The 72,089-nt window shown below is 42.2% G+C and overlaps 2 protein-coding genes across 2 annotated transcripts; one reads left to right on the top strand and one right to left on the bottom strand.

The window, feature by feature from the left end:
- Positions 1–2,836: 2,836 nt before the first annotated feature.
- Positions 2,837–7,244, bottom strand: ZIC1 (Zic family member 1). The gene is given in 17 exon segments (XM_072621524.1): positions 2,837–3,034; positions 3,805–3,968; positions 5,298–5,472; positions 5,474–5,497; positions 5,499–5,723; positions 5,725–5,763; positions 5,766–5,813; positions 5,815–5,865; positions 5,868–5,942; positions 5,944–5,977; positions 5,979–6,037; positions 6,039–6,146; positions 6,149–6,253; positions 6,255–6,290; positions 6,292–6,377; positions 6,737–6,795; positions 7,201–7,244. Coding segments are annotated over 17 exon segments (1,530 nt in total).
- Positions 7,245–21,341: 14,097 nt separating this feature from the next.
- On the top strand, positions 21,342–28,356 carry LOC140511694 (zinc finger protein ZIC 4-like). Its single transcript, XM_072620875.1, has 2 exons — positions 21,342–22,566; positions 27,782–28,356. Exons 1-2 carry the CDS (start codon positions 21,342–21,344, stop codon positions 28,354–28,356), a joined length of 1,800 nt encoding a protein of 599 aa, XP_072476976.1.
- Positions 28,357–72,089: the final 43,733 nt, after the last annotated feature.

The following is a 72,089-nucleotide window of genomic DNA, read 5'->3' as shown; positions in this document are numbered from 1 at the left end:
TATCTTTAGCATTAAACATCCCAAGACAGTTCTTACCCTTGAGGGGTCGGGGGTGGGGAAGAATGTTGATTGAGGTGTTATCTTTCCTACATCCCTCACCTACTTTTATTCTTATTTATACAATTATTAATTGTTAGGCAAACCGTCTGGAGTCCCTTCAGGTATTAGAATGGTAATCAATTTCAAACCCCCCCACAGTCGTTTGGGGGAGGCTTTCGGTGACATGAATTTCTTCAACTTGCAAAATTTTGTTATTGGGTCCCCCACCGTTGGAACTTCTTTAAATCTCTCCAAACTCTGCAAGGTGGCGCTCTTTTCATTTAAAGGAGATATTAAGCCTATAATCAGAATAACATTTTTGATAAAGTAAAAGTAAACTTCATTGATGCCATAGTTTCTGCAGAGCCACAGAGCATACCCAGAGCTAGAATCTCTCTCCATTCAAATAAGACTTTTTTTGGTCATTTCCAAGTGAAAAATATGAATATAAAATATGAATGGGCAGCAAATTACAGGACTGTGTGTGTGTGCGCGCGCGCGCGATAGCGTGCATGGAAGTGTTATGTTTAATAATGAACCAACATTTTGCAAAGAGTTGCTTTGGTCTGAAAAGAACTGGGCACCACTTCACCACTTTTGGGGGAGTTTTGCCTGCTTTCTCACAGTTAATATGCCTGCCTAGTGACTTCCATACACATAATATTTCTTTAAAGAAGCTGTTAAAGTGTCATCTTGGTCTACTGGAAGGTCAGTTTCTGCACGTCACTCTATGACACACCATATCACACGCACTCGCAGCTTTAGCCAAGCTCATGATTTGTGTTGTCTGTTGATACGTTGTCTGCTTAATGGGGCGATCATGCAAGCTACAACAAGGAACAAAGCCCCAACAGTTCCAACAAGCGTAGCTAAGTTAGTGGAAGCAGTATAGCAAATCTATCAAACTTAACTGCGAGAGAGACAATCTGATTTAGAGAAAAGGCGTTCTGCCACAGTCATTAAGCACAAGTAATTTAGATTTTTTTATATTGTCTCCTCATTTACAAATTTACTGTATCAACGCCAACCAATGGAACGAATTTCTTAAGTAAATGAGAAATAAATAAAAGAGATAGAAAGATAATCAAATTACATAAAATAATTCTTCTCCTTTAGATTTACTTTTTGGAGGAAGCTAATAACACTGGCAAAATTATAGTAATAATAACATATCATAGGAAGTAATTAATTTAAATTAACATCACGTTTTAAGGGATCGAAGGAAAATGTCTTTATGGACATTCACTTCTGCACAAAGAAGGGCCCATGGAAAACCATGAATCTACATCATGTAAATTAGTTATGGCCATAAACGTTTTCATTTAAAAACAGTAACTTAAAATATGATATTGTAAATCTCCTGATATGTTTTACCCGAATTAATTTAATTTGGGGGCAGTGTTACGTTAGCCTGTGAGTTCATTTGCAGTGGGGTATGGTATGGAAAAGCTTCTCAGCTTCCACAATTCACCCACATTAATATTTATGTAGCATATGCAATCTATTTCTGCTATTTTTATGGTTGTTATTCTATGTCTGCAAAGGTCATTTAAATTATACTGCGGCCGAAAATTTGTTTCATAAATTTTGATATAAATACTAATTACACACTATCCTCGTGCCAGCAGGGACTCTTTCCTGGATGACATTTATATAGAGAGCACCGTCGCTGCCTTCCTAGTGACTGAAGGGAGAGCAGTTAAAAAAAAAAAAAAAAGCTGATACAGTTTTCGCGGCCGATACTAAAGAGAGCTCAAGTTGCAGCAGGTTGGTTGGGAGAACAAGAAAGTCCTACCACGGTTAATGAGATTTAAGAATCTTTAATAAGGTACGAAATGTTACCAAACAGTTCTGTAAACTAAATTTTACATACGAGTTCTTCTATCCATAAATATTGAATATCTGTAACATGTATAACCGGCCCTTTACATGCGGATAAATATGGAAATTAGGAAGTATATACATTATGTTGTTGTATTTGCCAAAAGCAATGGACAGGTATAGTTTATATCTTTTTTTAATATCACTTTACATAAACAAATGTAACAGTTTGACACGCAGAGAGATCCAGGCTTGTACTATACGAATTCTTGACAGGACTGTAACAACATTTTACTGCACTACTTAGACTGGACTTTGGACGAAATGTTTGCACTTTATACAAAAAAAAGCACATTAATATCAATAATATTCTGTTAGATTGACGTTTAGACTGTAATCATACAAAGGAATTCACATTGTGGTACACATTTACTAGAACATTCTTGCCATTCAGTACAAATAGTTGAATTTCTGCCTCCCCACCCCCCTCCCCCTCCACACCCTGGCCACCCCTCCCTCCTCCCCCCCTCCCCCACATAAATGCAAAGACCACAATTCCACAGATCCCCCCTCCCTCTTCAACTGTGATATAACTATTTACAAAATCAAACAGTACATTTTATGCTAATAATTCTGTATTTACAGAAGAAAAAAAGGCCGATGTCCTAAAAGCCCCATCAAATTCAGACCTGGAATCATCAGCCCTACAGAGTTGACATTTGGTCAGGCAACCTCCTCCCCTGCTTTCTACTACCCCTTATCTACCAAGCCATTGCCCAGAAACACAATTAAATGTAAAAAAAAAAAAAAAATGATTCTTCATTGTATGCGCTCCTGGGTCTACTGGCAGCTTTAAGAAAAAAATTAAGATTATAGGGGCTTGTGTGTGGGGTTCTGTATTGATTCGCAGTGTTCGTTAATTTTTGTGAAGTCTTTTAAATAGGGTTTTGTTTTTGTATTTTTTTCTGTTTTGTTTTTAAACGTACCATTCGTTAAAATTTGACGAGAGCGTGCTGTGGCCAGACGTGTGGTGGACTGCTGAAGAGGATGGAGAAAGGGAGCTCGTGGTCTGATTTTCAGTGGAAGGAGACACGATGGTGGGTGGGGTAGAAGATTCGTAACCTGAACTGGCAGCTGGAGAAGGTTGTGATCCCTGGGAAGAGGATTCGTGGACCTACGAAAATAAAATATTGTTTATAAAAATATAAAAATAATGATAATAGTCTTATTAACTAGGAGGCTGAGAGGGAGCACTGCTTCCTCCTCCCCTTCATGCTCTCCCTCCTTTCCCTTCCTGTGAGTTGGTTCCCCGGAGCTCCTAGGCAGCAATAATTAGGAAAGGGTATCATCTAGGCTCATGCAGAACCGAGATCCTCGAAGCTGGCTTCTAGCTCAGCCCAGGTCATTCGCTACGATCTGGCCCATAGGCTGACTGGATAGGAAGGTAAATATGGTCCGGGGACAAACAAAAGAAAGAGGACCTGAGGGGTTTGGATTGAAAAGAAAATCCCGCGGCTTCCTCCCTTAGCCGCAGAGCTTGGCCTTTGAATGAACAATCCAGGAAAACAGTCAACTCGGAATGAGCCTTGGGAGTGCAACTATCTTAGTGAAAGGTTTCCAACTTAAATATGTATAAAATCTAGACAGCTCCACCATTAAGAAAGATCTATATATTTCACCGGGTAACACCCTGCCCCACCCTTCAAAAATCGTTTTTTTTTCCCATAATTTAAGACAAAACAAACCAAAACTACAACACACTCGGCTCATTCTGTCTTTTACTTCTCCATCCACAATGCCCCAGACCTCTAAAAGGAACAATTCTTTGGTGTTCCCGTCCTCTCTAGCTAAATCGAAGATCTGGGACTCGTCCACAGTGACAAAAGAGAACCCAGAGTGGGGAGAGCCCACGCGATCCCAGGAGTACCAGAGTGCAGTTATTACCTTCATGTGTTTTCTGAGTGAGCTCGGATGGGTGTAGGACTTATCACACATTTTGCAGAGATAAGGTTTATCAGAAGTATGCACATGCATGTGCTTTTTGCGGTCGCTGCTATTTGCAAATCTCCTGTCACAGCCTTCGAATTCACACTTAAATGGTTTTTCACCTAGTATAAGGGGGAGGGGGAAAGGATCGATTAGAAAGACTGCATCTGATTTATCAAATAATTTTTAAAATAAAGAGAAAATATCAAGTATGGTAACTTTGCAACTTAAAAAAACGTTTCTCTCAGATTCGTGTCTGTATTATCACTACCATTCTTTTTTTTGCTTTGCTTTTGCTTCCGTTTTCTTCCATCATTTAATCTCAGTCCCTCTGTGGCCCTCTTATAAAAAAGTATTTCCTTTTCAGGGTTTCTTTAATTGTTATCTTTACTTATTTATTTATTATTTTTAAAGCTCCCCGTTTTAATCTGGAGTCTTTGGCTGCTCATTAGGTTCTGGGAGATACAGAAGGTGTTCTAGGGTTCTGTATGGCCCTTATTATCTAATTTTCCGCTTTTATGGCTGGTTCTCGTGATGTTTTACTCCCCTCCCCTTACTCTCTTTCCCCTCCCCACCTCCCACCCCTCCACGCGCCCAGGACACATATTTTATAATGCAATATCAGGAAACGTTTCTGTGATTCCTGCACTTAGAGGCTTCGGGTGCAAAGTTGACAGAGTCGATCTCAGCCATGGTTGGAGTCAAGGACAGTCCAATAACCTGAATCTCACCACTCTAAGTACAGGCTGAAGAAAAAAGGATGGCCCAGTAGCACCTGTCCTAGAACTGATCAGCCGTTTAAGAGTTTAACTGTTCTCTTCCCACTGGCCCACGGGTTATTAGAAATGACAGGCATGTTCTATCAGGGCCCTTACATCTCTTCCATATCATTGCATAAAATAGACATTCATTCAAGGTTTTAACTGAACCCAGAATCTAGTTTCTGAAGGGATCCGAGAGGAAACGGTCTTGTAAAATATGTATAAGGCTACAGATATTTCTCAAAAATCTAAGACTCTCTGCTTATTTCTTTATCCTTTTCCTTATCCTTTCCAGCCTTTCCCCTCCCCAATTTCATTAGCTTCCTCTGGTAAATCCCCACTTTGAAGAGAGAAACGGGTTTGGGGGGGGGGTGATCCCAGAAACTATTTTTAAATTGTATTTTTCTTTGAAGCAGCTTTTTTTTTTTCCTATCGGCCCTCTCGAATGCATCCATGGGAAGAGGGGAAGGGCATCGAACACACACTAACTGCTCATTTTTAACTGTGTTTTTTATTTCCCCGATCCCTCCCTTTAAAAATATCTTTCCTGATCTCTTAGTAACTCCTTTCCACCTCCCACCCCACACATACATACAAGCACATACACACACGCACACACACGCACACGCACACGCACACATATCCCCCAAACAGCCTTCGGTGCCTGAGTGTCAGGAGCTTGGCCGGAACCTGGTTTGTGTTTACTGTACCTGTTGTGAGTTCTTTTGTGAATCTTTAAATTCTCTGATCGTCGGGCAAACACTTTCCCGCAGCCAGGAAGGACGAAGGGACAGGGGAAGGGCTTTTCCCCCGTGTGCACTCGGATGTGGTTTACAAGTTTGTATTTGGCTTTGAAAGGTTTTCCCCTCTCTCGGACACTCTTCCCAGAAGCCAGATGTGATTGGACTGCTCCGGGCCGCCAACGTGCTCCACCGTGACATGAGTTACCAACTCGTGCATGGTGCTGAAAGTTTTGTTGCAGGACTTTTTGGGGTTGGACAACTGCTCGGGTTCAATCCACTTACAGATGAGTTCCTGTTTGATGGGCTGCCGCATGTAAGCGAAAAAAAAGGCCCCCGCCCCATGGTGGGCAGCCATGTTCATGTTCATGTGCCCGGTAGCCGTGGAGCTGGGTGGAAGCGTAGTGCTCCGACGCGCGGGGCTGGTAACCTGGCCGTACTGATCGGGCCGCCCGTACATGTCCCCCGGAGAAGCCCAAGCGCATCTGCCCGTTCACCACATTGGGCGAACGCATGGCCAGCCGCCTTGCTCGTGCAGCCCGGGGAAGAGAAGGTGGCCCGCGGCGTCGGTGTGCCCGTGGGGCCCTGCAAAAACCGCCCGCCGCGGCCGACGCGAAGAGGCTGTGGCTGCGCGCTGGCCGCCGCCTCGCCAAAGCCCCGGTTGCGAAACAGAAAGTCCCGGGTCGAGTTGGAAAGCGGCACTCGAGTAGGAGCTGACGTGGGTCGGGGTGGTTGGATGGTGGCCCAGGGCGGGGGCCGCGGCCGCGTAGCCAGGAGCCTGCGAGGTGAAGGCGGGTCTGGCCCGGCCGAGGCCAGCTCGTGGGTGCTGGGGTTAATTTTAAATGCTCCCATGCCCGTCGGCGAAGGGGTTGATGCCCCAAGCCCTACCTCTCTGTCCGTCACATCCGCCTGCGGAGTGGTGGCGAGATGTTCCGAAGGTAGTTCACCCCGATGGCGGGATACTGGGGTCCGGGCGTCCAGAAGGCATCTTCGCCCTCGGCCAGCACCCAGCCTCCCCCGCCCCCCCACCCTCACCTCGTAAGGAAAAAAAAAAAAAAGAGGAGGAGGGTAAGAGGAGGAGAAGGAGGGGGGGGGCAACACCTCGGAAAGTCAACCAGCAATCACCAGCCCGGGTTTGAGAAAAAACCAATAATCTCCTTCCCCACCCTCCGACCCCCCCCACCCTCCAAAAAAAAGAGCAGAGCAGGACTCGGATGTCAACTTGCCGCGGCCCACAGTGAAGAAACACGTAAAAATTTAAAAATATATAAAAATAATAAATACAAATAAAAACGAATCAGAAAAAAAAATCGGCACCCCTGCCCCACCCCCACCCCCCAAAAGAAGCCCCCGAAAGCCTCAGCCCAAGCTGCTGCCGCCTCCTCCCGCCTCCGCCTCCGCCGCCGCCGCAGCCGCCGCAGCCCGCCGCAGCCGCCGAGTTAGACTTTCTTTCGGGTTAGTCTCCGGAGCGGGAGGCCCGAGTCAAGGCTGCCTGCAAAAAAGCGTGGAGCTCAGCAGCCCCCCCAAAAAACTTGCTCCCTTATTTTTTGCATATAGGAATGTAAGTGGAAGAGATATTTCTCTCTCCTGAGCTTCCCACCACTCTTCTCTCCCTTTTCCCTTTCTCTCTCTCCCCCTCTCTCCCCTGCTCTCTCTCTCTTTCCTCTCTCTCTTTCTCACTCTCTCCTCTTCTCTCTCTCTCTCTCATCTCTCTCTCTCTCTCTCTCTCTCTCTCTCTCTCTCTCTCTTCTCTCTCTCTCTCTTTTTTTTTTTGCTTTTTTGGAAAAAAAAAAAGGCGCAAATCATGCACAATATTGTCTTTTGCGGTTTATCTTCCTGGGAGAAACTTTCACCTCCTCAGCCGGGCGGTGAGCGCGAGACTGATAGCGGCAATCATTCCTGCAGATAAATGAATTGAAAAGACGACACCGTCCCCCCCTTGATGAATGAGAGAAGGGGGAGGAGTCACGTGCGGAGCAACGTGGGCGCGGATTGGCCCCGCTGTGCTCCCCCCTTCCCCTGCAGCCTCTCCAACTAAGGGCGCGCAAAGCTCCAGCTCTCCTCTGATTGGCCCGCCCGGCTCATCAATCCCAGGTATTGTAAAGAGCTTGACATCCCCTTTTGACAAACAGGGCTTCCAGGAGTAGCAACTTTTTTTTTTTTAGCCAAATTTTTTCCCCTCTCTTCTCACAGAAAAAAAAAGAAAAGAAAAGAAAAGAAATCTTTCCACAGAACCCTTTCTTTCTTTCCCTCTTCTCTCTATCACACACACACTCTTTTTTTTCTTTTCTCGAAACCTGCTCCTTGATGATTATTTCATGATCAGGGTAATGATGATGATGATGTGATGATGGGGAGCATGATGGTAAACATTGCCAAGGCACTTCCAGAATGCCCAGATTCGGCAACTTTCTTTTCTCTTTTTCTGTAAGACTAACTAAAGAGTCTTTTGGTATTTGCTCCTTTCGAAGCTTTTTTTTCTTTCCCTTTGCCCTGTCCCCCTTGTTTATAATTTAAGTTCTCAAGAGCACATGTTCATTTCACTTTCTCTTTACAAGAGATGTGATTTCTCGGGGGTAACTAACTGACTGGCTCATTCCATCAGTTTTCTGAAATAAATCACACATCCTGCGCCCATCAGAACGCAGGTGGGTGAGAGATCTTAACTTTCTAGTTTTTTATGGTGTTTTAAAAAGTTGTGGTTATTTTTCTTTTCTCTTTTCTATTCTTGTTTTGTTTTCTCTCTTTTTTTTCTTTTTTCTCTATCTCCCTCGGTCGCCACTCCCACCCCTACCCCCTTTTGAAGCTGGGTCTCATTCATTCAGGTAAAACTGTAAATTTTCCAAAGCTTCATTGTTCCTTTCGGCTGCATAAAGCTTTCCAATGATCTCCGAATACTTTTTTTTATTTAAAATCCTCGATAGATAGGACCAATGTAAATTTTCTGACATTCAAACCTTTTCTAGTTCACAAATCAGTCACCCTTGTCACAGTTATTGAAATTCCTCAACTCGCCACACCAGGACGGTGGAAAAAGCAGGCGGTGTCTTTGTTGCTGAGCAGGCTTTTGATCGCCAGAGAAAATTTACTTACCTTCAGATGAGTGAGCAGAAAAAGAAATAACACTCCCTTTGATTTAGTTAGGAAAATGCAGACATTTGGATTCAGTGCAAACATACAACACTTGGTTGTTTTCTAGATACAGCCCTCGATTAACCTGTCTTTCCCCAGCTCAAAGTCTATTGAAAAACTGCGGATAGTTTCTTTTTGTTCTTGCTACAAAGAGCCATTGACTATATATTAAAATGATTGTTGAAAGGTATAAGTATGGTACTTAAAAGCAGAAAAATCTTTGTGACTCAGTCAATTAAACTCAGAAACATTCGTACATGAAAAATACTAAGCATAAAAATAAGACCGCATTCTTCCGCATATTTTTCTATATTTTTCTTAAATATAACATAGTTTATTTACAAAGTCGTCTGCATATTCATTAGGTCTAATTATTTTCTAGTAATGAAAACACAAATAGCCAGGAGTCGGAATCCTTCCATTTAGGCTTTGTGTTGTACTTCATTTGGCTTTTTTGCAGCGGAATCTGAGCCCTAAACTCGCATTTCGAAACAAAGAAACTTTAACTCATCCTTTCAAAGGGAGTCTGCTAGAAAAGCCTCCCTTGCAGGTACAAAGGAGAAAATGAAAATGTGTGATTTGCACGCCCGCTTTTAAGGACTTCGAAGTCAAGGGTAAGCCTCTGCCAATGTCCGATTCGTACTTCCTTTGGTTATTTTTTTTTTTTTAATTTCCAAATGCGATGCTAGAGATTTGTCTTGGCGAGATGTTATTTAAGAAGTTCTTCTCAAGCTTTCCCAATGGAACCACGGTTCAACCCAAGGTTTTTGTAGACAGGACGGCTTAATATCGTCTGAGATTACCGGATGGTAAGTTGGCCCATGCAGTGAGACTGAAATAGCAGCTCCAGAAATCAAATGTAAAGTCTATAGCAACAAGTCTACAGCTCTGCAATCCATTGTCACTTTCAGACAGAAACACACACCCACTGACCGAAATAGGACATGGTGATGAGAGGAGAGAAGGCGTAGTGGCTCTGTAGATTTTTGTTGTGTGTGTGTGTGTGTATGTGTGTGTATGTGTGTGTATACATAATACATACATACACACATACAATTACATGTATACGCACATACACATATATTTATGTATGTGTATATATGTATTTAGATGAATACACGTATGCTTATACATGCATATACATATGTGTGTATACAAACATGCATATAGAAGAATCACGTAGGGGTTTTTTGTTGTTGTTTTAAGTGCAAGTTTGATGACATTCCACCCCAGATGTAAATACACTTCAGAGAGAATTGCCCATCTGAGTTGGGTCCTTTCAGGAAATAGCCAGAACAAAAATCGAATCCAAATGTCCTTGCCTTTAAATGGGGGGGGGGGGGAGGAGGAGATGGTGGGGGGTGGCACAGGGAGGATGGAGAAAAAAATCTTTTTAAAAAAGAAGAGAAAATCTCATCCTGGCCAGTGACTGCAGAAACCTAATGGCAAGGTTAACAAGAGGATATTTTTAGTAAGCGAGTCAAAATACACAGAGTAAGAGTGAATGTGGGGGGAAAAAAGTTGTGGGTTGTAGAAGTTATCAAGTGGGATTTGCGGCGCTCTCTGCAGGAAACGAGAGCGGCTCCAGTTCAAAGCCACATGCACCAACGTGACATATAAGCCATTAAAATATCATCCTGACGGCTCATTTCTGCTCCATCATACATTCCCTAACTGCTTCCAGAAAGCCCGAAAAGAAGAAATGAAGGATGACCGCCTCGCTGGAACCACAAAAGACATGGTTAGCGGGCTTCTTTTTCCCCATCGCCCACCTCGAAGTGATGTGGAGAAATGAGGGATTCTCTTCAACAGGTGGAGTGGGGTAAGTGCGTGCAACAGGGAGGCAGACTGGAAGAAGGGGACTGGCACCCAATCCCTCACTACCCCACCCCAGGTAAAACCAACTTGGCACCCTTAGGGTAGGGCTTCAACACACACTTCCCTGACGAGGGAAGGTATCATGGCACTTCCCCTCCCCCCACCTTTTTACTTAACTGGGGTGAGGAGTCCAACACCCTCTGATATAAGGGAAAGGCAGAATGGTCCTTTTTGAAATGGGCAACCTCTGGTTTAATTCTCCCTCTCCTCTCCAGGGGGCGGGGGTAAAGTAATGGGAGGAAGAATTTGGTTCTCACAGAAACCAGGACACTTTTTTCCACACCCTTTCCTCCTCACATGGTAAATTGGCTTGGGGACCCAGGGTGAGGAAAGGGGAAGGGACCTGTCTGGGATGGGGCTGAAAGTGTGAGAGCTACTGGGGGTGAGGGGGAGAGAAGTTGGGGGGGGGGGAGGTGTCAGCCTTCCATTCTAGTAGACCTGGGCTGGAGGGTGGGAGAACTGCAGAGGAAGCGACAAAAGATTTTTTTTTTTGTCTCCATTCTTAGCTGGGGCTTGGGGGAGATGAGGGTGAGGTCGAGGGGAAAGAGACTAGAATTACCTAGTCCCAGGTCAAAGGCAATAAGCTTCGCCAGCCTAGCTCGGATCAGGGTGCCAGGGATTCTCCGCTCCTATCCCGAACAAGGAAGCGGTGCTCCCCAGCCTTCTGGCTCCTCTCCCCAAGACTCTTGGCTCCTTGGTCAAGCTGGAGACTTCCAGATTCTGGGACCAAGCAGGGCTTTTACTCCTGCGGAAGCAGGGAGGTTAGGAACACTCTCGCCAAGGAATAGGCTCTTCCCTTGCCTTCCGGGAAGCCCTCGGCTGCCGCAGCTGACTTCCTCTGCCCTAAGGCGACTGCTGGGGTAGCCGAACGGCGATGGTAAAGAGACAAGTGAGGCCACCGAGCGAGGGAAGTAGTGGCTTTGTTAGGAAGTCTCCAAGTTGCAACGAACTGAAAGGAAAGATTTTGGAAAGGGTGAAAAGGATTTCTATCTCAGAGTCTTGGGGGTTCCTCTGGACCCAACTGAGTTGAAATCCGAGCGGAACAGAATGGAAGGTTGGGAGGGTGTGTGTGTGTGTGTGTGTGTGTGTGTGTGTGTGTGTGTGTGTGTGTGTGTGTGTGTGTGTGTGTGTGTGTGTGTGTGTGTGTGTGTGAGCGTAAGGTCAGAGTAGTGTAAAAACAGAGTAGTGTAACAAATGGCTTTTGCAGCGCAGCAGCTCAGCCTTGCCCCTAGGCTGCATTGGTCCGAGGTTCGCGGAAAACTTGTTCCCCTCGGAATCTCGGATTCCCTTCCAGAATCGGGTCATTTTCCTCAACCCCTCAGCTCTCCAAGTGGTTACTAGAGAATCTCCCAGACCCTGAGACTTTTTGAAAACTACAATCCTTGTTTTCGTGTAGGGTAAGAAAGGGTTAAATTTTGGCCTTTTAGGGGGAGAAAAGACTCTCGTTGTCCTAAGCCAGAGAGCGCACCTTTTCTGGCTAGCGGCCGGTGCTTCTCTTCCAGTTCCGGGGCCAGCCAGCGGTCTCCTAGACTGAGCCCACCCCGGGAGGGATTGCGGAGTGGGGGAGGGGTAGATTTTGAGCCTCAGGGAGTGGTGCACTCAAGAGGGACATTTACACTAAAGAAACAGAAAGGTGTTTTGTTTTTTTTTTAGCCCCCCCCCCCCCCCCAACCCATAGCTCTTGGAGAAAAAAGAGCGTAAAATCTATTGTGGTCACAAATGTTTTCTGACGCCTGTTTTCCTCTCCATTGTCCCTGGGAATGCCTCGCGTTTGGGAGATGTGAAAGAGGGGAGCCTAGTCAAGGAATAAGTGTAAAGACACTAAGGTTGAAGACCTGTGACCATTCTGTCCCAAGAAAGAAGATTTGTCTTGCAGGAGTCTTAGATTTGGGGCACCCACGGCGGGCCGCCAGAACTAGATTGGGGGAGATAGGAACTCATTTTTGAGTGATTACTGCAAACGTAGTTAATCAATTTGGTGAAGTGTTGAAGTCTAAAGCCTTTGAAGTGGCCGATTTTGGAAGGAAACTAGAGTTTGACCCCTGACCTAGGTCCTACCACTTGCATTGGGGAGAGAGAACATACAGCACCATGTGGTGGTGGTGTGTGTGTAAATGTGTGTTGTGTGTCTTGCCTGGCTAACTTGAGAAATGACCCCAAATGAAAGGGCTTCCTTACTCTTGGGTTCAATTCCTCCCACTCCCCACCTCTTTCCCATCTGATCATTCAATCTATATCACTGGCTTCATTTTCTTTTTCAAACAAAACAAAACAAGCAAAAAACAACTCCTAGGGAAAATCAAGTCCTCATTTGTTGACACACTAACTTTTGTAGGTGATTTCAGGATTAGGATCAGATTTAGGATTGAGTAAACTGAATTCTTCTGCTAGGGCACAAACGGTAACTTCATCAAAGGGCAATCTGGCACACCGACTGGTGACCCTTGGACAGTCCCTCTAAAAAACACTCTATACCCCACCATTTGGGTATGGAGATAGTGGGGCCAGTGAGAGATCAGGAAGGGAAGGCCTCAAGGGAAATAGCCACAAGTTTCTCTGCTTCTGAGAGGCCTGGTTTAGCCCACTGGTTTGTAGGGGAAATCTGTTTCCCAAAGGAGACTGAAAGTTTCTCCCAGATGCCTTGCCCCTTGGCACGGGCGTGTGTCTGAATGCAGATGTTGTTAGGAAAGGAGTCACTGTTGGAGAATCAAATTTCAAATAATACTTGCTTACATTGTTGCTGTGGATTTGTAATGAGAAAAGGTGGTCTTTAAGCACCTTACTCTGGACTGGAAGTCATCTTGGCCTCCTTTGACCTATACTGTAGCTAGCATCTGCCCATCAATACTGCATCTGTTATAAAATAAATTTTGCTTAACCACTTTTGATATAAAAGTGTCGGCACAGCCTTCTTCTGTACAAAAAGCCTCTGTTTATTAGTAGTACTACTATGATTGTTATTTGTATGATTAATAATAACAAATAACTGAAAAAGGTAAGTTTTTTTTTTTAGGAAAAATATTATCCCAAATCACTTCTAAGAAGGTAAATCTGGCCTTTTCTACATTTCTCTCTTACATTCTCAAGACAGTAGATGCCAGAGGGAAAATGGAAGGCCTTCGAAGGATTGGAAATGGCCAAGGAGGAGGCTGAGGACTCTCTGATTATAGGAAATTGGAGGGCCTTTGAACCACAATCTCCCTTTGGCCTCAGGTTCAACAAGTTAAACAAGGGTTTGTTCTGCCTGCTGGAGTGTCTGAGGCAGGCAAACTTCCTCCATTTAAAAGATTGTAGTATTTGTCTAGAGGGAGCCCAGGGTGATTCATTCTGTTTGCCTTAAGGGAGAGAGCTGTAATTTTGCCGGTTACCCACTTCGTCTCCTCCATGAGAAGGAAGGGTTGGACTTGGCTAGCTAGACTTCTTGATCACTATTTTCCAGAACTCAAGGCCAAAATGTAGGTAATGAGGAGGAGGGTAGTCAGCTCTCAGCGGCGACAGGTGGATCTAATGAATTTATGATGCATTATATGTAACTTGTGCTTTTGACAGCAAAGTAGAAAGTGACTACTGCCAGCTCCAAATAATTCGGTGATTCTACTCAGACCATTTGACTGGCGTAAACTTGTAATTTTAAGTTGGGGGGGACCATTGTCCCGAGTGGGAATAACATGTCCATGTGCATGCACGTGTGGGAACACAAACACATAGACATAGAATCCATTAGAACACCTTATCAGATCACTGTTAGAAAAACAAGTTTCTACTCAGCTCTAACATTTGCGCGGACTCATCTTTCTCAGCATAAGTACCTAGACCATGGTGTATAGGCTGTCCGTTCAAATTTTACGAAAGCAATAAAATTAACAGACTTTTTAAAAAATGGGAACCTCAAAGCATAATTTCAAATTCTAGAAGTTTTGGTTGGGTAAACTACTGGAAAGAATGTATAAAAGCGCAATGAAGAGTCATGGTGCAAATTTCTGAGCAGTTTGACTAGTAACTTGCCTTTCCCGCTACTATTACCACCACCCCCACGAGCGTCCCACTACCCCTGCCGAAATCACGCACAGAAACTTCATTACGCTATAAAAGTGGGCAGTTCGGTTAGGCTCCATATTGGCCTTCATGCTTGGAAATGGCCAAAGAAGGAAACAGACGCTGTCCACTCTAAGTATCATTCTTCTCTCCCACTTGTCTAGGCTTCAGGAGTCTTCCAGACAAAGGCTCCGGGAAGACTTTCCCAGCATACTCACTCTTTTTTACTGGTTACTTCCTCCCCTCCCCCCATCCCTTTCTCCCCAAACAGGGTCAAAGTCAGAAAATGAGATACAAGACTTCCTTGGTAATGAGGAAAAGATTACGACTTTACAGAAACGCGCTCAAAGAATCAAGTAAGTTTTTTTTTTCTCCCCCTCCTCCCCCCAACAAGTATCTTGTCAGTATACGGTGAAGTTGTTTGCTTAAAAAATATATTTTTTTTTATGTTGGGTTTGGGGTTTGTGTGTGGGAAGGGTAAGAACGCACGGACGATTGAGGTTTGTTCAGTTCCTAGGTTAAATGAGCCCATTTTTTTGAGTTTTATATTTCATTTACTTGCATAAACACAAATCAGAGCTATCCCGCCCCACCAGAGTCCAGTAAATCCTGTTCAAAGATGACTCATTCCGACGCTCTAGAATTAATATTTGACGACTCTCTCGTTGGAACAACCACCCCTGACCTTCTGCGATGCCACTGTCACATTATTCTATGACATATTCATCTTGAATTCATTTACGGACGATTTGATTGGAATGAGGTTTGACATGTATTGGATCCTATTAGAGAAGAGGACTTTGATCTTGTCGATGGGGTAGACATGAGATGTCTCATCTTTACTAGGGATACCAGCCTTCCACAATGTGGTGAAACCCAAGTTTCCACCATGCCTTTTCTAAGTAGTTAGTCACTGACATCTGTTTAGGCAGGAAAACCTTAACCCTGAAGACTTTAATTCGATATTCCATTAAAAAAATAAACTGTAGTTGCGTTTTTACTTCAAGGCACGGTAGTTTCTAAAATATGAAATACACCACCAGTTCCTTATGATTTCCACAGATACTCTAATGTTCCTACAGAATATTTTTTCAGAACAAATGGACAATCACCGGAGATGCCTGTTGTCCTTTCCTTATATTTAATAGTTTAAAGAGAAAAAGGGCAATATTGTTTTGTATGCTTCTCTAGTTAAGGATAGTTGTGTTGAAGTTGAGAGAACTCCATTTCCTTTGTTGGGTAATCTTGAAACACATTTCTTATTCTTCCATAACACTTTCATGTAGTTTTCATAAACAAGACATCTTAGTGAATGAAATACTACTAGCACAACTTTTCCTACCACATCTATTCTTTTAATGGTTATAACAGACCAGCCTTTTTCAGAGTAGAGGAAGAGAACTTTCTCTTTTTTTGTTCTTCATTTAGTCTTGAGATTTCACAATTCATTTGCATACTCTGGAGTGCAAATCAATGTTCTTCCATAGACTTTTGACTACTGACCAAAATCTTGTGCTATATTCTTAATTGGTGAAGAAACTTAATTTCAGAGAGAAATGAGAAATCTTTATTTTTGTAACCAGGAAGGAAATTATACTTTATATTGAATAACCCCTTCCATAATTAACATTAATCTAGATATATCTTTATGAAGCTAGAAATGACTTGTGGTTTCTGGGGCTTGCTACTGAGCCCTAAGAAAATTAGAAGTCATTTTAAACTATAGCATACTTTCAAAGATATAAACAGCTTTTGTTAAAAAAAATTCTATATGTAAATATTCTTCAATATAAAAACTTGATTCATATATGGAAATATGTTACTCACAACCTGAGTCCTTTACAGCTCTGAATTCTGCACTCCTAAAATCCTAAAACGTTTGAGGTATACTGAATGTATAAATTCTTTCACTGGGGCAATAAAGTGCAGGGGAACAATTTTGAACTAAAGAGATCAGAAAAACTGGCAGAAAGTAGCATCACTGAATGTTCTATACGCTTTAACTATATTTTTAAAAATTCCCTGAGAGGTAATACTGTGTTTGCACTATTGAAGAGACTGACAGACACAGAGAGATAGAAACACAAAGAGTCAGAGATAAAGAAACAGAGAGAATTTAACATTTAGCATATAGGACTGGCTTTCAAGATTTTGTATTCCATAAGGTTTCTGAGGCTTTATTTATCTAAAAGAAACTGCTTTCTGTGGTTTTCAGTTGGCCCAGTCTGTGTAAAAATTATGCGTACACTGAAGCACTAACATACACTATTGTATTGTAGACCCTCCAAAGGCTTCTCTAGAGCTAATTTCCTCTTGAAATCAAATAGGAAAATGAATTGTTCTATTTTGGAGCCAGAGTTACCTTTTGTTTAGTAGTGTGCATACTTTCCTTTGACCTTGACAGTCTCTGTAATAATCTACCAGAGGAAGTTACTTGAATTCCAACCTACTGTTCCCCAGCTCCTTAGGTAGTATCTGAATTCACTCTGCACTCAGTCCCTTATGTCTAGGTACTGAGATTGGCAAAAGGCCTTCTACTCTTAGTTCAGAGGTAACCCATCCAAACTCTTGTCTAACTGCACAGAGACAATAGGACCTCATTGCTCAATATCACTGTTCAAGAGGGTCTTCCCTATCAATCTCTGAATAAATCTGAAGGGGTGAAAATATTGGGAGCAGCAATATTTCTTCTATGTTTATCAGGCAGTTTTCTGGTAACCATTTTCTGAGTTTTCCATGCTGGATTTAAACTCATATTATATGATTTCAACTTTCCTGCCAAGATCAGGGAAATTTGGAAAGTCCACAGAATGGCTACTGGTCACTCAAGAAGAAATAGCCAAAGATGTATCCCAGTTTTAAAGCATTCTAAGAAAGAACATATCTGGGCATGACTTATATTGAATCCCTTTTTTCCCTTTTCGGTAATTTTTCTAGGACAAGTAAGTGGACTCCTCTTGTTACTCACATACTCAGGTGAGCAGATGTTCAAAGTTTTCCAAGGGGTGTAATTATAGTGCATGTACATTTAAACCTTGACAAGGAGAACCACTCTTATACAGTGATGTTTCTATTCACTGACTTTGCAGTTACAAAAGTCTCCCAAGGGTTCCCTCAAAACTAAGCATAAATGCACATTGAACATACACATATGTGGATTTCAATACACCTTGCCCACATACATTGTTGTATACATGTATGAACATGTTATATATGTATGTCATACATTCATATTGTATATGCACTGATAGACATGTTGAACAATTAAATGACTCATTAAATTAAAAGTAAAATTGAAGATGCCCTTAGTGTATGACAATCTGCTTTACAGGTCCAAGACCTAATTGTGAATACACTTTTAATTGACCAAGCATTTTGGATATTTCTTCCCTTTAAGGTAGGACTTTCATGCACTAAACAATATATCAAACTCAGTGTTGAAAGGTTAGTAGGAAAACACTTGGCTCCAAGGACATAATCTATGTTTATTTTTGAGTAACAGCTGAGTAATTCCTTACATTTGGATCCAGGAGATCTCTGTACAACCTTAGAAATGAATCACTAAAAATAAATTCGTAAAGGTGGAGACTTTTAAGCTACTTGCTGATGCCTGGAATGCCAAACTTCAAACACGGCCAAGGATGGTTCATTTATTTTGAAAACATTCTCCAACATCTGAAAGTCGTCCTGGGGAAAAAAACAAAAAACAAAAAACAAGTTCCTCCATATCCAGGTGTGTTGCTGATGAGGAAGTTGAAAAAAGTGGGAGTGGGGTGAGGTAGCAAAGGGGAGAACAGATCATAGCATCTACCCTTAAAATTTCATATGGTAAAACATTCCATACAAATGCTTTGTTTAATGGGGGAATTATAATGGAGAAGTCCTGAGCTGTCCAATAGCCTCCCATACTTTAAAACTCAACTGGGGCATCGATTGGTAGTGGAGTTAGATTTGCTAAGCTCTTGGGGGCCCAGACAGTGGAATGCTTGGGCTTGTTAAAGGCAAGTGAAATTCTTCTAAGAGTTAATCCCTGCGCTGAATTGCATCGTGCAGAGTGTCCTGAGAAAAAGTGAACAATAAGTTATTGAAGGAACTTAGTAAGAATCTGCCTTTGCATTAGAAATCCATTCAATGATTTGGATCTCTTTAAAAAAGAAGAAGAAATTGATTGAGCAGGAAGCATATGATAATTGTCCTCATTCAGTGTGAGGAGGGTTCACTATACATTCAATTTTTTTCTAACTCTCCTTCCCCCCCAAGAAAGAAAACAGTTATTTCATCTCAAATGGGAAAATGTTTGTTTGTTTGTTTGTTTGTTTGTTTTCCCCTCCATTCACCAACCTCCTTTTGGAAGCTGAAGTAAGGACTCCTGCACTTGGGGGGAGAACTGTTGTAAACCAGTCAGAGATGAGCAAGCACACACACAGTCTGACAGTCAGTCTCTGGGCCCCCTTTCCTTGCCTGCTGGAGACTGTCCTAAAGCTAGTTAGCGGTGGATGCTGGTTTCTGTCCTTGCCCCTTTAAATAGGAAGGCATTGAAGACTGCACCATCCGGTAAAAGCAGACAAAGGAAATTACCTCATTGCTTGCTCAACACTCAGCTCCCTCTTAACCTAACGGGTTTCTCATCGGCTACTTTCACGCACCAGTAGCTCTCTGCCACTTAACAGCACAAAATGGGAATCAGGCAGGGAGGATCTCCTCGCTGAAGTCCGTGATGTCTAGCCGCAGAAGAAACAAACTCGTGGCCTGCCACCCTTCATCCAGCCTCAAGCCCTGTGGTAGTCACACTTGGCAATGGGATCTGGCAGAAGAAAGAAAAATACAGAGAGAGAGAGAGAAAGAAAGAAAGAAAGAAAGAAAGAAAGAAAGAAAGAAAGAAAGAAAGAAAGAAAGAAAGAAAGAAAGAAAGAAAGGAAGGAAGGAAGGAAGGAAGGAAGGAAGGAAGGAAGGAAGGAAGGAAGGAAGAAAGAAAGAAAGAAAGAAAGAAAGAAAGAAAGAAAGAAAGAAAGAAAGAAAGAAAGAAAGAAAGAAAGAAAGAAGGAAAGAAAGAAGGAAAGAAAGAAAGAAAGGAAGGAAGGAAGGAAGGAAGAAAGAAAGAAAGAAAGAAAGAAAGAAAGAAAGAAAGAAAGAAGGAAGGAAGGAAAGAAAGAAAGAGAGAGAGCGTGGAAAAAGCAAGCGAGCCCCACCAGCAGCTGCCCAGAAAAAAATATGGGGAAGTTAGGCATGTAGTTAGTCAACAAGTGTCAGTGAGCAAACTTAACCAGCTCTCGCTTCCCAGGGGAGTTCTGTCTTCATAGCTGGGGAGCGCAGCTTGTCCCCAGCTCTAGAGAGCCCCCCCCCCTTCCCTTGCAACAGACTGTGCAACAGACGCTTTTAATGGATGGGACTCGGGCAGCTTCTGGAAATGAAAATGAACATGATTTTTTTTAAAAAGAAAGACAAAAATCCTGGCTTCTGAGGCCAACGCCTCTGGAACTAACTGGGGGACTGGCAGAAAAGTAGGCGACCTTGTAGCTCTGCTGCAAGTAAAGGTTCTAGGCTGCCAGCATTTCTCACTGAAGAAGTGGGGGAGGAGCGGAGAGGGAAAGAAAGAAAGCTTGGGGTCATCTCTTTCTTCTCTGGAGGCTTATTTTTGTTTCTTTTGTTTTGTATGTATTGATTTTTGTGTGTGTGTGTGGATTTAATGTTGTTTTGAGGGAAGGGATGTAAGGGAAGGAACTGGAGTTGGAAAGTGGGTAGAGTTTATGTGGTTATTTCAATCAGGCTGTAGAAAAAGCTTTCCTTGCTTTTACTTTGTGTCACAAAGACCTCTGACTGTTGTCCTATCAAAGGGTAGACACTAACCATGTCTAGTCTGCCACGAACTCGAAAGTAGATGACCTTGGGCCCCGTCGACCGGGGACCAGGCTCCAAAACTGATCTTCCTTGTTCGTTTATCGGGCTTTCTGCCTGGGGAGTAGAGAAAGCAGATCTTAGTGGGGAGGGAGAGGGACTGAGGAGGAGGAGAAAGAGGTGGAGACAGACACAGAAACAGACATAGAGAAACAGAAGAGGGGAGGGAGGGGAGAGAGAGAAAGAGAGACAGAGAGAAAGTAGACTTAGATAATCAAGTTAAGTACAGGGATTTCCAAGGCAGAGGATGTGCCCAGCTCACTCTCCAGCTGCTACCTGATTTCAGCTGGATTGTGGCTGTCCCTAAACCCATCCCAGTTCCCCAAATTGAGAGAAGAGTTGAAGGAGCTCCCAACAGCAGCCTGAGTTTATGTAGGTCTTCCCGCCGCAGCTGTAGTCACCGTAGGGCTGTTTTAGCTCTGTGGCCAACCTCTGCTCTTCCCAGTGGCCCAAGACCTCGGCTTAGCCAGGGGACATGGGAGCAGATCTGAATTTGTCAGTAAAACAGTTTTTTTTTTTTAATATTCTTAATGAAGATACCAGGCAGGATCAAAAATAATTTTTTAAGGATACAACAAAGCCAAAACTGTTTTGAGAAGGGATGTGGATGTGTGTGTGTGTGTGTGTGTGTGTGTGTGTCGGGGGGGGGGTAGACAGAGAGAAAGAAAAGAATTGGTACCCCAGTCATGGCGCATGTGCAATGTGAATAAGTGTGAGTAAGTGAGTGTGTGTGTGTGTGTGTGTGTGTGTGTGTGTTTCCCCTTCCAGCTTAAAGCCTTTCAGTCTCCAGCAGGACCTGTCATCAATGACGTCAATCATCCGGCGCCGGCCAATCAGAGGGTGGGGTAATTGTTTAGCTCTCTGGGCTGCAGCCGTGTCCATGAATCTCTATTCAGTATCTCCCTGCGTCCTGCTGCTGCCTCTCAAGCGTATGGGATTCCACGTAGGCATTAAAAAGAAAAAAAAAAAGCCAAAACTTGAAAAAAAAACTTTGCAAAAGTTTTTTTTTTCTTTTCCTCCTCCCCGCTGTCAGGTGACTGTAGCGTTAGAAGCCATGAGTGTGGAGGCTTTGGGGAGCCCAGTGATGGAACCAGCTGCACTCTCCAAACGGAACCCGGCGCTGAGATTAGTTGACTTGGCAGGGGCTCATCATCACCATCACCACCATCATCACCACCATCCCCCACAGAGCGTCACAGGCTTCCCGGTGTTCGCCGGTCACCCCCACTCAATGGCTCCCTCGCACCCTGGGGAGTACGCTGCTGAATCCCGCCTAGGGCCGAGTCCATTCCGAGCCGAACACATGGGGCACCATCATCCCTCGGCCCTCAAAATCAGCCCTGCCCATCATCCTCATCCCCATCACCGACACCAACATCATCATCATCATCACCACCATCACCACCATCATTCTCCTCCTCCTCCTCCTCCACCACCTCCTCATTCTATGGCAGGAGGCCACGCTGAGGTGGTCGGTAGTCCAACCGGAGCGTTTGGCCCAGTGCCTTCAACAGTTATCCCTTACCCTGTCTCCCACCCCGCTCAGGCGCTTTCAGCAGGTAGGGACTTCTTAATACGCAGAGATCTGCCAGCCCCCATGATGCCAGGGCTAAGTGAGCAGCCCCCTGCTCCCAATTCTCACCACGGAATGTTTGTCTCAACAACAGGTAGCTATTCTGGACACCATGGCCACCACCACCCCGAAGATGGGCATCACTCTCTTTTCTCTGGACTCCATGAGCTGCCTCCCCAGGCCTCCCCAGGTGGTCATCTGAACGGACAGATAAGACTGGGGCTACCTGGAGACATGTACGCCAGGTCCGAGCATTTCACTCAAGTGCCCGCCTCCAGGACAGATCCTTTCGCTGCAGCTTCTCTGCATAACTACGGGGGAATGAACCTGAACGTGAACCTAGCTCCCCACCACGGCCCCGGAGCCTTCTTTCGCTATATGCGGCAGCCCATCAAGCAGGAACTCATCTGTAAGTGGATCGAGGTGGAGCAAGCGCCCAAAAGACTTTGCAACAAAACTTTCAGCACCATGCACGAGTTGGTAACTCATGTCACGGTGGAGCACGTTGGCGGCCCGGAGCAGTCCAATCACATCTGCTTCTGGGAAGAGTGTCCGAGAGAGGGGAAACCTTTCAAAGCCAAATACAAACTTGTAAATCACATCCGAGTGCACACGGGGGAAAAGCCCTTTCCTTGTCCTTTCCCGGGGTGTGGGAAAGTGTTTGCTAGATCAGAAAATCTCAAAATACACAAAAGAACTCACACAGGTCAGTATTCATCGCTCTCTATCTTGTTCAGCAACTATGATACAAGCAAGCGGTGTATTTTGTGTGCCCTCAGTGTTTGGTTTCCTTAGGTTTCAACTTCTGTATTTTTGTTTTCCCATGTGCCAAAGTCCATAAAATATTAATTCCGTTTTTCTATTTTTAGATTCATTCAAGTTTTGGAGGCGAAGTACGTAGCTACAATGTTTCTGTTATGGGGGAGGGTAAGGATGGGGAATGAGTACGTATGTGTCCCTTTGTATGAGTTCTGTATTCACACGATTTAAATATTTTAGGGTGTATTTAGGGCGTTTTAAAAATCAAATCGGTGTGGCGAGCTCCCCAAGCGAAGAGTGAACAATGGGCCTCAAACTTTTTCCAGGCTGTCTTGACTCATGTGGCTGAACCTTTCCTGCCTTTAAATTGGTGATTCTTTCTCACTGCTGCCTGCTGTGGGGTTTAGCAATGAAAATGAGGTTAGGAGGACTTTGCAAAACCATACGTATCTGGATTCGAAGTCCTCCCTTTTTAACTTACAGAGGCAACAGACCCCACACATTTTGTGAATCCTCACCTCTAGCCAGAGTCTAGGAACAATTGGGCCTATCTGCTTGAAATGTCATTTACAGAGAACTGTTAAGTGAAATGGGGACATGTGTCAAACACATCTGTTAGTTCTAGTTAACAGAGAGGAAAGTCGCTGGATGGAAGATCCTGCAAAGCTTGAACTCCTCCGGCCAGAAGCATCTATACTTAATGAAATTGCAAGGAGAAAGTTTTCACACTTCCTGGAACAGCCTGTGAAGTTGTATTAATTAGTTTAGCAGCCGGTATTTGTAGTCTCTTTAGCTGTTGTTTTTTTTTCTATTCTAGTAGCAGTAACCTCCCCTTCCCCATTTTTCAGGGGAGGGGGGATTAGAGAAAGGAAACAAGAGGGAGGGGGAGAGAAAGGGGAGGGAAAAGAGAGAATGAAATCGATTCCAACATAGTTGTTCTCTCCCCTCCCTTTTCTATTTTCCTATTCACTCCTACTTCTGCATTATCTCTGTTTTATAAAGTTAACTTACAGTCTCCTTATCAGAAGTCTTGCTAGCTATTGACGTTGCTTACTTCTTCGAAGAACGATGTCAAACTTCCCCCTTCTTCCCAAGGTAGGTCTCTTGGGTTGAACCTACTCGGAGCTATCGACCTGAAGAATACTACGTAGAACATTTGTCCATTCTCCCCTCCGCCCCCTTTCCTCTACTCAGTTCAAACTTAGTATGTTCTTAACTCTTTCCTTAATTGAAGGTAGCATCTTTTGGGCCTGACTATTTTACAGTCTCAGCTCTGAGATCTTTTTAGTGTCTACACGGACCCTAGATCTACCACAACGCCTGCAGTGTTATTTTGATTCAGGGGTTAAAAAGAAATACCTATGCTTCAAGGGGTAAGAATAACACCTCTGCGAGCTTCTTGTCAACTCTGAGCAGGTAGAAAGAGTCATTAACAGGCCAACTCATCCTTAATGACAGAGTGTTCCTTGAGTAAACAAACTTTTACTGCTCTTTACCGGTCCACTGTTTGAAGTCTCTGAAGCAGAAAATGGTTAAATTCTTAGTGAAATTGACCTACAGCAAAGACGCAAGTTCAGGGCGTCGCAGTGAGTGCAGGTTGGGGTTTGTTAACCACAGTTTTCTAAGTATCCACTTTTCACTTTCAGCTTCCATTGTGATTAATTATCGCGCCGTGTAAAAATCCTACAGGGCCTTGCCTGTTCCTGCGTTTCTATTAAACACCCTAAGTTGTCAAAAAAACAAAATGTTTCTAAAATTGCAATAGAACTCGCTACAAATTATTCATGAAGACAGTTCTAGATTCAACAGGAAAATAATTGCCTTTTCAAATATTAATGACGTTTCATTTCCTCCAGTCCCGGGGAGTGGTGAAAAGCAGAGATTTCCTGAGATTCGGAGAATTTCTCTCTTAAAATTAGGGATTTAACTTAAAGGCACCTTAACCCAGCCAACACTGAGGGGTTTGCTTTACCTTGTGGCGCTTAGGAGGATGCAGCAGGAACAATAGGGAGATCGAGGAGGGGAGGAGAAAGAAAGGGACCCTAGCCCTGCTCGGCGCTGTAGCTTTCGTTTTCTCAGGCACTAATCTTGCCTCCCGAAACTCAGGCTCCTAACCTTCCCTCCTACAGGGTTTCTCCTCCCTCTCCCTGTTCGTGTAGCCAAACGTAAAAATATCGAGGTGAAGCCCCGTAGAGAAGGAAAAATAAAACATACCGAGTGGAATTTTTCCCTAAATACTTGTGTCCAGCCACAAGTGTGCTATAAAATGGCGGTTGCAGAGGGGCCGCCCTAGACTTCCTAACTTGGCCCGGCAGCTTGCAGCGGGAGGCGGATCCCTTAAGCCCCAAAGGGAGAGGACCGCTCCGTTTCCCCGGGCCGGCCTGCTCGGCCCAGGACATTTATGGAGTTCCAGCAGAGGCCGGAGGAGCAGGAGCCCCAAACTGGAGAGCTGCTGAGTTCCTCAAAAACCAGGTTTGGATGATCCGCGCCCTGCATTCCCCTCTCCCACAGGCCTTAGTTGCTCCCCTAGACCACGCTCGGCGCTCACTTTGCTTGCTCGGCTCTCAGGCCGACTTGGAGTTATAGCGAACGCGACCGAGACGCTTCCCGGACCGCCGATCCTAACTGAGGTCGAGGCCGAGGTCAGGACTGTTAGGCTAGGACCAGCAGACTGGCTATGGAGTCCAAAGGAGAAGGAGCCAAGGGCCACCGAGGCCGAGGGCTTGGAGCTCCAAAGAAAGAACAAGCTACGTTAACTCAGCTGGGCCTGTCTTTCTTACCTGACACGTAACTTCCCGGGGTCTGGCACTGGCTTTACCCGTCCTCTTTCCCACGGGCCTCCTAACTTACCGCTTGCTTGTACTGGTCTAATATCCTTCCTTCACTGTGGATTTGGCTTCACGGCCGGAGGTCAAACACTCTTCCTTTACGTGAAACTCTAATTAGGCAGTCATAAGATTTTTTGGTTGTGGTTGTTCTGGTGGGAGAAAATGTAGCCTTTAGAATTCTCCGATCTTTTTCTCAGTGAAGATCTTTTTCTTCCTTCGCAGGACCTTGATTGAGTCATTTTTCTAGATGATTTTTTTTAAAGAAAGGGAAAGACAAAGTTTTTGGTCATCCATACGAACTGGACCAGTGGGGGAGAGGAAGAGAAAGGGAGAACATGTTGACAGTGATGACACTGATTTATTCTGCCATCTTTTTTCTCTCCCTAAAAAGAGGATAAATGAAAAATGAAAGGCACCGTTGGTGTGTATGTGGGGGAAGGGGGAAAGGACATTTACAACGTAAATTTCAGGAGGAAGAACTGTTCAGGGCTGGTCTTCTTCAAAGGGCATTCATTTTCATGTGAAGCAAGTGTGTTGGCCTGGATCAATCCTGCATTCATACAGATGAATGGATAGACAGGCATATAGATAGATAGATAGATAGATAGATAGATAGATAGATAGATAGATAGATAGATAGATAGATAGATAGATAGATAGATAGATGATAATGATAGATAGATAGATAGATAGATAGATAGATAGATAGATAGATAGATAGACACCCATACACTCTAAATCCTTCTCCCTTAGAAGTCTATCTTTGTTGAGTAAGGCTTTGTTTACATGAACCAAATCTAGAGCATTCCAAGGAAATATATTTTTCCCCCTGGAATTGGCTTTATGATGAAGTGGGAGTAGGGGTTTAGAGGATGGGATTTGGCCTTCATTGATAGCATACAATCTCTATATAATAACCTCTGACACCATATACCCAGCTATGTTTTAGGTGCTTTAGTCACATACCTTACTTGACTTGGCAGCATTGACTGAGACGAGGCAAGAGCTGATGTTTCTGTATTTTGCAATTCCCTGGTTGCAGATAAGGAAACACTTTTTGGGGGTGGGGTGGGAATAACACAATACATAACTGGCCCTTATCTGGTACATAATTTTGCCAATACGTTCTACAGGTCATGCATGTATGATCACCTTCTATTGGCTCCTAGGCACGTCTCTGCATCCAAGCTGAGAAAATCCTTTTCTAATTCTCCTGAGGATAGGATTTCTATTTTTGCCTCTATGAAGGTGGGCCCTGGCCTGGTTGTGATAGTTTTGAGGCAAATTTGACCCTAATCAAATTCCTTCCCCATCCATGGAGGAGGTATTAATTCATTGCAAGGCCTTCCCTCTAACTCTAACAACAGGCAAGTCTGGCCCCTTCACCTCTGCTTAGGAGTTACAGCACTTTAGATCTTGCCTTCAGCGGTTAGTGGAGACCAATCTGTCTTTTAAACACTCCATTGACAATAAAACCAAGTAGCACATGTTAATATCTTTGGGAGGCCGTTGTAACCCATTATAATAAAATATTATTACATACATTCCAGTATAGAGAGATAGAGGATTATTTAGGAAAGATTTGAAGAATGCTGCTAAATGTTTTCCCTCAGGGGGTAGACGAGAGAGGGGGGAAAATGGATTTCATGTGAAAACAGCCTCAGAAGTGAATCATTGCCCACCGAAGAGCTCAGAATACCTTTCCCCGAAGACAGAATACACATTGTTTACACGCAGTGTGCAACTGCAGTTGGTCTTTAAATTATCTGACTGCTTTGTCATTTGCACAAAACCCACTTTAGAAAACAATTTGAACAGGAAGAAGAAGGCGTTTGGGTCTAAGGACAACTTTAAATTGGGTAGATTCTAGCTTCACAGCCAATATTTTTTCATGGTGTAAAGTGGGTCCCGTTCAGGAGAATGGATTTTGGAAACTCAAGTGGGGGATGGGGCGGGGTGGAGACGGATCCATTGAGATTTTAGACGATGAAAATTAAACTAAGATGGAGTCACCTTCTCTCTCTTCCCCTCTCCCAAACTCCCAATCCTCAAACCGTAGGTTGTATGTGGGGGTGGGGAGGAGGGAGTGGTTAATAGATCTCTATTTATCGAGGGATGTGAGCTGGTTCCATGGGGGAGGGGAAGAAAAGGGGGGGATTGAAAGTCCTGGGGTCATGTGGAAGGGTTTTCTTTTCTTCTCTCTCCTTCACCCCCCTTTTTTGGGGTTGGAATCTTTTGTTTTTTTGTTTTGCAAAGAGACAGAGACAGAGAGGGAGGAAGGCTCCCAACCCACTCCCTAACTAATGTATGTAATCGTTAATTGCATTCTTTCAGGAGAAAAACCATTCAAATGTGAATTTGAAGGCTGTGACAGACGATTCGCGAACAGCAGCGACAGGAAGAAACACTCTCACGTGCACACCAGCGACAAACCGTACAACTGCAAAGTGAGAGGCTGTGACAAATCCTACACGCACCCCAGCTCCTTGAGGAAACACATGAAAGTGCATTGCAAGTCTCCTCCTCCGAGCTCGGGTTACGACTCCTCCACCCCTTCCCTGGTGTCACCCTCCTCGGACTCCGGGCGGGATCCCCCCGGCTCGGCTGCAGCCCCCGCGGAGCCGGGTGCCTCGTCGCGGGCGGCGAACCTGAGCGAATGGTACGTGTGTCAGAGCTCCGGGCCCAACGCGCTCCCGGCTCCTCCCAGTCCGGCTCCGTCACCTGACTCGGGAGAGGCGGCGGCGGCGGCGGCGGCAGAGGCGGCGGCAGAGGCGGCGGAGGCGGCGGCGGCCACAGCGGCTGGGGCAGCGGCGGCGGGAGCGGCAGCCACGGCGGCGGCGGCGGCCACGGCAGCGGGGGCAGCGGCGGCTGCTGCTCACACGAACTGCGATGCTAGGCCGTGTTACTAAAAAGGGAGAGGGAGAGATAAGAAAGTCAGGAAGGAAGAGAAGAAAGAGAGAGAGAGAGAGAGAGAGAGAGAGAGAGAGAGAGAGAGAGAGAGAGAGAGAGAGAGAGAGAGAGAGAGAGAGAGAGAGAGAGAGAGAGAGAGAGAGAGAGAATGAAAGAAAGAAAGAAAGAAAGAAAGAAAGAAAGAAAGAAAGAAAGAAAGAAAGAAAGAAAGAAAGAAGCCCACCAGTAATAAGCTCCAGGGTTTTAGGTCCCCAATGCATTAAGTCATCACCATAGATCTTAAAATACTCAGAGAGATCTTCGCAGATCTGTCTCGTTATATTTTCATCTGCTCACACTCACCGTACACAAATATACAAACACATCCCTGTAGCCCCAGGCTGCTGCAGCCTATGAGGGAAAAACTCATTAAAAGAAGACCCTAGATTCTGAGAGCTATTCCTAAAGGGACTGAGAAAGAGAAAGGAAAGAAAGGGGGGAAAAGAAGAATAATGAAAATAATAATGAAAGGATTGATGGGGAAACCCTGGTACTTGGAAGAAGCCGGAAGCCTAATAAAATAAATGGCCGAGGCTCTGTCATCAGGCTGGGAACTGTATGTTTTCCTAGGGGAAGGGAGGTCAGCGGGCCTGCAGGCGATTCCTGAGGGGTTGGCCTGCTCTCTTTTCCCCCTCCCCCAAGCCCGCCCCTGTATTGCCCTCCCCTGCCCTCCCCTTTCTTTTCACCCCCACTCTCTATCTCAGTTCCCTCTCCCACTGGTTGGGTTGGAATTCCCGGTGCCAAACTGTCTCTTATCGATTTCTGATTTCTTCGCCCATGATTGTATCAATGAACCAAAGTGTTTAGATTTTTTAGTGTCCCGGGATTTCTGGGTAAAAGGATAGCTCGCGAGTGGCAACCTGCTCGTTCTCACCATTTCTACCTGGGTTCTTTCCCCGCTTCACGTTCCAAACAAAATCTTTCCCCTCCTGTAATATCCCAAATTCTTCGAGAATTGAAGATGATCCCTTTTTTTAATGAAGCCCCCCCCAAGATATATGTGTGATATATATGCACACAACTACATGAAATAAGTGTACAAAATATATGCATGGGTGTGTACATGTCTATGCACTATATAAGTGTATATGCATGTATATACATACAGATATATAATAGGCCACGAATAAAACTATTTAAGAGATGAAGTGGTAAAGAGTGGCCTAAGGATTAGCTTGTCCTTCCCTTTATGTTCCCAAGTCTTTAAAATGATGAATCCCATCTTCCCCTGCCTCCACCTCCAGCCTCCCTCGAAGCCATTGTCATTCATTCCTGTTGAATCTTGTGGGTGCTTGTGATTTCTCGAGGGTTGTGGGAAGGCTGTTCGTGGTGACGTCATTGTGCTCAGGCCACTTAGGCGGAATTACTTGTGTGAGGTGTCAGTTTCTCTGGATGAATCGTGTAAACTAAGTGATGGTCTTTGTCTAAAGCGCACAACCTTTGTCCTTTTTTTTTTTTTAAGAAAACAAAAACAAAAGAAAGAAAAAGAAACACCAATAATAAATTTTGTAAAGGCAAAAAGAAACCCATGGTGGTGATAGAATGTGTATTATATATATATGTATATATGTATATATATATTGATATACTGCTGTGTACACGATACCAGGGAAAGGACTACCGGATGGAGAATCACACTTCTTGTGCCTTGTTTTTTTCTCCTGACCCTTGAGTTCTAGGCAATGGGGAGTGGGGATGAGGGGTCGGGATTAAGAAACTCACTTGCAACAGTTGCAAAGACAATTTAGTTAGTTTTCTTCTTTTTCTGCATCTTCTACTCTAGGAAGAGAAGGGCAATTTCCCTAAAACTATTGTCTGTTCATTGCTAAATGCAAGACCAATTGGTTGTTTCCCAGCTCCACCCTCATTCCGCATAGAATTTAAAGAACCAGGTGATTCAGGAGGAGTTGGCTTGGAGGGAGGGGAGGAGGATGTTGAAAGAGATGAGAAGGGAGAGTAACCAAAGGAACAAGAGGAAAAAAAAAAGCTCCACACAAGGGACACACTAGGCAGTTCTGAAGTCTTTCCTCCCAGGCAGTACTCTTTCTTGGGATTCAGTTTGGTTTTCTTCTCTACAGAAGTTTCTTTCAGATACTATTAGACAATTTTCACTTCCTATCATTCAGCTCAACAACTTCAACTAAATAAATAACTTACTAACTGGTGTGGGATTGTTTTCATTACACGTAATGAAAACCTGATACATCCAAATATATCCTTGGTGAATTATCTAGTCAGTGAAAGGAAGAGGAGACAGAACGGGGGAAAAGCAGTCATAACATAGCAGCGCTCATAGTCATCAACTACATCAGCCATGGGCAAAGTTGGTTGCAAAGTAGTGTTTCTCATCACAAAACTTAAACTCTGGAATGGGAAGCTATTGAGAGGAAAGGAAAGGACAGGAAAGGGTCATCTGAGAAAGATTTTTCACTCCAGAAGAATGTCTCTCTTTAAAAAAGAAAAAAAAGTCTTTTTTTTTATCTCGATGAGCTCATTGCTTTCTTTTCGTTCCTTTGCCCCCAAAGAAAAATAAAACAAAATAAAAATGTTTGACGGTGTAGGCTAATCACCTTTAATTTTTCATTTGCTTGTTACAGATGTCCACCGCGTTGCTCTCAAGGTAATCTAGACAGACGCAGCTGAAAGCTTGAATCTTATGCCTTAGACATCAAAGGCAGATTGCACAAAGAAGTATTTCTCCGCAACGGTGAATCTTCATGGTAAGTTAGGATTTCTATGGCAATAGGCAAGTCATACTTAAATACTGAAAGGCGAAGTCTGGAGCCCGTCCAGTCTTTTCATTAAGGACATAATATTTACGTCTAACAGGCCTTTTTTCTTGTGTATACAAGTATATATTTTTGTTTGACGCGAACTAAATCATTTTCATTTAATTTCCGGTAAACAAAAACCACGCGAATGGGCACTTGTTCCAGATCATAATAAAAATGGATAATAATGTCAGGAAGAAAAGGGCCGCCTGAATTGACGCGTCAGTTCCCCTTTGTCTCTGCATTCTGCCGTGATCAGAGAATGCATTTGGATTTGATGGCCAGTTTCTAAAGGCAAGGAAATGGTTTTTAAGGGGGAAAGAAAAGGAGAAAGGTCTAATCAAGCTCGGATTGTTCAAAGAGTCTGATTTTGGGGTTGAAAGTGTGAGTTTTATGGTGCATCTACATGGCACGTTAAGATCGCTATGGTAATGAGGAGAGCAAAAGCAAGCGGCCCTCAATGGAGGCACACTCCATTTAAGACAGTCTATTAAGATACATTTGCACTGACCTTTGGTTTCATGCTAGTTTAATACAGTCAATCTGCTCTCCATCATATACTTCCTGCACATAATACACTTTCTCAAATTTGAGTGTTTGTATTTACCCGAGACCCAGGCTCTTGTTGTGCCTGGGATTTTAGTCAATGTTCTCCCCTTATTCCCAATCATTACTACTCTTATTATTACCGTATTGTCGTGTTGTGCGCAGTGTTGTTGTTTATTGTCAGAAAAGGAAGAGCTGGTCTCTAAGAACCTTTACTGCCCCCCAAAGACGATCCAGGGTCAGTGGTGAATGACTCCTGGCAACGTCAGAAGCTTTAAAACTAAAATCGAAAAAAGAAAGAAAGAAAAAGAAAGGAAGGAAGGAAGGAAGGAAAGAAGGAAGGAAGGAAGGAAGGAAGGAAGGAAGGAAGGAAGGAAGGAAGGAAGGAAGGAAGGAAGGAAGGAAGGAAGGAAGACAAAGAAAATTTCATCCATCAGAACTCTTCATTTTCTTCTCCTTAAGTTAGCTGAGTCTGGAAGACCAGGACATAGAGATGGGCCATAGGAATGAGCCACAACCTCAGAAAGTAAGGACTGAATGTTGGCCACTCTCACCATTTTCAACCTCTCTTACTCATTTAACTCCCTACGACCTTCACTTGTCCCAAGAAGGATGTTTATCAAAGTCCACTTCTAGTGGCCCAAGTTCTCCTGTTCTAGGGATCGTGCTAAGGGCAGCTGGGGAAGAACTTAGTCTTGGGGAGACTGGAATGGGCTGGCATTCCTGGAAAGGAAGGCCAAGGCTTTAGGGAAGATCCCAGGAAAGTTAGAAGTCCATGTTTCAGTAATTGTCTTGTTGTTTATTTTATCCAAGTACCCCAGTGAATAGGGGAAAAATAAACACCGTGAAAAAAAAATTCAAACAGTTGAGTCTTCTTTAGTGCCAGCCCTTGTGGTTGAATAAAAAGGATGGTCCGCTTTCTATTGAGCTGAGAAATCTTTGAAGTGGGAGTTATTATCTGAGACATTCCTGCTTGTCGTCCTAACAACGCTGATGAAACGTAAAACGGGCTTTGTTGGCGATTTGTTCTCCTCTCTGTCAAACTCCCCCTGCCCGCTAGCTTTAAACCGTTTCTAAAGAGATAAAATCAAACTTTTTTTTGAGGATAACTTTGGGGCTCTCAAGCCTACACAGCAAAGAGCAACCCATATGAATACAAGTCCACAGGCTTGCCAGTCTGTGCAGACCTCAGAGCACACTTTGGTACCTACTTAAGAAAATGGCGATGTGTGTGTATGTGTGTGTGTGTGTGTGTGTGTGTGTGTGTGTGTGTGCGCGTGCATGTGTGTTGTACATGGCCGAGTGAAACACTCTCAGAGATTGGGGAACTTAATGTTTCTTTTCTTAAATGCATGGAATTTTAGCTGCTGGAATCAGTTGGTTACCTGAAGTGGGGGAGGGCAGGTTCTTTTAGAAATTCCCTTGTCCTACTAACCCTCAACACACTCTTCACGACCTTCAAATTTAAAAGGCAGTCCTCAACGAAAACACTCATCCTATTTCCTCAGTCCCACTATAGAGTCAGCAGAGTCCCTTCTAGGAAGAAAAAATAAAACAAAAGTGGGCGAGAGCTCAGGCCTGCTCAATGGAATAGTTATAATTCAGTGTTTATATTGGGATATCTTGAAGTAACGAAGCAATGCAGCTCCTCTAAGGGGCATGCACATGAAAAGTCCCCTGCGAGCCTACAGATGAATTTTCTCACTGTGTATATAGACAGATCTTGGAGCTTTTCCTCGATCCTGGCTCTCTGAAACCTCATGTTGTGCTTTTAAAGGTGGCTTAAAACGCGCACACACGCACACACACGCGCGCACACACACGCACACACACACACAAACCATTCAGGATATTTAGGAGGTCCTCCTTCCCTCCCCTGTGTGTGATGACTAAATGATTTGTAAAGAAGTTTCCTAAAGCTGTAACCCATGCTGTTATTATAGTTGCTGCAAAATGTTGTCTTTTCTATTGATTTTTATTTGTTTACTGGAGGTCCCCATATGTTTGTTTATATCGCTAATTTATGGGAAAATGTAATGATCGCAATGAATGTGAATTATACAGACAGGAAAACGTTTTGTAACAGTAACTCACAAAGAATGCCCTACTGAGCCCTCTGAATATTTCTCATCCTTTCATTCCAGATTGCGATTTATATCTTGCCTTCAGCAGGAGTTAAATTATAAAGTAACTTTTTTTTTTTACTTGTTCTATTGTTTGAAAACGATTATACTACTACGGAAAGAAAATATTCCAAGTAGTTGATGAATCTTGCTGTAAATATGTACAACCTGTGTTCTGTGACTCTTTCCCCCAAAATATATCCTCGATGTGTAGATGATGTTTCATTCCGTTCTTTCCATTATTCTAAAATAAACGACATATGCATCTTCCCATCCTATTTCGATTCTGGGTTTCGAATGATTGCTCTGTCCTCGTGTATAAATTTGTCCTCCAATTCTCAATCTCCACGAAGGAGGAAAAAGGGCTTTGGATTGTTTGTCTTTCTTTACAGAGAAATCATTGCGGCTTTTGTTTGTTTGTTTAGAAAAGGAAAGTGGAAGGACCAACTAACTAATTTTGGCCAATCTAGACTGCAGTACTTGTTCCATTCACATCCGCTTCCAATCAACAAAACTTTAAAAATGGACTGGACATTTGGGGATGGGAATGGGGGAGATAGGTGTCAGGAAGTATGATGAAGTTGTAATCTCTTGCCGTCAAAGTCTTTTCCTTTCCGGAATCTATTTTCACCTCTTCCACCAAATCTCTAGCTGACCAAGTGCCACCACGTTGGCCTCTCAGAAGCATTTCTAGGAGCAGGTATATCAAACAAAAATAAAACAAATCATTACAGATGTTGATTAGCCATATTTTTGCTCTCCCTCCTCCCCCACGCGGAACAGCAGTCCTGTCTACCCAGGTCGGGTTCCTGGGACTTCATTTAGTGGCCTCAGCTCAGGGATGTTTGTGTCTCCTTGTGAAACCGTGATTCTTCTCAATGAACTCCGCACAGCTTCTTATAAGCCCAGGGATGGGTAGGATTTGTTTTGTTTGTTTGTTTTTTGAGGGGGGGGGGGAGAGCCATTTGTGACCCCTATTCCGGTACCTGAATATACCCTTTCTACCCGGTTTAGCAGTTGAAATGGGCGTAGAGTTTCCTGGACTAGGCCCTTTTAGGCTTATTTCGTTGATCTCTCTCTCCCTTCCGAACTCACAATAGCCAATGCCTCTCCTGGGCAACTCTCATTCCGAGAGAAGGATACATACATACACACACATATACATATATCCATACACGTACACATAACTACATACATGCAAATATATACACATACATACATATATATTTTCTCTCTCCACCCTCCTCTTTGAAATCCCTCCTGCGCTTTAAATGTAGTGCGCATGCGCTACGGCTTTACACTCTGTGCTTCGATCTTTCTGAACTTAAAAGAAGTTGCAGGAGATGTCAAAGAGGAGTTTCTTGGGTGGGAATGGAAATACTGGGGCATAAGACGAGGAGGGGAACCAGCAAAAAGGAAGGAAATGGAAGGAAGGAAGGAAGGAAGGAAGGAAGGAAGGAAGGAAGGAAGGAAGGAAGGAAGGAAGGAATGTTTTCTTGTGAGGAGGAGGGAGGGAATAAGAACCAAGGCCCTAAGGAGGAGCATATCGAGGTAGGAAAGATATGAGAGAGAGAGAGAGAGAGAGAGAGAGAGAGAGAGAGAGAGAGAGAGAGAGAGAGAGAGAGAGGAAGAAGGCTCCCAGAATCCCAGAATGTAGAGCACACAGTTCTATGGGTCTCCATGACTGAGCGAAGACTTGTAGTTATTACATTTGACTGTAGTCACTGAGAGATGGAATATCCCCTCCGACAGCATGGGGAGAGACGTGTGGGCATTATTCGTGGTCCTTTTTATAGACGCTGCCTTTTCTTTCTAGGACTGACGAACCATTTTGGAAGGATTCATCCCCTGTTGCTTCCTATCATCGATCCCCATGCAAACCCGGCCATTGTGCAAGTGCATTAATTAGAGACCATTCATTTCACAAAAGCACAATTGGTACTTAAAGGAAGTGAAGATTAGAAAATAGGAATGGGAAAAACCCCAGCCTGGGGATTTCCCTTGGAGTTCTGGCTCCTGGGAGAAAGTCCTGTTCCCCTTTCGCCCACTCCTTGCCCTCTCTTCCGGGTCTGCGTGTTCTGCATTCATCCATAGGGCCCAGAAACGCAAACCATTCCCTAATCTTTACTCCTCAAGGACAACTAGTTTTCAATGAATAGTGAAGACATATTGGTTTTATTGGGTGCACCCAAGGGCTGCTTTTCTGTTGAGGACTCTCCCACCTTCCTCTCTGAGCTCCGAAACTCAAGTTTTCTTGAGCAAAGGTGGGCAGTATCTCTAACAGTGTTCGTCGTCGGGCTTAAGTTGTTGCTCCTTTAAAAAGCAAAAACAAAAATCTGTGTGTTGGGTGGGGAGGAGGCAGGGGGATAAGGTAAATTTAGTAAGAGGAGGGAAAGGGTTCTTAAGGTTAACTTTGCAAATCAAGATAAGAAAGTGGTCCCAATCCACTGTTTCTATCCTCCCTTGAAAAAAAAATGTTGACTTCGATGCCCTACCCACTATGGAGAAACTTGATATTTCTTTAAATGATCAGATCTCTTCAATTCCCAAGGAATATTCACCCTCACATACTCATATGAGATAGATCTATCCCCGGTTTCAAGAAGGAAATTTGGAGAAAGGTGGGCTCCATGAGAATACTTGCTTGTCACCATTCATATATGTTTGTACATATGTTTTTCTTTTTCTTTTTTTCTCCAATCACAGTGAAAGAGCCACGCGTTTGAGTCAATCTCACCAAGTCATTCAGCGGGTCACTGCAGAAAATATGTAATTTATTTTTAAAAGGCCCAAGAAAAATTAGGCCGAATCGAGTTTATTTCTATGTGGAATGAAGCTGGAGAGATCAGATCGCCTTAATGTCACCCATATGACTTGTTAAGACGCTGTAGCTTCAGTAAACCTCTGTAGCTCGTCTAGACCATATGTTGATTTATTTACATCGTAAGTCTTTTAGGTTATTGCATGCTGGAGAATATGCATTCCAAGAGCATAACGCAGAGGGCATTAAAACGAGGGAGCCAGAAAGACAAGGCTGCAGAGAAAGCATTTGGGTGAAATTCACATGAAAAGTACATTCTTCACAGAATGATAATAGCGTCCGTTAAATAATTACGGTTTTATCCTCCAAAGTCCCTGTTTCTTGAGCTGAATAAAATATTGGTAGGATGAGTATCAAGATTTCGGAAAGCAACATGTTCTACCTGTTATCAGCCTTCTAATAGAGGTATGGTGGAAATGGATGATTTTATAAATTCATTTTTTCCATGAATGAAGTACTGTTACATTTTTGTGGTCATTAACAGCTAAATTGATACACTACTGCAGGACCCGCTTGGAATCTTTCGGGAGCGACTATTTTAAAATGAAACTAACAATCCAATGTAAACAATTAGCAGGAGATCTTTGTTTTAGCTTCTATAATCCTCAATAGCTTTGTTAAACATACACATCCACAGTGTAGGAAGGAGGGGAAAAATATAGGATTTAGGTTAATCTTATGCAAATGTTACCGGTGAGACAAACTTTGATAAGTTAATTCACATTGTTTACTCGTTATAGTTTCACTGTTTACTTTCTATTAACTAAAATTTAACAGAGGTCCACTGATCAATGCTACCTGTGATCAATGCTGGGAAGCCACTGAATTGTATAAATCCATGTTAAATTGGGAGAGAAGCCTGCCTGGTGAAAAAAAAAAGCCAAAGGAATGGGGGTAGTTGTCACTAAACCATCGCATTTAGTTGAGTAACAATCGACAGATTAGTATTATGAGGAATCTCCAAGATAGATCCTCCCTCTACCATGCTGAATCAACCAGGGGCTAATAAGTTCTACAATTACGACAGAATCACCTAAGTGAGTTGTGAGTAGTCCCCGCCCCCTCCCAAAATCAGTAGTGCAAGTCCAAGATTCCAAACTAGTATCCCTGTTGCACCTGAGGCAGTGTTTGATTCAAATCCTGCGCCGATAATAGCACCGATCTATTAATTATTTTCACGTTTTAAGGCATAGACAGCTATTCACCATGGGGTTTTTATATAAAAATCCACAGCCATAAGTGTATGTATTTCAGCCAGTATTTTGCAACCAATTTGCATATTGCTAAGCTACGAAAAATAGCTAACCACCTAGAAGGCTTGATTGTTTATTTACTATTGGCTGTAGTAGCTTGTGTTACACAAGTGATGCAATCAAGCAATTCAATTTTGCCTCCCCTGCCCCAATCGAATACACAAGTGTTCCACATACTTCACAGATTTTTTTTTTTACCCTGAATTTCTGGCAATCCATTTGGGGAGAAAAGAATCCAGAGTCAAATGTTTTCTATTGTTGAGGAAACCGGACAACTTGTAAAGGGGTGGGAAGGGGGGAACCTGTTGTAGAAAAGCATAGTCCCCTTTAAGTGTGAAATATCATTTCATTGTAAAAAGTAAGAAAGAGTCGGTAATCCAACTTCCGGAAACTGTTCTGAATTATTTCACCAGACCCTTTTAAAGAGGGATTAGCAGGGCTTTTGGAGCAAAATCCTTCTGTTTTATTCAATCTCTGAATTTATGTTATAATTACTGAATGTAAAGGCTCTCGAATTAGTATGCAGCAGTCGTTCAGACATTATGCAGGTGCTATTCTAATCATTCAGCTTTTTAATTAAGGAAAGAGGTAAGAAAATAGAATCATAAAAACACTTTTGTGAGAGCTGAGAAAATTGCGGGCGACCGCCTGAATAAAGCCTTTATACCTTCGGCTGACAGGTCAGACACCAAGAGGTTGACTTACGACCTTTTCAGGAGGAAACAATGGGTAACAGCTTTCTCACCTTGTCCCCATTATACCTTTTATTCTTAGACAGAATTTATGGAAATCGCCGTAAGATGCTTTACTTCAACAAAAGATATGCAATTATAATGGATACATATCCATATTGAAATTCCCACTATTATGCCTTATCACACCAGCTCTCTTGTTCTTTGAGATTCCTTCTGAATGAGGGGGAGGGGATTCTATGAGACCCATGGATGGGGTGAAGGAATACATGGTGTGTGTGTGTGTGTGTGTGTGTGTGTGTGTGTGTGTGTGTGTGTGTGTGTTTCTATTAGCAAAACATAAGTACGGGACAACCAGGCAAAAACTAGAATGGGGACGGGAAGACACAGAGAAAATACAAAGTGTGGTCATTTTGGAAGAAAAAGAACTCCCAATGAAACTGTCAGGGGCCAGTGGAGGAGTTAATCTATCTCTCATACTCCATTTAGGGAGAGGAGAATAGTTAAAATGAAGCCAGACCTATGCCTGGGAGACATCAGGCGACCCATACCTGTAGCTGGACATTGGATCCTAAAATTTGCCTCAGCTCTTAGGAGTTTCAAGTCCTCCTATCCGTAGTTAAGGAAGGGTCTCTCCAAATCGGGTCTCCCCTTTCTTTCCTCTCTATACCACTCCCCTGCAACCTCCCTGGGTTGACTGCAGATGGGGCCCCCAACTGCATTGTCAGGGAAACTTTTATCTTCCCTGCTCTCCCTCCTCCCAGTCCCAGGTCCCTCGCTCCCTGTTCTGTCCTTCTAGACACCCAGTTGTGACTAGGACACAGTGCCTAAGAGCTTGAGGTTCCCAAAGATTCCTTCCGTCCTTCTGTAGCACTCTCTCCTCCACCCCACCCCCTCCACCCCAGGAACAATGCAAGTATTAGGATATCAGCAGCACTCGAAATGATCACGCGTTAAATTATTTTGCTTTCACGGATGAGGGGACTTTTTTCCAATGTAAATCAAGCGCTTTAGTTATTAAGTCTGAACACTAATCTCCAACAACCTTGACATAATGTCGCAGAATGTGCCACACCACCTCGCACCTGCAGTCTGAATAGAGGCGCCTTTTCACGGGGAGACACGCTTGTTGCCCTCTCGTTCCAAAGGAGTTGTCTGAATGAGTCAAGCTTTTTGAATACCCATGCGCTCTTTCTCTTCTGCCTTTGATCACAGAAAATGTCTTCTAATTTGTCCTTTTTCATTGTAACAACGTTTTCAAGTCCTTTTTTATTTTCCAAACCACATATTTATAAAGAACATAAATCGCCCCCAGAAAACAAAAGTTGTGCGCCCAGCCGACGGGCTCAGGGGATCCTGAAGATTTTGTTCCGCAGACGAGACGCTCCTTCTGGAGACTGTGCTAACAAACAAGGAGATTTGGGGGCACCGAACAGCCAAGAAAATATATTGGGGTTTGGAGGGTCTCTGAGGTGGAAGTAGGGAGAGTCCCTACATTTCCATTTCGCTTGTCTAACTTTAGCCGAGGTTTCTAGAAGTCTAATTGTAGTTAAATATTTATATCCCTGGGACAAAAGGGGAGGAGGATGTGCCACTGCTCGTGATACTGGGCCACTGGGGAGAGTTTCCAGCATGTTTGATCACTACTGAGATGGACAGTGTGTTTGAATGGATTGATTAGTAGCATCATGGGAATGTAGCGGGCAAGACCCTCCTCTACAAGGATGGCAAATGATTTCATGTTTCAGGATGGCTTCAACTTATTAACCAGCATAACACTGTAATAAACTGTATTCAAGATCTAATATTTCGTTAGACATAGGAACAATGAGTGATGAAAAACTTGAAAGGATTAAGAAGCTATCTTGGTCCACATTAGGGCTTGGACACAGCACTGGTTGCACACCTCTGGGCTGGGAGGTATGAATTATTTTGAGAGGCCTTCTGGGCACTACCAGCCAGAATTTACATGAATACATACCTCACTAACATGATCTCTCTTTCTCTGTCTGTCTGTCTCTGTCTCTGTCTCTGTCTCTGTCTGTCTCTGTCTCTGTCTCTCTGTCTCTCTCTCTGTCTCTCTGTCTCTCTCTCTCTCTCTCTCTCTCTCTCTCTCTCTCTCTCTCTCTCTCTCTCTCTCTCTCTCTCTCTCTCTCTCTTTCTCTCACACACGTATCTCTGAAATTAAGGAGCCTTTAAGAGCCCTACCTCTTTCTACAGGTTAAGGGCAAACCTGACCCTTCAATGAGATTTCTTTTTTCCTCAAGAAAAATGGTGGACTTTCTTCTAAAGAACTAGAGAAAATGAGCCTCTCGATAACCACTTTTCCTCGTGTACCTTTTATGTTGGATTGGAAATGTATACTCTTTGGCTCACTCCCGGGACACACATGCAAGGTGTTAATGAGGCTGACGTCTCATTTAGTAGGATATTAATTATCAGGTTGCAAATCGCTGAGCGTCCTCTCCCCACAAATGCACTCCTACTATTGGTCCAGCTCGAGTTTCCAAATGATTTTGGAACCTCAGATTCATGGAACGCTTCTTCCGGAGTTTAACTTTCTCCCTTTTCCTGGCGGCTCCTACCAATTCGCTGTGGGCAAAGCTCACTCCAACGTTCTTTTTCTTACATGAGCCCAGGCTCCGAGTAAGAAAACTAACATAACCCTCTAATACAGTTTAAAACACTTTGATGTCTTGCCAAGAAACACACTTCCTTCAAGAGAGAAGTCAACATTTGTTTTTCACATTAAATGGCGTTTAGTTGCCAGTGAAAAAATAATGCTAAGGACCACTTTTTAATTCGCTGTATAACAACCGCAGGGGTCTAAAGGAAAATAACGGCGATAGCTATAGACACAAATAACTAAATTACCAAAACGTTAGTCTATCTCCTAGCTTCATTAATATGTAACAGACTCCCCAGTTAATCTCCAAAAGCCAGTGCTACCCCTCTAAAATAGCACTCTGGGACGAATTGTACATGAGATCAATCACTGCTAATGCACTAAGGTTTACTGCAAGGGAAAAAAAGCTATTTACACCTTCAAATAGAAGCTTTTCAGATTTAAGAGTAAGGGCCATACATCACCAAGAATAAATGATTATGAATTGGTAAACGCGCCCTCCAGCGATTAGCTATGCAATGCTATTTATCATTTCTTGGTTTTTTTTTCTTTCTTCCCCTCCATCTCTCTCTTTCCTTTTTAAAATCATCCAACTGTTCTGAGGAGGAGGTAAACTTGACAACTAGAGTAGGAGGGGGGAGACCCCAGCCCACGGCGGGAAAGTTTGTTTTTGCATATACTATAAGTCATCAAAACACCGCTATTCAACTATAAACAGGGTCACTTATGAATTGCTTAATAGAAAGCAATACAGCCTTTTCATTGTCCCCATTTGTTAGTAAGCGAGTATTTGCCCATTGGAGTTGATACATCAGCAGGTTTCATGTTTTCCTCTACTCTTCTTCCCCTCTCCCCCATTACATTTCTTTACATTTCTTCCTCTTCAATGGTAAGTCAGAAACTTGGATATTCCATCATCATTTACATCCGATTCTAACCTCTCTCCCCCCCAAAAAAGGAAATTGTGTGTGTGTGTGTGTGTGTGTGTGTGTGTGTGTGTGTGTGTGTGTGTACAGGACTGCATAGTCCACAGACGAATTTGTGGCGGAACCCAAACTGATCACCCCTAGTTGTCCAGGGCGCTTAAAACCTACCAATATAAGCGGGCCAGTAGTTACTTGGGAACGCGGTCGCATTTTGCAATACAAAAGGAATTGCAATTGTCTCCAAATATTTCATTACCTACAAAGAATATAAAAGAAAACTCTTTTAACCCTGGTGAAAACTGGATCCCAATCCTTAGCAGCTCCAGAATAGGGGGGCAGCTTTAGGAGGGGCACTATACACGGGAGGTTTTGGGGGGCCCTTTTCAAAGAGTCTTGGAGTGGAGAGGGGAACGTTTCAGAGGGAATGGCTACCTCCCGGATAGAAATGCACGAATATGCTAAAGAACCCGGGACAGGAATGCAACAGTATCGGTTCAAAGCAGATGAAATAGTCAATGACTCCTCTCCTGCTGTTTAAATACTTTTAGGTCCCGGCCCTTCTTCCACCAGCATTGACCTTCCCCGAACTTTGGTGCTACACAGCCGCGTTAACCTCCATTGGAATTTGTCTAAGTGGCCGGTTGCTTAACGAGCTAAACAATGACACGTCCACTCAGGAGCTGCCCTGGTAAGAGAGCGTTGAGTTACAGAGCGAAGAGGAATTTCCTGGGGTTCTCGGCTAAAGGGTCAGGAGTTCCCCAAGGGGGAGGGGTTACTGAGGAGGCAAGTGTGCGGGGTGCCAAAGAGCACAGTCACCTGCTGACCACATCCCGGAGCCTTCTGCTAGGAGAGAAACAGGAGCCTTTCCTCCCCCCACTTTGGAATTTTGGGAGCAGAATAGGATGTAAATGGGGTTTCAGGGGTTTGTGCTTTCTGCCTTCCGCCTTGGGAGAAAGGGAAAGTGGGAAGAGAACCTTTATGAAGTTTACAGCCACTCTGATGACTTAAAGGGATGTTTTGTTTGAGATTTACTTTTTAAAGCTAAGGTGGGAGGTGGTGGGAGTGAGGCAAAGCATAGGTTGTGGGAGGAGATGCTAGGTAGCTAGGATCCTTTGGAGACACAAGTTAAACTATGAATCTCCCTAAATCATTATATTCGGTTACCCCGTAAATCGGATTTCTGTTGTGACAAGTGCCTGTTTTCTTAGAGTAAGAGATTTAATATGTCTGGTGAAAGGGGCTGGAGGCAGTGAGTCTCACAGCAGGTAACCTCCTCTTCTGGGATCTTTCAGTGAAACTTCTAACAGGCACTATTGATATGGTCTCATGATTCTAGGATGAAGGAAGATCTCTCTCCTTGGAGATGTTAGGAAGTGTACAGATGTGGATTTGTTTTTTAGTTGGTTAAGAACACTCACTACACTTGCAAATATGGACCAGGAGAGAATAACGGTCTCACACACACACACACACACACACACACACACACACACACACACACACACACACACACACTCCTCCTCCTCCCCATGTCCCTGAAGCAAAAGTAACTTTAACAACAACACTTTAAAACCAAGATATGTTATTCAGTGATGCAATCCAGGGTTAAAGCATCTTATGGAGTCACTAGAAAACAAATTAATGCTTACTCTTTGGGGAGGAAATCAAATGTATATCACTTTGATTTCATAATCTATGTTTCTTTGATCACTCCTCCCCTTTCCCCTAGACGTGGATGAAAATTCAGTTGCTCTTGAAAGCTTGTGACTCACCAGTAAAGTCAGGAAAAGAAAGGATAATATCAGTATAGTACTCAATAACAAGGGAAAAACATTTAACTTTTCCCATTGAAGCATATTTCAACTGGAGAAGAAAAGGAATATAGAAAAAAATGATGAAGAGAAAAAGACATGAAGGGAACTTTAGACCAAAACCATATAAATTACCCCCACTCTATCCTTGCACATCTACTTTAAAGAGGCCTCTACAAGGTTCCTGTGCCTAGAATTTCACCAGGGGAAAAAATATAAACATATATGTATTTGTTGGTTTCAGATCACTGTGAAATAAGGAATCGTACTCATGAAGGTTTCATTTTGTAAGCCCAGAGAAGAGTGTTGTTCATTCCTTACCCTGCATCCTTCTGAACTTTATCTAATTTTAAATTTTTAATATTATTACGTTTCTTGTGCAAATCATATTTGTGAAATAAAGAATTCTTTCTATGATATGTTTTCAATAGTGAAAGTCTCTAAAGATCTATAATCTTATTATTTATCAGACTTTTTAAGCTCTAAAGGCTGTATACACTATATAATTGCTTTAAAATGTTTTCATAAATTACATTCAGAAATGTGTCATAGTAAATTACCTTTGTAATAAAATGTAAAAAATGCAAATGGCTGTTGTCTTTATTACGTTTTAAACCATTGGTTTATCTGCACTATTTCACTTGTCACTTGCACAATATGTTGGAGAGAGGGAAAGCACAGTTTGATAACAGATAGATGGGTCCTCGTGTGTAATCTAGCAGGCACGTACAGTTTGGGTCATTTCCTCATCTCCCGCAGAAAAGACATTATCCCTCTCATATTTACATACTTTTCAATATTTGTCAAACAATCATAAATTATAAATTAATGAAATGTTCGACAGTCTTCAGAGATCAGACTAATGAAGACATTTACCTTTTTGGTGATTTTGAGCATCATCTTTGTAAGTTTAATGACATTTAGACTCTCACGGTTTATTAGACTTTATTAGATTTGTCCTTCGCTCCCGCTGTCATTCAGATGTCTCTGCATAAACATCACCTGCTTCAGGTACAAGAAAAAAATCGACTTCTTCCAGAAAACCTGGGGGGAAAAAACTGGTGCATGGCAATCTCAGTTTTTTAAAGAATTAAATCAAACTTGGTCTGACCAGACCCTTGGAAAAAAAAGTCTTTTTTTTTTTTTTTTTTGAGAGAGAGAGAGAGAGAGAGAGAGAGAGAGAGAGAGAGAGAGAGAGAGAGAGAGAGAGAGAGCACTGTTTATTCTGCCTATTTATTTCTGTGGTAGGGCAGTAATGTGTGGATACCTGGACAGCAGTATGGTGAAAGGGCTTGCTGTAATTGAACGGTGATTTAGAGCTTCAGTCGAGAGCTCAGAGAAAGTAAAGCGGATTACATTCCATTCCTCTGGAATTTTCTGAGACTTCACCTAGTCGAAACTGGGGATTTGATTTACTGTAACATCTTTTGGTCTCAGTTTACTTGTCTGTAGAATGAATGGTGGAGGGGAAGGAAGGCGACTTAGATTAGGTGGTTTCTAAGATCCTTTCACCTCTTAAAATCCTATGATTAATTCTATGATCCCTCTAATCCAGAAAGAGAAGAATCATTTATAATCGAGCCTAAATCAGGTGAAGAAAGATAGCTTCCAATGGGCTCTGGTTCCCTCCCCCAAAACCCATCCTTTACATATTAGTCCAGGCCTCAAGTCTAGAGGACTAAAGCTGTCAGTCTGTGCCAACCCCATCACCCTCAGCTGACTGACACTTAGATTTTGGAACTCAGGACAACAGCACATTTATGATCCTTTTGAAGGCCAGCATCGAGGAGCTTTAATGGGGACTAAGGGGTTGACAAGTTTTCCCCACGAAAAAAGAAAAACATTGTCTCACCATGCATTCATTATGATTGATAGCCACCAAGCTTTTTAATAAAATTATAGGAGATAAATTTAGTTCAATGCAGAGAGGTCAGAGGATCAACATTGACTTAGATTCAAAGAGTAAATTACTAAGCATAAACATCCGCATTCTCCAGTCTGTGTCTTTGGTGCCATCTTACTTGAAACAAAGACCTGGGTTCCCAGATAGACAAACTGTCAAAGGCACTGTAATCAGGCTGGTAAATTTCATTAGCCTGTTCACAAATTTCATAAGCCTGTGTTGGTTACACACCACCCTACCAGGCTAACAGGCACTATCATTTCCTGAGCTTCTGCCACATGGGAGAGACTACCCATTAGGGAACTTTCTTGGGCTATTTCTAGCTATTGTGAAGTCTTGTTGAGATAGGGGTGGAAGGAGTGAGGGCGAGGGGGAAGGAGAGGAGAGGGGAGAAAAGCCTTCCCACATTCCCGACTCAGTCCTAATGAAACAGTTGGAAAGGTGTGTGCGTTTCTATGCCATAGGAGAGAAAGGAAGGAAGAGAAAGGGGAGCAGAATCCTAGAGGAGATGAGACTGGGTGAGGGAATCACGGTTTCAAGGATGGATATGCTTGATGTCATGTCAATAGTCTATTTCCCATAGAATTTTCTCTAGTCTGGCTGAAGTCTGGGCCAGTCACAGAGTGGAATGGCATTGAGGGAACTCCAATTTCCTCTCAGAGCATAGTCCTTAAGTGTAGCCTTTGACCTTTTATAAAATATACATCCAGAATAAAAACACAGAACCATTAAAAGGCTGGAAGAACCCATAAAGTGGTTGATCGAGACTTCCAAATATTTCCAAACAACACTTTTTTTTAATACACAACTGAGAGTTATTAAGCCGTTTGTTGGTAAAGTGAGCATGTGTTCTGCAATCATCAAAAATTGATATGTACCGCCAGTAAAGTAATTACGCACCATCCTGAGGATACAGAATAGTACATTGTTAATCCACTTGCACACCCGGTGACTTGCAGCATCAGGCTGCAAATAGCTTAATTAAGTCATACACGTGGAATATAACCATATTGCTACATTGCATTATGAACACTATATCTCAATTTATTGGGACAATTAATACTGGGGATACACCTCAGGCAAAAATGCTATCTGCAGAGCACCGAAGTTGAATTCTACTGACACTTGCAGAAGTCAAAAGTACCAGCCTCCAAAGAGCAAACATTGAGGGATTTGGTTTCCCCTCTGGGACTGCCATAGCCTTAGGTAGGCATGGGCAAACTTTCGAGGCCAGACAGAATCTTCTAAATGGGAGAGGACCACAGAAGCTAAATTGTGATCGGGAAACAAAAGTCATTCATCACTTTAATGTTGGCTAAACGTATTTAAATGAGCAAGGAACCTCGAATAGTTTAATTACAATCTTGAATGGCAAAGCCAAGTCCATTAATCATAAGAAATCCAGGACTTCAAAGGTCAGTAGTTTGCGGAAACAGTGCACTTAAATTAATATTTGTCCCTAAAGGTACCCATCCCTAAACCTACTGTTTTCGTTTGCAAGTCAAGATCAGAAACTTCGTTTTGAGTAAAACTTTTCCTTCCATTCTTACACATCTATAGGTGACTTTGGTGTTAAAATGCCCACATAGCCCTTCTGTCTCCTTCAAATAAAGACATTGATGAGATACTCCAACCCCAGGTGCACACACAAAAGAATTCAATTCTTAGAAACAGAAAACTCTGATAACTTTGTGGTTACTTTGGAAAAGTGTGTAAGCCCGTGTACGTACCTGGGAGTGCTTCTGTATATCTTTTTCAGGTGGAAAATAGCCAAAGTAGATCCGATGGTGGGTGTGATAAAATTTTCACGTGCACCATCTCTCTCATTTGTTTCTCTATTGTCATTCTGGACTGGTGATTCAACTTTTCAGTGTGCCAAATATTTAAAAAAAGGTAGGAAGAACACAGTATGACTCACAGTGGTTCTTGGCAATAAACATCCTTATTCTAAGAGGGACCCAACGTGGTTTGTTTTGGTTGTTGACCCCTTTCTATTTGTCAATTGCGATTTCAGAAACTATCAACTATGGAGCACTGTAAACCCTTTTCTTCTCACCATTGCTCTCCACCCTAACACCTTCTGGAGAATCATGAAGAAAATTTTACCCTTTCATACAGAAAGGGTAAAATCAAAGAGATGGGAAGTCCCCAACCTCTATAAGTCTTTGTTCTACAGGCAAGCATTCTCCTAATATCTTCAGAGAAGAAGAAGGGGAAAAGGAAAGGGAAGGGATTGAATAAAATCTGTTGAACACCAGGGAAGGGCTATGCTTTGGATCCAATAATGAGGTATGTCCTAACATTTGACTAAATTGTCCTGGACAGTTGGAAGGTAAAGAAAGCTTCCTGCTGAAGGGAGTCTCCCTTCTTTTATTTCACATCACTGCTAAGTCTGTAATTAAGAAATAGACCTCTGTCCTTTGCTTTTAGAAAATGAACAAAAATGGGAAACTTCAAACCTGAAACTATCATATCTTTTAAAAATTAGAATGCTTCCTTTGCCCCACAAAAGAAATTCTTTAACAAGACAGTGCCCTGTTGGTCTCAGCTCCTGGAAACTCATTCAGAGAAGGGGAATTGCTAGGCAAAGTCTGACTTAGGTGAGGCACATTCTGAATCAAATACTTGGGTATAAGTTGGCAAGAGGCTCTCTTCAGCTTTTGGGTGACTGATAAGGGAAAGATTGGAAAGGAAATTGGCAACCCCATCTTTTTTCGGTAGCCTTTTCATGACACCTTGTAGTTGTAGATGGATAGGATAAAAACTAAACAGGCAGCACTGACAGCAACAGTTCTCTTGGCTGTTTGCTTTAGAATTATAGTATTCCACAAGGAAATGAAGTCACCTTTCCCGGGGTTAGGGGTGAGAGTCACAATTGACTGTGGGTCAGGCACAGAAGCACTGCATATTTCTTTTAAAAGGATCAAGCTCTGACAAAGGAATGAGGGTGTGGAGTAGGTGGTGGGATCAGGTACCTCTAGGAGAAGTCAGGAGTTAAAATTCCTGAAGTTTAGAGATTGGGACAGATACTTCCTTCTTTTGGAGGAGGTGACAACCAGAGGACAATTCTACTCTTTAGTACAGAGCATATTCTCTACTTCCACTCCTCCAAAGGAGTAAAAGATCTTTAGGCCTTGGAAGACACACCCTTCAAACTCCTAGTACATAAGGACATCAGATTTAGAATTAGAAGGGACTCTAGAAAGAATTTAGGCAAACCCTCTCATTTTCAGATGAGGAAACTGAGGTAAAATGAGGAGCAAGATAAGGTCTGTCATACAGATAGTAGAAAAAGACAGAATGAAGTCCAGGTCTTCCAAGTGGTTATCCTTGGCTCTTGCCGCAACATAGAGGATTCAGGCATGTTATTTCCTTTGGGATTCTCCCTCACTCCTATTAGGAGGAACCAAGGTCAAAATCAAATTCAAGTTTGCAAAACCTGTGATTCTATGCCACAGCTTTCTGAAATAGGGATCTGAGGCTAACTAGTTGCTTCTCCTCCTTGTAACTTGAAATCCAGGTGTACCTATCCCTCTGTGTTACTTCAACACTTTATTGAGGATACCAGTATCCAAGACCTGGTTTCTGGGAGAGTAGTGGGTGACTCCATTTCCCTTACAGCATACATTGACCCTTACTAGGGTTAAATGGTTCACTTTGCTCCCACTTAAGAGTAGGACTTGGGTGGAGTTGACTTGTCAACCATTTAGATGAGAGCAGTCATCTCATTTATTCCTCAATACTCTCAAAGGAGGGGTTGAAATTAGGGTGAGGGTCATTAAACTTCATATAGTAACATCTCTCATTTGTCCAATTTTTCCTGCTGGACAGTCAGCATCCTACAACACTTTATAAATTAAGAAAATTTGTATAACTGGAACCCATAGACTCTCGCCCTCAGTTTCCACATAGATCTCTTTTCAATTATACTTTGTATGTTTCTCTGTCTTCTAGGTTTGTTATGAGGGAATTGCCTTGTAAAGTTTTAAGCGCTATAGAAACTTTGATTCCTATTATGATTATCAGTCTGTCTCTTAGAAACCTACTTGAGGCTGGAGGAGAAAAAAAAGTGACATATATCAAACCCTACCTGAGGGTGGAGAGAGACAACTTATTACATTCTTTTCTCATCAAAAGCAGGTGATTTCATCGAGAGGAAATTGCTAAAGGGTGAACTCGAGCTCTTGCCCTTCTGATTTTTTCCTGGGGTGTTAGTGAAAGCATCAGCATTCCTCATTTTAAGAAGTCTGAACCCCACTCTACCTATCAAACACAATCCATTTTGAATACTCATCTTAAATAGTGAGTCAGAAAAGAAGCAGAGGGATTTTCTGGCTAATGAAGAAATCTGGCGGTGTTTAGCCTTTTTGGAAGTTTAACCCTAATAAAAGGGGGAAACTTGAGAAGTGACTTCTGTAAATTTAAGCACAGGGTCTAAACAGAAACTTCGCTGTAAAAGGGGAAGAAAAAATCCCCAGGAAAAGGAGGAGGGGGGTTGGACTGGGGGAAAAATCAATTGAAAAAGACATAAAGATATACTCAGGATTAAATAAGTTAAGAAGCTCAACTGGGAGTAATTCTATATCTGGATTTTTGAAACAGAGAGCTCTAGTCTACCTTTGGCCATCTGGCTGTTTTAAGCTCTGCCCCATGCTGTATGATTTTAGCTTAAAATCTCTTCCGTTGCAGCTCTGCTTTTATTGAATTCATCAAAAGCAAACTTTCCCTGAGTTTTTTTTTTTTTTAAGAAGGGCTAAAATAATAAGTCGACCACTGTGACATTCTCTGGGCTTAGGCCATTTTTCATAACGCCGCTGATACTCTTTTGTGCAGCTAAGGCGACTAAACACATGAATAACGAGAAGTCTCTAGAAACTAAGCTTGCAGATTTTCTCATCTTTAAAAAGTTAACTGAAATGAGAGGTGCATGTATAAACATCACACCAAAGATCAGGGCAACACTTTTATTACTCTGAATGACAACGATGTCTTTTAAAGCAACTTACTTCACACGCACACACGCACTCGCACTCATACTCACTCACACAAAACTTTAAAGCTTGCGAAGATGCACAGGTGGTGTTTAGAGGATCGTGGCCAGTGAGTTGTAAAGAAAGAAGAGGTATTTGAGACAGAGTGTACTTGGAGAGATATGAGGGAGGGGGAAAAAGTTTGAACTTTAGCTAGTTTGAATGTAGATTTCTGGAAGGAGCCAGGAAAAAAAAATCGACAACCCTAAAGGAAGAATCAAAGGGTTAAAAGGACGCCCCAAATGTAGTGTTGTGGCAGGTTGGGGTAAGTTACCTTTTCTTCTGCTTTATCGTTTGGGTTTTAAGATCAGTGAAATGCACTTGGGAGAGTCTTCCTGTTGTTTTAGAGACCACAAACTTAAATGGGGGATCCAGGGTACTGTTGCTGAGACATTTGTGCGCGCTCTCTCTCTCTCTCTCTCTCTCTCTCTCTCTCTCTCTCTCTCTCTCTCTCTCTCTCTCTCTCCCTCTCTCTCTCTCTGTCTCTCCCTTTCTCCCTCTCTCTTCCTTTCTCCCTCTCTCCCTTCTTTTCCTCTGCCGATTGTTTGAAATCTAGGCAATTCTCCAGTGGAACTGTCAAGAGCCGTCCCAGGGGCTCCCAGATACAGCTCAGTGGATGGGGGGGCGGACGCGGCGGCGTTGTGAACTCGGCTGGGGATGGCTGAGGCAACAAGTCCTGCTCTCCCCTTGCCTTGGGCTGATTCAGGCGCTGCAGCAGGAGGTTGGGGGCTTGCCGGACTCCCAGCAATGAATTTCGCACGTGTTAACATACTTGATTGCATAAGAGCACAACTGCGAAACTTAGGTTTGTGAAAAAGAAAAAAAATACATCCAACAACACATGGAACTTTTCTTAAAACAACAACAGCTTGTTTCTTACCAAACGATTAGGGAAGCTGGCTTGAAGACCTAGGACAGTGGGGTTATCCTTTCTCCCACATTTTAAAATGTTACATTGCTTTCTTTTTTAAACCCTTGGTTTCCAGTTGCTAGTTTGACACACTATTATATATTTATTTTAATTCATCTACACGTATATTACAAGACTGGGGAAGTAACCAAAATGATTCCTGGTCACTATTGTACATAAAATTATTCTGAGAGAATTACTTCATTCCCTAAACGTTGATTTACTTTCTCTAGATAACAAGGGAAATGCTCCTTAGTAAAGCAACTGAAGACTCAGTTTTCAACTCGGGCAGACACACACACACACACACATCTTATTAGTGCAGTTCAAGTGTAATTTCCTGTCACTAACCTGAAACTCTCTGACTTTGCTCTTGGGGAAGGGACAATACTGTGGGACTGCCGCGTGTGTAACAGCTCAGAGATACAGGCACCAGTGCCTAGAGTCCTTTATTTAACCACCCAGCAACAACCTGCTACCTTTGGAGGCAGCTGGTTTTTCAGAGACAGAGGAGCGTGAAATAAACACGTGCCAGGCCCGCTCCTTGGCGAAACCGTTCTAAAATGTCCAGGCTAACTCGTTTTCTCAAACTCTACTGCTTATGAACCTGTAGTCGGCTGAAGGAAAGGAGTGGGTCACAGGAGAGGCAGTTTTGGGAACCAGGGTCTGCAGAGGAGAGCACAGAAAATGCAACTTTTGCTCCATTGGTTAGCTAGGTGAATTAGCACGCACTGTCACTGAACACTACTTGACCCATGCCTTTATGTCTGCTCAAATGTTTGCCTAAAACACAATCAGCCTTGACAAGAGAACGTGCTACCGTGTGACACAGCCTATTCAACAGATAGATGTTCACTGCCACACACAACCCAGTTCAGCATTTTAAATAGCTTAGGTATTTGTAAAAACCGTATAAATTAATGTCTGATGTTTGCTCGTTGCTGGTTACATAGGAGACTATTTACATGTCGAATGCAGATCCTTTAAAAAAAAATCTGTAAAAAGGTCAAGAGACAAAACTCTTGGTCAAGGAAAACGTGGGGGGATCAAGATTCCTGTTTGATCAGCAAGAAAATGGGGACATGAATACGTTTCCATTACAAATGGTTCAGCCACAAAGATAAGTTAGGTTGGTAAAGTAAGAACAGGAGGAGTAGTGTGCTGAAGAGGAAAGGGGCTGACTCACAGGACAATAGGAAAGAGAGACTTTGGGAAATAGATCCAGAGAGCTTGGAGAATATATTGAGCTGGGATGAGCTGGATGGAGCCCAGGGGGAAAATGCTAGAACCATGCTTTTGAATTTTGAGCAGAAACTTTAAAAAAAGTTTGCTGCGCTACCTTATGCCTATTGTGTATATCATCTCCCCTCACTGCCTACTCGAAGATGAAAGAGACTTTATCAGATGACTTCAAATATTAGGTAGAAACTTTACATTAAAAATCAGACCTTGACTTAGGTACACACACCACATCACTTGACCAGTGAGTTTATGACAGGATCCTCAACCTGAAGATGAAAAGAATGGCACAGTTGGTACTGATCTGCCTCCGTGTCCGTGCCCACTCTTTGGCTCAGCGCCTGAAAAATAGATTTTCCTCCCTTAACCATATGACGTAAAAATCTTACCACTGTGAATCGGATCTCGGGTTTGGTGGAGTTGCAGAGAGGAGGAAAAGTTAAGAGAAAGAGGAAGGTGATAAATATTTATAAGAAAACATATACTTCATTAGAGAGATTCCTGTGATGAGGGAAATTTTGGGGGAAGAACGGCCACTTTCTTAGTGGCAAAGAACAAATCCACGCGGATCGAAAATGTCCCGAAAATTACCAGGGGCTTCAAAAACTGAACTATCTCAGAACTTTACTCAGTAGAATTCGAAGGAGTTCTCTTCTCAGTTGAATTGTTATCTGTTAACGTTTTCTAGGAGTTAGATATGTTTCTCTTTCCAACTCGGGGGGGGGTTGGGGAGGGTGGGGAGGATGTCAGCAATCTTCAGCCAGCACAACCCATTCTCTCTTGGTTGCCGAACCGGAGGGCACTTCATTTACCCTCTTATCCGCAGACTTCTTCTTCTTTGTTTTTTAGTCGCGGGCTATTGGAAAAGATCAGCTTTTTAGATCATTAAAGTCAAGCGCCACACTTCAAATCTATCTGGGAATAAGCATGACAGTAGAAGGAGAAAAGAAATCAGAGGTCTTATAAAGACTTTGCATATGATTATAATACGAAGAGAAATTTGGCAAGGGGAAACTGAAAGAAGGGGGATTGTAAAGTCCCTATTTTTAAAGCCAACAAATAAGCGTGTCAGCTTTTTGAACGATTTGTTTAACAATGCGTCAGGTAAACACCATTTGAAGACAATCCTTCAAGGCTGACAGAAACCTGGATGACTGATAACCCGGGTGTTTTGACTTTCTATTTACAAATGTAATCATTAGGGAGAAATTGAATTAGTGAAGTAGTTGTTGGGAACGATTTTCCCTACCATGCTGACATATTGTAATCACGTTAACTGTGATATTGATCAAAATATTAGCTGCTTTGTAAAAAAAAAAAAAAAAGCCATTAGGAATGTGACCCCTTTTCTTTTTTCCGGGATCTCAGTCGGAGAATCTGGGTGAAGGATCCTGAGCTACGCCTGTCAGCGTAGGGGACTTCTGACAGGGACTTCTCTGTTGGCTTTACAAACTCTTTACTATGACCTGGAGAAAAGAGGCTGATATTTTTCAGCGATTTGGGCTTTGCTCTTGTGTGGTTGTTTTTGATGTGGACACATGTTCATTTAGTGACCTAGAATTACACAAAGTGGACCCCTAGAGGTCGAGGACAAGTAAACTTTAACTTCAGTTGTGTGCATATTAGAGAGGCAGAAAGAAAGTTTCCATTTCAAGAAATTAAAATATATAGAAAAAATTGATGAGTTTTGATGAGAATAATTTAAAAAGGAGAAGGAAATGTGTGTGTGTGTGTGTGTGTGTGTGTGTGTGTATTTGTATGGAGACCAAAGCCTGGCCAATTTAAATATTTAAATTTCAGTGTTTTGTCAATCCATACTTTCCATTAGTTATCAATTTAGCTAGTCAAAACAGTTGAAAAAATGTAGTGGAGCACTTGTCCAAATTATTGTTAAAGCGTTATTTATTATATACACATTCTCCTTACCACCGCCACTAAAGAAAAAAAATGCTGTTAAATATGTATCTTGTGAAATCAATGTAGACAAATTGTTGAAGCTTGTTAATATTAGTTGGCCCATAAGGTAACTGTCAAATCTATATAAAGGGAACAAAAAACCCTACAAAACTGTTTTTCGATAAGAGATTATATGAACTATTTATAACATTTCTGGATGTGTATGTGTGTGTGTGTGTGACTTTTGGTAACAATATACACAAGAGCTGTGTGTCATTTTTTCCACATGAGCCCCACATCAGTACGTGTTATTTGAATCTATATTAATAAAAGAAACCCTACAGCTAATCTGGTCTACAAGCAGCACAGTATTTGGTCAAAACTTATCAGAAAATTTTATTTATTACATTGCTTATTAAGTAAAATTATTATTGTTATATTGGGGCACATATTTGGAATTGTAAGGTTTGCTCCATGACTGTCTTCTAGGTCTCAACTTATTTATTTAGACCTTTCTTGCTGGCGTTGCTCTAACATTAGGTTACATAATCTTGATATTTTTATAGGTTCCATGAACTCTCTTTCTGTCTCTAAATAGCAAAACTGAAGTGGAACAATGAGGTTAGGGTTTGCTTACTTTAAGCAATGTAGACAGCTAATCTAGAGAAGCCATCCCCTCCTCTATTCATCTTTTCTGTCCAAGGTCCAAAATTTTAAAATTTATATAGATTCAGGAATGATCTAAACACATTCTAACTCTCTATTCCAGCTCTGTTAGTGATGATGTGATGTTAGGGATGGTTTTGATTTAAACCATAACTGCTAAATTTACCAATTTTAATAACATCTCAAAAAATGTGTTTTAGTCCTAAAAGACAAAAAATACTACTAAAATAATTGTCAAATTGTACTAGTTTACTGCACTTAAGTGTGAATGTTAACCAAGTTGATTAGCGACTGAACAGGATTAAAGTAAAAGAGAAGCAGACTTTCCTCCTCTTTCTCTCCTTCCCTTCCTTCCTTCCTCCCTTCCTTCCTTCTTCCTTCTTTCATCCCTCTCTCTCTTTCTTCTTCCTTCATTTCCTTTCCTCCATGCTCCCTTCCTCTGTTCCTTCCTGCCTTTTCTCTTCTTCCCTCCTTTCCTTCATTCCCTTTCTTTTTCTTCTCTCCTTCCTTGCCTCCCTCCCTCCTTTCCTTCCCCCTTCCTTCTTTTTCCCTCCCTAAATTCCTCCCTCTCTCCTTCTTGTCCTTCTCTCCCTCTCCTTCTTTTTTTCATTTTTCCTTCACAATTTTCTGACTCCCTCAATTGTCTGATTTCCCATGAAAATTATAAATGCAATCGAGTCCTGCAACTTTTTTTCTGGTTATTAATGAAAGTTCAAAATCCTTTGTGAGAATTGTCTGGTAGCTCCAGAAGCTGTCAGGATACTTTTAATGATGTACATTCAATCTACAGGAAGAGAAAGAAAGGAATAAAGAAAGAAAGGAAGGAAGGATGGAAGAAAGGAAGACATTTATGATCATAAAATAGTGTAATAATAGAAATTCTTCCAATCTCTGGGAAATGGACAAATATCCCTTCTCATCCTCCTTCCATTTAGTGATATCAAGGCCTTTTCCTAATATTCTGGTTTAAAACTGTGAATTAAAAGTTAATGAATGCCTTATATTGAAAAATGTTTAACATAAGAGGAGTACATGCATAGCAAAAATAACACAATATGATAAGATGATAGAACATTCTCACATAATATACTTCATAGACCATTAAATGATATGATATAATAATATGCACAAATTCCCATGCATTAAAAGAGCCTCTGTTGTGAAACATTAACAGTACAACAGATTTTGACATCATGGCACAATCTGTGTCCTACTCTAGTTAATAACTTGGGAAATACATTTCAAATATTTAACAGAGGCCACTAAGACCTTTTTGCAAATAAATGGTCAGTGATCAGGAGAGGACTAGTTATATTTATAAATTTCCCAAAGTTCTTAGTGTAAAGATGGGATTTATCTAAAAGTAGATTATGGAAATAAGGTACCAGCAAGATTTATCCTATATACCCCCCCCCCCCTTCATTTGGAGCTAGATCTCTAAACACCACTGTCTAAAACCTGCACTGTAGTCCCCAACATTTTAAAGATTGAGCCATCTTGCTGAGGTTTGTTTAGATGTGATTCAGGATGTAATGTGAGTGCACTGGACTCTTGATCTCTCTGTCCCTGTCAGCAATTTTGTCTCTTTCCCTTTATTTATTCCTGGGGTTTCCGTGTCTCTGTATCATCCCTTTCTCTTCCCCTCTCCCTTCCTTAGTCATTTTCTCCTCTTCTGATTTTCTTTCCTTTTCTCTCACCCCCTGCAATTTCCCCATCTTGTTCCTCCCATTCTTCCTTTGCTCCCTTAAACCCTCAGCCCCCTTCTCACACACATACACCTTCTCTCCTTTTCCTCTGGGTCCCTAGTTCATAAGGTTTAGCCTGCTGCCAGCGACTCAAGTCAGTGTAGGGATACCTGTCATGCTACGTTTATTCACAAGTTATATAGTAACAGTAGTAATTAGGCCCACACACAGCACAATCACTCTGTTCACTTCCAGTGGCTGACATTGGGCACTTTCCTTCTACCCTTAACTCCTTCTTTGAAAACACCTGGCCAGGGACTGCCCCTACGAGGGACTCTGTCTAGGAGTGGGATACAATTATTTTCTTCTCCCAACTGTATCTTCTTACTGAGGGCCCAAAACTATATAGCTCTCTGGGTAAGTTAGGGGGAGAGTGGGGAGGTTGGATTCTGGAGTCAATCTGAAATCATTTCCCAGTTCAGACCTGAGTGATTCTGCCCTTTGTATGAATAAGCTTCTCTTCCCTTTTCTAAAACCATCTCCTGACTCCCTAAGTCTTCCCCACACCTCCCACTGCAATATGAAACTTTTCATCTGGAGTTATTATCTAAAAATATGTGCACACACCCACATTTGGGGAGTGTGGCTAATTGTGCACTTTAACATAGATTTGACACATTATAGAAAAGATTCTATCTTTAGTATTAACCACTGAACCCATGATTTTATTAATATAGGAATCCCAGGTTGAAGAAATTCCCTCTATCAAAGCGAGTAGGTGGGCAGCTAGGTGGTGAAGTGGATAGAGTAGTGGGCCTGGAGTCAGGAAGACTCATGTTCCTGAATTCAAGTCTGACCTCAGATACTTATTAGCTATGTGACCCTGAACAAGTTACCTAATCTGTAAAAGTAGCTGAAAAAGGAAATGGCAAGGCACTCCTGTACTTTTGCCAAGAAAACCCTAAACAAGGTCATGAAAATTCAGACATGACTAAACAACCAAAAAATGCAGGTGGGTACCTTTCAGCAAATTACAGTCTTAAAGAGCTATCTAGAACAAGTACTTGTCTAGGGTCACACAGACAGTTTATATCGGGGGAAAATGTCGATTTTCTTGTCTCAGAAGCAAACTCCCTTTTGACTTTTTCACTTGGCTTCTGCCTCTGTCTCTCTCTCTTTCTCTCTCTCTCTCTCTCTTTCTCTCTCTCTCTCTCTCTCTCTCTCTCTCTCTCTCTCTCTCTCTCTCTCTCTCTCTCTCTCTCATACCTTCCCTTCTATGCATTTATCATCTCTCTCCTTCTCTTTCTCCTCCCATCATCCCTGTCTCTTTGTCTCTCTCTGTGCCCGTGTCCCTCTCTTTCCCTCTATCAATATGGACTGGCCTACATTTTCAATTAGTCAGGGAGGTCCTAGTGAGGAACCTCTGTAACAATGCAGATCACAACCAGTAACTGATAGTCCTAGAAAATTTCTTGGGAATACATAGAGTGACTTTCACAGCCATATGTCAGAAGCATAATTTTAACCCAGATCTTGGCACTAAGGCCATTCTCTCTGACTCCTTTTATCGGTTTCTCTATCTCTGTCTTTGTCTCTTCTGTCTTTTTTTTCCATATACATGTGTATTTACATATACATAGGCCTATGCATGTACATATACACTGATCTCTCCCTCCTAGAGCATCTTTATACTCTAGGCCAGAGAACTCCTTTACCAGCTGCTATTGGTCACAGTTCTGAAACTTAGTGTCTTACATAATTAAAAATCTTCTAAGAAAAGATTAAAAAGTATCAGGCACTTTGGAACCCTTTCAGAGTAATTAATCCACCCTGGTCCAACAGTTAAATTGTAAAACAGTGTATCACCATACCATCTCTGAGGGCCTAGGACCAGAATGCCCATCCTCTTTTCCAAATATCATACTGACTATTATCATTTTGATAATGGAAGGAAGGCAAATCTTGTTCTTGGTTTCACAATGAGGGAGGCTGATGGTGTGTATTTATATATTAATGGTGGCATTTTGTTCACCTGTCTGAGCATTTTGGAGAGTGATGTTGTTGAACATGTCTATGTATTTGAACTTCAATCTCAATTGTATTAAGTAACCACAGGCACTAGAAAGCTTCTGTTTCTTTGGGCTTCAGCTCAACTTACCATGGCTACCATATAGATTTCCTTAGCATAGACCAAACAGACTTCTGGGTTGGGTTTGGTTCCTAAAGGAAGACAGAAGGTCCAAACAAAAAGGACATCTTATTCCAACCATAGGCCAAAGGGTGGGCTTGAAGTTTCCAACCACTTCAAATTTTGTGTCTCTGCAAATGACTAGGGGGATTATTTTTATAGTTCGAGAAGCTAAAGGAGATGATGGGAGCTTTGCTCTCATGTCTCTTCTAATTTTCATTAAAAATAAATGATATACAACTTTAAAATTAACATTTTATACATAAATATATAATACGGTATAATTTTAGTATATAAATATATGATATATAATATACAATAATATAATCATGTAGAATGAGATTTTTTTTTTTTTACAAACTATGCATTCACATAAAATCAAAGGATATGGATTCTAATCTCAGCTTCGCCATTTACTTCTTATGTTACTTTTGGAGAGTAGTTTAGCCATTTTGGGCTTTTAAATTCAATTTAGTTCAATAAACCTATTAAGTACCCATTATGTTTTAGGAATTGTGTCAGACACTGGGCATACAGAAGCAGAAAACAAAAATAATGTCAAACAAAGGGTTTGGATTAGATACTTTATATATCTTCTAGATGGAAATTTGCCATATTCTAGTATATAAGATGCAACATGTATTTATCTTAAACACTTATGGGCTAAGTAAAGGCTCACTTGCTTTAGATCAGATTGCATAGCAATCCAAATGCCTAAAACATAATAGTCAGGGTATTCTGATGTCTCAGAAACACCTTAATATAACTTGATCATCTTCACTCAGACAAAAATCCAGGTCTTTTGACCAGGAACACACACAGTTATAAATATCTATCTATCTATCTATCTATCTATCTATCTATCTATCTATCTATCTATCTATCTATCTATCTGTCTGTCTATATTATATACACATATATGTATATATAAATATAGATAATATTTGTAAGTCTGGAGACTTTTCTCAGTATTTGCATAGTTGGAAGGATTATACATGCACACACACACACACCTTTACATATGCATTTTCTAAATGATTACTACCAATGAATCTTTGCCACAGGTACTTATGTTGCAAGTGTTAGTTTTAGGGTTTTTTTATTATTTTAGAGAAGGCAAGAATTGGATATTGAATCGTCAGCATGGGATAATGAAAAGAACCCTGGATCTGGAGTTAGGAGATACCTATTTTTGAGTCTCAGTTCTGAAACTGACTAGTTGTGGGATTTAAGCAATTCACTTAAACTTTCTCAGCTTCTCTTTTCTCGTCTGTTAAATGAGAACAAAAATACTTATGCCACACACCCCACCTCATTGAGTGTATAAGAAAAATATTCTATAAACTGTATGGTATTGCATCAAGGTGAGTTATTTTCTCTCAAGCTTTTCATACCCTTTGTACTTTCAAATATCTCCAGCAACAATTTCATTCCCTGAAGGTTTTTTTTTCCCCATCAATTATATTCAGTTCAACAAACTTATATTAGGAGCACCAAATATGTTGAAGGAACTAAATTGAGTGTTAAGTGCTAGACAGCTTAAACTCTAGGTGAAAAATAAAGGCATCCACTGCCTTAGTCTGCATGAAAGAAAACAGTCCATTTGGATAAATATCTTCTGTTTATACTTATTCTTTAAAAAACATCTCAGTAAAGAAAACAAGGATGCATTTTCCTATTGACAAAGGGAGAATAAAATTTCATCTTTTTAAGTATTCACACTGATAAATTCTATTCTGCATAGCTTTTTTCTTAGTCCTTTAATGGTGAATATAAGGAAAAAGGTCATGTGCAAAAGATTTGTTATAAATTCACTGCCCTCACTACATTAGAAAATAATTCATTTCTCTCTGAATTTCTGAGGGCTGCTAGTTGGTCTTTCTTTCATTCCTTCCATTCTTCAATATATGATTCTCCTGTAGTTGATTTCAGATGAAAGGAAGTCTTCAAGGATATGTTAACCTTTAAAAATTCAATTTTTCTTTTGAAGAAATTGCAGGCATTGTGCTGGAATCAAATCTAGAAGCAAGTTATTATCATCCTTTGCCTCAATTGGCTTTGAATTCTGATGTGAATCACCAGCCTGGAAGTGCATATATGAAGCTAAAATTACAGGTTGAAAAGTGAAAAAAAAAATCAGTCTTCCCTTTGGGTCATTGGATCACAGAGAGACTGGAAGAAAACTTGGAATTCATTCTTTTTGGTAGCATACATGTTACTGAATACCCAGTTTGACTAACTTTCTCACTAAATTAACTTTGATTTAACTGTCTTTTTGTGATGTACAATACTTCCTTTCCTACATTTGTGGTTTTCAGAAAACCCTCCCCTGGTATTCCTAGACAGAACAAGTTTGAGCCTCATACAGTCTCTGTCCTTGAATGGCACACTCTTAGGAGCAGAAGTCATAGATTTTAGTTCTAAGAGGGTCTACTTGGTATAGTCTCTTAGTACCACAGGATTATAGATTTTGAACTAGAAGGATCCTTAGAATTTATCTCATCTGATTCTCACCTCCATTTGTAGAATAAGAAAGTGAGGCAAGAGAGATTAACTTAGCCAAGTTCACTCAGGAAGTAAGTTGTACTGGGAAATTTTTACTTAGCTTTGCTGACTAAATCTAGCTCATTAAGGACAATACTTTAAAGTTTTTATCAATATATTTTGTTTTTCTATCTAAATATACCTAAATTTCTTGGTATTCCTTCTCCTCTTCTATCATTTAGACCTCTCATCTAACTAAGAATTTTTTGGAAAACACTTTTAACCAGGAAAAATCATTGGACCCTTATGTCAAAGAACCAATGCTTTGAAAGATTTTCCTTTTGGTTTCAGCATAGGGCAAATGGTGTTAGAATCAATTAAAGAAACAGTTTTTAAGAATCATTAAAAGCAAGTTGACTTTTTGGTCATGGCTTCTTTCACTGTCTTTCCAACCTTTTCCTTGGGATATTCAAGACTTTTTTTCACTGTCTAACAGCTGGTTTGGCATTACAGGCAGGTGAAACTCTGCTTGGCTTACAGCTGGGTCACTGGGGAGCCCTGTAAGATGAGTAAGGTCTATTGTGCTCAGCCCCCAAAGATCTTGGTTGTCCTAGCAACTTCACTAAGTTGGGCCCCCACAGCCATGACCTTAAATCCTCATCCATTTTCGTGGTCTGTAAGATCAATATAATTCCACAGTGTGACAAAGTAGCCAAAAAAACTTTAAGCAGCCCTCCTTTCAATTCTACAATGAGATGAAATTTGGTCTATGTGCATTTCCTACATGGATACTGATCTCAGCCCTTTGGGACAAAAAAAGTAGTGATCTTTGAAAGCTGCTGTGGTCATAACTTAGCTAAATCTTACTGCACTTTCAGGTGATATTAATAGAAGCATGTTGTACAGAATGAGGGAGGTGTTAATACCGTAACATGTTATGGCATAATAGAGCTCTTCATTAAATCCTACCTGTGTGACTTTGAATAAGTCAATTCCCCTGGTCTGGGCTTCACTATTCAGCCTTAAAATGAGTGTTGGATCAAATAGTGGCTGAAGTGATTTTTATTTATGAATCTATTTCCCTCCCTCCTCTCAAATCAGGCTCCTCTGCATCCCATGATTTACTCTGTCCTGTTGAGAATAGAGCTGGGTATTGTGCTCAGATCTTGATATCATATATAAAGAAGTACACTAGAAGCCTGGAGTCCTTCATTAGAAAGGTTACATGATGATGAAGAGACTTTATACTATGCTATGTGAAGATGAGTTCAAGGAATTGGGGGTATATAGTCTTGAGAAGAGAAGATGTAGAAGGGTCATGCTAGCTGTCTTCAAATATTTGAAAGGCTGTCATGTGGAAGAGGGATTAGGCCTGCTTTGCTTGATACCAGAAGGCAGAATTAGTATCAATGGGTGCATGTAACAAAGAAGCAGATTTAAGCTCAATATCAGGAAAAACTTTTGAAAATGGAATAGACTGTCCCAGGTGATAGTGAGTTCCCTGTCATAGGATGTCTTAAATCAGAGACTGAATGACCACTTGTTAGGGATATTGTATAAGATATTCAGTTCTCAAGCATGAGTTGGAGTAGATAGCATTCAAGTGCCCTTCTAACTAACTCTGTAATTTAAAACCCATTATTTATTTTTGAAAGATATCCTAGCTAGCTAGAGGTATCAAGGTATGATATATACCTAGATACAGTGAAAATCCAATGCAGGCTTGTTTGTGTGGTCTGTGTAGGAGGTATATTAATAGTGGAGCTGTAGATCAACCAAGCTATAATATATTATTATCACATCAGACTTACATATGATTTATACATTAGCCCTCTAAATTAATTATTGTAACAGAGTTAGTCTGTCCTAGGTATAAAATACCTTATTTGGTACAATGGCAGGAAGAAGACTCCAAAATTTCTTTTTTGACTTTGTTCTTTTCATTTTTTATAGATCAAAGGCAGGAGGAAGGTGTAAAAGTGAGTTTAGAGAGGCAGACAATGAAAATGAGTAGATTGTTGTTCCGTCAAAATGTAGATTCCCCAAAGAGAACATATTCCTCTACCGAAGGGGAAACAGCTTAGTGTTTGGAAAAGACATAGAAACCTGTGCTTTGTAAGCCCCTCCATTGTTGGGGTGGGGGAAACTGAAGCCTGAGTCGAAGCTCTTGCAATCGCTGTCTGCTGCTGCTGCTGCTATTGCGGCTATACAGTAGAGTGAGTCTCTATGGCAACGCAACCTGCTGCTGCTACCCTGCCAGTCAGTCCTCTCTCCAAGTTGAAAGGGAGCTGAAGTGACGGGGCTTAAGGAGACCTGGAATAAATAACGTTTTGGTTCACGGGGAGGAGGGGAGAAAAAAGGGGGGGGGAGAGAGAGAGAGAGAGAGAGAGAGAGAGAGAGAGAGAGAGAGAGAGAGAGAGAGAGAGACAGAAGATGGAAAGGAAAGGGAGAGGGGAGGAAGAGGAGAGAGAGAGAGACGAGGAGAGAGGGAGAGCATAAGAGAGTCAGAGAGAGGAAAAGAGAGGAGGAGAAGAGAGGAGAGGGGAGGGGTGTATGGGGATATGAGAGAAAGAGGGAGGGGGAATCGACAAAAAAATCCACCCCAGCCCTATGAATGCTGGCATTGTCCAGGCTTTTCTGAATCTGATTTACCATATCATAACCCCCAGGAAGAAGAAAACATCAATATTCCGGAGGAATGGAGATGTTTCTATGGAAAACCTAGGAATTTTAGTCCATAACAGATCTGGTGTAAAAAAATCAAAGAGATCAAAGGCAGCGCTCCCGGGAGTATAGATGCGTCTCTGAATTAAAGATGGACGATGCAGACTACAAAGTACTTTTTTCTTCTTTATTCAGTCCTCTGTTTCCATTTCAAGGGAGGCGCTGTCCACATCATATCTGAACTAGGCAGTCAACATGAACAATGCCTGCGAAGGGTGATAAAAGCCCAGGCAAAATCACAACAGCAATTTCCTCCTCCCTAGCCCAGAGTCTGCCTCAAGAACAACAGTGATAAAAATGTTGTCAAAAACACACCCTTCCATATCCCAGGGCTAGATGAAAAATATTTTCCACCCCTCAGCTCTGAAGGTTAGAGAACGCTGAGAAAATGTGACCTAATGAAAACTAGAGAAGTTATGTTTGGGGTATGTTTGGGGTAGTGGTGGGATAGTATTCTAGTTGCTGATTTGGCTCCTTTCTCTCCTTACCCTTGGCTATCAGTGATGTCTGTAAAGAAATGAAATATTATTTAAGTATGGTGAATTTCCCAAACTTTTCTTTCCTTTTAGAATTTGAAGACTGAATAACCTCTCCTCCATTAAATAATCGTCAAATAAAATAATGACCAAACTCATTCCTCCCCTTCCCCCTCTGAAATGTATTGCGACTAGAGGTAGAGAACTGGAGAAAGATGGAAAGATTGTAGATTGACATTGGGGGTGGGATATGGAAGCCTTTTTCAGATTATGGGACAACCCCAAGTTAGGCATCTCTTCCTATCTCTGTCTGTCCTCTGTCTCTCTCTCCTCTACTTGACTTTCTGTCACTCCTTCTTAAAGATTGAAGGAGAAAGGAATTTGTCAATTGTAGAAAGCTAGAAGTTGCAGTATTTCAATGGGTAAGGAGACTGGTTGTCTAACTATGGGGCAGGTCATGTACCATTTCCTGTGTGAGTTCCCCTCCTTTTGGTCTGTCTAGTAAACAATGAAATCTCACTTGTCTTAATGACAGTCTTGTTGAGAAGGGACTTTTGACTTCCAATGAGGGGACCATGTCCATAGTTCAAATATTTTAAAATGTGACTGAGAACTAAATTTCTATTTTTCTTCATCACATACTAGGAGAGTAAATGTGCCGATAAACATTCAATACCAGATGCTTGCAAAAATGATTAATTACACCATCTCTCTTCTCTTCTCTTCTCTTCTCTTCTCTTCTCTTCTTTTCTTTCTCTCTCTCTCTCTCTCTCTCTCTCGCACACACACACACACACACACACACACACACACACACACTCTTTCTATTTTCTCCAAATTTAACTTAGAAAAACACACACACACATCAGCAGCCACACCAGTTCAAACATATGTATCCATACAATGGCCTCTTCATGAAGAAAGGGTTATCAGAACATGATAGTGCCTACCCTGGAGTGTGTGCATATCATATTTCCATAACCACTTTTCCAATTCAAAGGGCATCTTACTGTTAGTGTCATCAGGGGTTTCTGCTACCTTGTGTCTGCAAAATTAAAACAATAAATTAAAAAAAAGATGTGGATTCTCTGTTTCCACTGGATAGGAGGGAAAGAATAAACTAGATCGATTGGGAGGCAATACAAAGGATGTCGCCTGGACTTTGCCCTTCCAAATATCCACCCTTGTTTGGAGGGGAGGAAAAAAAAACCCTCGGCAAAAGAAGATGAATATTACAGAAGTCAATTAAGTTGTTTGGAAACACATGCAGGAAAGAGCTGGGACTAATGTTATGAAGAAAGCCAATTAAAATGGTTTGATAAGCATATGTATTTGAAACAAGTGTGGCACAGAGGTCAGAAACAACACTAAGTAAACAGAGTTGACAGAAGAGTGAATCTTTTGTCGATGGTGTGCAGCTGTCCAGCCTTCCATTGTCCGAGCTAAGACTAGGGTGCAAGCTCCCTGCTGCCCCCTCACCAACTCAATGCACAAAAACAGATTGGGACGTTCTGCATGCATGGGCAACATTGCAGCCGCAGTCCCTCCTTTTCTGTTGCTTCTTTAGGAGCCAGGGAGCTCCAGACATTTTTTTTCTGACAGTAACAAAGCATGGCTGTAAAACAGTTCAGAATGGAGAAAAAAGAGAAAAGAATCCCCCAAGGGGGAAAAAAGCGCCATGTCATGGGACAAAAGAATAGGAAGTTGAAAATAGAAATGAAACTGAAAGCAAGAATGATCTTGTTAAACAGTGGTTCTTTTTGTCCAGAGTTGTCTTTGTGGAAGTTTGTATATATCATGACGTGGAACAAGGAGAGCCCCACACAGGCTTCAATCAAAGATTCATGAGCTTTCTAAGGGGACTTGATAGCTTATTTAGGGGACAGGGAATTTCTGGGAGCCCAACCCAGTTCCCCCAAAGTCTAACAACGGGGACAGAGAAGGGCTGAACTTTCCAAGGCAGCAGTCCTCTCTCTAAAACTAAATAAAAATTCGGATCAAACCCTGGGATGGTCAACAGAATCCCAGGGACTCAGCTGCCTCTGGACAGATTGGGGGAAGCTCAGAAAAGAGCCCCCCAAAAATGGCAGGGAAGAGCTGAGGAACCACCCTCCAGCTGCCGTGGGCGAAAACAAACTTATTAGCAGTTTGTTTTCGTGTGGGCCCAGACTAAACCTGACCTCTGGGCTTTTCAAACTCCACAACAGCTCTTCGCCTAATTGAGTTTAAGTTATTTCCATCCACTGAGTAAGGGCTAGAGGGTCATGGATGGAAGCGGGTAGGAGAAGAAAGGTTTGTTGATTTTTTTTTTAAAGAGCTTCAGCAACAGTTGCTGGAAGACGTTAAGTATTTAGCTGTTTATGGAAGCTTGGCCCCAGAATCTGGGTCTAGGAGAAGACCCAGACAGGTTCCAAGAACTCCCTCTCATTTTGGCTCTCTCTCTCTTTTTCCCTTTCTATGTCTCGTTTCTACTACTAGAAAACGATCCCATAATTGTCAAACTATTGCGATACAACATAGTGAGTCTGAAGCTAGCCTCGAGAGGTAGGACAGGGGCAGTGGCAGTCACATCAGCGGCTGCTGACCATTTGTCCCACACCCTAATAAGTCTCACCTCAAACCTCTCCAGGAGTTGAGTCTACTTCCGGAGGAAAGCTTTAAAGTGGAAAGTTAAAGTGGAAAGATAGGGGTACTTAACTCAGCACCCACTAGACAACCGACAGGTAAATTTTCCTCTGAATCTTGCCTTGCCTTATGCAATTGTGTTTCCAAGGGTTAGCGGCTGCTTTCCGATGTTTGCCTTACATTTACCTGATTAACTCTTCCAGCACATTAATAAAGTGACAAATTCCCCTCCGAGTAGAGATCGGAGAATTAGATCTTTACCGTATGAAACGCGGGGCCATCTCGATTATTACTATTATTTTAAAAATATGTCTACCGTTCATTCCTTTCCATTAGAAAACGAGCTGGATAATTTGAGGGGAAAAGCAACAACCTAAGCCACAACAAAACCTTGTCCTAACTGTAGTCTCGATCACTCAGTTTGTTCCTTTTGTGTCCTTATAGACAACTCTTGTCCTTGTTCGAAATCCCTCTGCTTTGGGTCTGTCTTACAGGTTTCTGGGTAGAACTGAGATCTCATTTCCTCTCTTTGCCCTGATATGTGATCAGTGAGTACCGATGAGGCACCAAAAGAACCGTTTTACTGTTTACTTGTTTCTCAGTTGCCCAGGAGTTGTGAACGGACAAACTATAGATAAAGGTTGTGGGACCAGAGTCCTTCTCTGGCAAAACAACAAGTTATTGACAAGGTCGGTTCTTGGAAAGCATTTAAACATCATCCCCCTTCGCTTTCCTCTAACAAGTACACTTTAGCTTAATTTTGAAGTTGGTAGACTAGTGGATGAATTTCAAACTCAGTGACAGTAGGAAAGCTGTGCCTGTGTGAGAGGGGTGAAGGGGCTAAGGGTGTTTGGGTAGGGTGTTGTTTGCAGACACAAAACAAACACCTTCCTTCTCTTCAAACTGGGAAGCTTAAGAATTAATGCTTGAATATTTCCAATAAGATTTTATTGGGTGGGACTGTGGAATGTTTGTCATTCCACTTTACTCAGGGCAATTGTTTGTTTCAGGAGAAACATTCCAGAAAAAAGTATTTGCAGTGGTCAAGTGGGAGTCCTAAACTAGAACTGATGCTGAAAAGAGACCCTCGGGCTTCCCTGATGAGCCCAGTTAAACTTTATCTTACCCTTTCACTTCATTTCTTTCTCTCTTTTTAACTAAGGTGACAGAAAGCAAATAAAGTCCTCTTTGCCTGAACCTTCTTAATGAGATCGTTTGTCCATGTGTTTACAGAATACATGATGCCCTTAGAGTCAAGTGTATCTTTGTAGCTCTCAGATGTTTTCCTGAAGAGAAGCTGGAGAAATCTTTCCCAACCCTCTAAGCCTAACTTGGCATTTGACACTAACCATGTAAGCCGAGCTAACTTTAAACCAAGGAGAGCCAACAGAAACACACCTGTAACCTCTAACAGGTTGTAAAGGCAGGGCCAAATAATCTTAGTTTGAATTCCTTCCCCTTCGCTCCCCCCACCCCAAGGGTGACTGAACTTTGACAGTTGGGATGTTCAAACAAAAGTGCTTTAAATTATAGGCGTGAAGAAGTCCACCCTCCCACAAATTTCTCAGGCTTGTGCCCAGATATATGGCGAAGAAACAATGTAATTAATGCAGTATCCTCAACGTAGGTATTGGCACTTTGCTGTTTGTATCACCATTAAAAGCACCAACTTAAAAACTTAATTAAGTCTAATGATGTGGCTTTTATTTTCCTGAATGGATGGCGGGTTAAACCAATTAGACACATTCATCAAATTCTTTCTAACAAGTTTGTATATAAATTAGAATATGTTCTGAATACCGCGGAGTAACTTTCACACCATTAACCACTTGGGCGCACAAAGCTGCCGGGATAGGAAGCTGTCCCATACAAACGCCCTGAAAGGCAATATCCTAACCAAGCCTGAGGATGTTAATTTACAGTTCAATCCTAGCTCTTCAATCATTGCGAGATCCGCATTTTATTTTCCAAGGGTGGCGACAGGTCTCCTTGTACATCTCCCCTCCCCCGTCAAATAATTGGACAAAGTAAACGACGACGATTCTTAGTGTAAATAATTCCCGCCCCCCTCTTTTTCTAACCCCCCCTCACCCCCCAAGCTGTCAAGAACTCCTCTAGGTTAGTTACACCCCGACGAAAACAAAGTTTTTCCATAGCCGGTAAGGGGTTGCTTAACCCACAAATAACTTTCCGAAGACACAGAAAAAAGAATTTCATTTTACTCCCTGTATTTTACCCTGGTTGCTTGAGAAACATTTGAAAAGGCACTGCGAAAACCACCCACAGGTTCATTGAGATCCCGCTCTCTCCAAGACCCAGCTCTAGCCGGGGGAGGGGAGAGAAGCAGGGGGAAGGGGACACAGTAATCAATTGCAATCTGCAGGGGGAAAAAAAAAGTTGAGCATACAGTTTGCAAATTGCGGGCTTTGCATTTTCAGGTAGTGCTCAGTCCAAGGCCCTTCGCCCTGGATTTTGAGGCCTATCTGAACAGACCAGTGGCGAGCTGGACAAATTTAAGACTCAATTTCTTCGAGTGGCCGCAGCTTGGATTCAACGCTCCCCTGGACCCCCTGGAGGGCTTCAAAAGTTGTACTTCTTTGTGGATTTCCGTTGGCCTAGGTCATCGCTTGGCTGCCCTGGAATAGACATTCCGTCTGTTTGTAGAGAGACCTCACTGTTTGGTTTCCGATTTTCACCAGAACTCACTTCTTTTTTCCTTCCACCCCTTTTGCTGGTGGTATTTGAGAATTACTCGAGACAAGCAGTGCTGTCTGCCTCAACTTTTTAGTGCAGGGGGAAGAGAGAGGAGGACCGAAGTTCCTTTACCGGTTAGAGGCTGGGGAGGTGATGTATGGGGAACAGGAGATAATAACAAAATGAGTTCATTTCCCGCAGATTTAAAAACACACAAAATGTAAAAATGGAAATGTAAAAAATGTAAAAATAAAAAGAGAGAAAAAAGTTACTTCTCAGTGTTTATTTTCTTTTATTTGATTTGGGTCGAGTGTTGCTGGAGGATACAAAAGCGTCGCCACGCTAACAGAGATGAATTCTGGGCAATGAATTCTTTATTAGTTATTTCCTAATCCCGTGATTACCATTTGTATGCCTCTTCGGGCCCGGCTTCATCCAACTAAGTAATAAATGACAGCTAAACTAAACCTAAAGAACGAGCAACCCAAAGCACCTACATTTTCCCAAAGTTTGACTCCCTTTTCTGGGCTTTGGTTGTTACTGTGACAATCCTGCAGTTGGCTTCTTGCCTTCTGGACTGACAAGTCTCTGTCCGCCCTGGTTCTGTGGACTGACCGCAGTCCTTAGAGGAGTCTAACTATATTGGACCAGGCCAGCTAGGGGAAAGCAGCCTTGTCAAGCAACCCCAAGCAGGTGTGTGGTGTATGGCACTGTGTGGAATGGAGTTCAAGGGAGCAAGGTTTTAGCATTTTAATATTAGCAATGTTAGCACAAGCCTGGGGTTTTCCCAGCAGAATATAGTCAAACACGATTCCATGACAGCAGCATGTAGGAAGGGGAGGGGGTGGTGGCGGCAACTGGTTGGAGAGGAGACTTCGATTTTGCAAGAAAGAATTTTTGAACTCTCTAGGCAGACGGGTAAAAACTGCCTGTAATCATTTTTTTTCAGATCATCCGGGAGGTACTCTCGAGGCGAGCACAAAAAAAAGTAAATAAGTTTTTTTTTTTAAATCACCTCTTATAAAACCGAGCCTTTAAATAAAACCACAGCCAACCTAATTATGTTTGAATTATGCAAGAAGCTAGGCGGAGGATGAAACTTTGGAGAAATAATTACACCATTGTGTTCAAATGGCATCAGCTCTACTTTGGACTCCCGCTTTTAATCAATAGCGCTCTGGAAGGCTACAGTGCTCACTTCGCACAAAGAGTTTGCAGGAGCCCCAACACCTGAAAACCCCTGCTGGAAGCCCTTAGTGAGATACTCCTTTCTAATTAACCTACTTTTCAACCCAGTTGATGTCAACTTTTTAGAAAAAGGGGAAGGGGGAGGAAGGAGAGGGACAGGCAGGATTTTTTTTTCCTTTCCTTTTCTCCTGAAGTCGTGATATACTTCGTTTCCCAACTTTGTTCTTTTAATGCTTTTGCACTAGGCTACCTTTAGGCACCGAAGGCCACTGTTGGGATTAGCAGGGGATTCTTTTGAAAGGCTGGAAAATATGGGTGCTCCTCCTCCCCCCTTTTAAAATAATACACTAGTCAAGTTAAAGCAATTAAGTCAATCTAAAAGTTTAAGAATAAAAAGAAATCAGGAAAAGCATAAA

Source organism: Notamacropus eugenii, chromosome 6 (assembly GCF_028372415.1).
Source record: "Notamacropus eugenii isolate mMacEug1 chromosome 6, mMacEug1.pri_v2, whole genome shotgun sequence".
In the NCBI taxonomy this organism is placed as follows: Eukaryota; Metazoa; Chordata; class Mammalia; order Diprotodontia; family Macropodidae; genus Notamacropus; species Notamacropus eugenii.
This window is presented reverse-complemented; position numbering and strand designations above follow the sequence as displayed.

Coding starts and splice junctions, on each gene's coding strand:
- LOC140511694 (XM_072620875.1), top strand. CDS start 21,342: ATGAGTGTGGAGGCTTTGGGGAGCCCAGTGATGGAACCAGCTGCACTC. Junction 22,567..27,781: donor ACACAAAAGAACTCACACAG/GTCAGTATTCAT, acceptor GCATTCTTTCAG/GAGAAAAACCATTCAAATGT.